Source organism: Cololabis saira, chromosome 3 (genome assembly GCF_033807715.1).
Source record: "Cololabis saira isolate AMF1-May2022 chromosome 3, fColSai1.1, whole genome shotgun sequence".
NCBI classification, from domain to species: Eukaryota; Metazoa; Chordata; class Actinopteri; order Beloniformes; family Belonidae; genus Cololabis; species Cololabis saira.
In genome coordinates this window covers 52,002,137-52,074,225 of record NC_084589.1, presented here as the reverse complement: position 1 = coordinate 52,074,225, position 72,089 = coordinate 52,002,137, and the positions used below count along the sequence as shown (strand labels likewise).

General features: G+C 45.6%; 3 protein-coding genes and 1 pseudogene across 4 annotated transcripts; all 4 read right to left on the bottom strand.

Moving 5' to 3' along the window:
* Nucleotides 1-6,684: 6,684 nt before the first annotated feature.
* LOC133440781 (GTPase IMAP family member 8-like) lies at nt 6,685-12,618 on the bottom strand. Its single transcript, XM_061718100.1, is given in 5 exon segments — nt 6,685-7,618; nt 10,841-11,495; nt 11,677-12,140; nt 12,142-12,376; nt 12,609-12,618. Coding segments are annotated over 5 exon segments (2,298 nt in total).
* A 22,850-nt stretch (nt 12,619-35,468) lies between these two features.
* On the bottom strand, nt 35,469-50,267 carry LOC133440517 (protein asteroid homolog 1-like). The gene is made up of 6 exons (XM_061717790.1): nt 50,141-50,267; nt 42,478-43,283; nt 41,203-41,511; nt 40,830-41,034; nt 36,496-36,640; nt 35,469-36,375 (listed from the first exon to the last, which is right to left on the bottom strand). The coding sequence occupies exons 1-6, from the start codon at nt 50,265-50,267 to the stop codon at nt 35,994-35,996; spliced, it is 1,974 nt and encodes a 657-aa protein (XP_061573774.1). The 3' UTR covers nt 35,469-35,993.
* A 1,183-nt stretch (nt 50,268-51,450) lies between these two features.
* On the bottom strand, nt 51,451-53,649 carry LOC133440506 (hereditary hemochromatosis protein homolog). 2 transcript variants are annotated; one of them, XM_061717777.1, is made up of 3 exons: nt 53,407-53,649; nt 53,197-53,239; nt 51,451-53,092 (listed from the first exon to the last, which is right to left on the bottom strand). In XM_061717777.1, exons 2-3 carry the CDS (start codon nt 53,234-53,236, stop codon nt 52,095-52,097), a joined length of 1,038 nt encoding a protein of 345 aa, XP_061573761.1. In that variant the 5' UTR covers nt 53,237-53,239; nt 53,407-53,649; the 3' UTR covers nt 51,451-52,094. The 2 variants fall into 2 exon arrangements, with proteins under 2 accessions (XP_061573761.1, XP_061573760.1); XM_061717776.1 differs by lacking the exon at nt 53,407-53,649 and having other exon boundaries at nt 53,197-53,297.
* A 4,471-nt stretch (nt 53,650-58,120) lies between these two features.
* On the bottom strand, nt 58,121-68,360 carry LOC133440499 (hereditary hemochromatosis protein homolog; annotated as a pseudogene).
* Between the last annotated feature and the right edge of the window lie 3,729 nt (nt 68,361-72,089).

The window sequence follows — 72,089 nt, the reverse complement described above, 5'->3', positions numbered from 1 at the left end:
ACACACGGGACGTGAGCCGACGTTCCGAGGGAGGAACCGGCCCCCCCGTCGCAACGAGGCCGGTGTTGAGGCCGCGGTCAGGACCAGAGAGCCGGCGTGAGGCGCCGCTGCAGCAACTGTTGCCCTTTTCTTTTTGAAGTAGGAGCAGGACAGAGACTGAGGGACCGCTCGCTATCGGAGCATCCCCGCCAGAAGCGATCGGCGGTGGGGTAAAAGCTGAACCGGACCTCTCCGACACCGGGAACCCCCGGCAGGAACCCGGTCACCACCGACAGAGCCCGCAGCCCAGATCCAGAATCCAGAGGAGACGTGAGGTGGCGTTTGGGCGATCAGTCAGTTAGAACGGTGTAAAGCTGAATTTATGTTTAATGAGATTACTGTATGCGTATTACTGTACGTTATCATTATTGTGTTCTTGATCATCTTTATTATTATTACATTTGATTCTTTTCTTTTCATTCCATGCATTTAACTTTCATTTCATTTATATTGATTGTTGTTTTTCTAGTTAGTTAATTGTTTTATAATACTTAAGTTCTGCCATCAGGTTTATTTGGGGTGTTGTGTTTATCATCTTTTGACACCTGTATGTAAATAAATCCTGATTGATTTTTAATGAGTGGTTGTTGTTATTTCATGCAAGATTTGGTCACAAATTGATTTGTTTAAGCAGAGCCTAGTGTTCGGATATCACGCCTTCAACTGTTATCCTGCAAATGATAGTAGGATTTGCTGTTATGCAGGATAATTCAAATCATATGAGACTGATTTTCTGCTGTTTAGTTATCATAAGTCCTCCGGAGTAAGGCCCGGCGGTGGTGCCCCGACGAGAATTATTATCATTTTGATAATTCAATTTGATAAATAGTCCACTTTATTAATTATTAATAATTCTTTAATAGAATTATGATTAGCCTTCGATAACTGGACAGCCCAGCTACCTGAGTTGCACAACATGTGTGAACTGCAAAGCTACTACTGGTGCTAACCTGCTACTACTGGTGCTAATCTGCTGCTAACCTACTGCTACTGGTGCTAACCTGCTACTACTGGTGCTAACCTGCGGCTACCCTGCGTGCTGCCATCTTGAAACTTTGTTTGGAAAACCAGCCCAGCGCGGAATATAAGCGGAATAAACCAGCCACTTACTTCGGAATTAAGTTTAATTCTGAATGGCCATTTTCATTTGGAATTAGGTGTTTACGTGGTCATTTAATTTTAATTTATTTAATTTTAATTCTGAATTAAAGAGGAATTCTTGGGGGGTAATTTAGTTCATTGTGATGAAGTCGTTGGACGTCTCTGCACGAGTCCGGTCTTGGTTCTGGAACCTGCTGCTTGGTTCCTGCGTAACTTCATAAAGTCCCCGTCCCCCTTTCAGCTGAAGTTTGCTTAAATACTCGATACAGTCCCTCACGTAACATCCAGCGTTGTTGGACCTCTGGATTTGGGTCGGGGTCGGTCTTCATCTCATCTACATGTTGTGATACAGAGTTGGGACAAAGGCTTTTAACTCAGCAGCGCCCCCTACAGGTGTGGAGGTTAATTTACTGTATTGTCCCGAATATAAGACGGTGTTTTTTTAAATTGAAATCAGACTGAAAAAGTGGCGGTCGTCTTCCATTCGGGGTCTAGACGTTATACCCATTCACAACGCTAGATGGCGCGAATGGCGCGAATGCTGAACTTAACTCCCCAGGCCAAAGCCAACCCCTGTCACGAAGAAGAAAAATAAAATATAGCGGTAAGAAAGAAAAGTCTCATCAAAGTCTCTCAGAAAAGGTCATCCCGTTGCTGCTTCCACCTGCCTGCTGTGCTGTTGTCGTCCCTGACTCCCCCAGTCTGGCCCTCGGCAGGAGGGTCCCCCCTTATGATCCAGGTCCTGGTCCAGGTTTCTTCCTCCTAAAGGGGAGTTTTTCTTGCCACTGTTTGGCTTAAGGCTTTTCTCCCACTAGGGGAGCTTTTACCTGCCATTGTTTATGTAATAATTGCTCGGGGGTTTATGTTCATATTCTGGGTCTCTGGAAAGCGTCTGGAGACAACTTTTGTTGTATTAGGCGCTATATAAATAAAACTGAATTGAATTGAATTGAATTGAAAAGAGAAGAAGATAAGAGAAGAGATAACAGAAAATGGAGAAACGTAGTTTAATCTGGAGAAAAGTGGGTGGAAGATCAGCAGGTGAACCGGCAGCTGAGGAGAAGTTATGATGCAAACTTCAAAATGAGGATTTGAATGAGGCAAAATAACAGGCTGTTTCTCTCCAATATATTGTTATAATGAATGAATGAATGAATGAATGAATGAATGAACTTTATTCAATCATGACAACACAAAAACAACACAACAACAAAAAACATTGTGCACAGCATTGACATTTCACACAAAACCAATAATCATGTCTTGAACAATGACTGAAAAGGCTTATCCTATGCCTGTCCTATATTATCTACTTTCTTTTTTTGGCTACCAACCTCCAGAAAAGGAAAGAAACAATAGAAAAGCAGAGAAACAACAGAAAAGCAAAGAAACATTAACAGATAGTCAATCGCACTTATAAGCTTCAAAAATAGCTTTACAAACCCTTTTCTTAAAAACCAAAAGAGAACGACATGTTTTTAAATGTATGTTCATCATTCCAGAATTTAACTCCAGTGATGGAGACACGTCTCCTTTTCATACTTTTTTTTATCTTTTTGTTCAGTAAAATTGCAGACACCTCTCAGATTATACGGAGTCTCCTGGATTGAAAAGAACCTCTGTATTGAATCAGGGAGCATTTTTGATTTTGCTCTGAACATAATTTGTATGATTTTATAATAAAACAAATCGTAAAATTTCACAAGTTGAGAATTTAGAAAAAGTAGCTCTTGTGTGAGCGTATAGTAATCAGCTTTATTGATGATATGTATGGTTTGTTTTTGCAGTTTTATTATTGAATTTAAGGTGGTTTAAAGGGGGATCCCCACAATTCCACACAGTAACATAAATAGGGAACAATCAATGAGTGGTAGATCAAATACAAGGCCTTGGAAATCAGTACATTTCTGGATTTATACAGGATTGCAAGTGATTTTGAAATTTTCCCTTTAATGTATTCAATGTGTTGTTTCTATTAACTTTTGGTCAATCACAACCCCAAGGAATTTAGTCTCAAAAGCCCTTTCAATGTCAACATTACGGATTTTTAACTCAATATTGCCATCATAAAAACATTAACCAGTTTAAAAACAAATATAAAAACATGATTTTCACGAGGTACAAAGAGGAAGGGGTTTAGTGGCTTTTAGGGGGTCTGCAGATAACACTATTTGGTGAATGAGTAGACTTCTGTATATTTATGTACAGAAATGGGCAGCTAATTATATGTGTATGTATGCATGTGTATAGAAAGGCGTATATATATATATATATATATATATATATTGTGTGTATAGTGTGTGTGTGTGTGTGTGTGTGTGACTATGGGCCCGATTTACTAAGATCCTAAATAAAGAGTACTAAATTGCGTGTGCACTGAAAAAGTTTGCGCGTGCTGTTGTTGTGTGTTTTGCGGGTGATCAACTAGGATTGCGTGCGCAATTGATAACAGGTGCAAGCAGCAGTATTTAAATGAGGTGTTGCGCGTCTTACGGTTTGCGGCGCAAACTTTGCGCCATGGAGTCTGGATGGAAAGCAGGATATAGTTGCAAGCGCAAAATGAAATTTGACGAGTTGGAGTTAGAGATATTAGTGGAAGAGGCAAATTGTTGTGCCGTATTCAGCACCCCTGCCGTGAAAAGCACCCCCTCGTATATTCAATGATAAGTAGACCAAGAAAAAAAACAACACACTGACACTTCAATATATTTATATATACACACTCACACAAACACATACTTAGGAGTTTATATTATATATATTTACAAATATTATGGAAGACAACACAGTAAGCAGGCTATTAATTAATGACATCAATAACCATTTACCCGATTTTTGTTATCTGTGACTGTGATTGTGGGAAAGTATGACTATTGTGGAATCCATGAGCGCATTTAAACATGAATCATTAACACAAAACTGGACGCTAAACAGAACATGACACGGAATGAGAATATCATTTTTGTCAGACGAGGGGGTGCTTTTCACGGCAGGGGTGCTGAATACGGCACAACTCCGGGGTATGAAGACTGCAGAACAGGCGCACAATAAGAAACACTTTTTTCTCCATGAAAACACGTGATTTATTTATTATCACAAATAAAAAAAATTAATGTGCCTCCTGTGGCAACCTTTTGCTGAATAATACTCAATTTAACATTCAAATAAAATATTTCTCCTTTTGCATGTGGAGAATCCCCACCCCAGGCCTCAAATCAGGCACCAACAAGCATCCCTGCGTAATGCTGGGCAGATTAGCACCTTCCTTTCGAACGTATTAAATACAGACGCAATCACAATCCCCGCAATTACTTTCAGGCTTGGTAAATCTCATTGCGCGTGGTAAATGGAGATATTTGCATCTTCCCCTCCCAGTATTTAGGATTTCTGGCGGGTACGCCCCATATTGATTATTCATCAGGGCAAAAGTACTAAATGGATTGCGTGTGCTATTTTGCACATTTGAGAGACGCAGTCCTCTTTGCACGCTGTTAGTAGATCAGCTGGCACTTTGGTTTGCGGGTGATGTCAAGTTTGCACACGTTTTTACACACGCAAACCTTTAGTAAATCAGGCCCTATGTGTATAAGTAGATATATAAATAGATATAGAGCAGATATAGTTAAAAGAGACAGTATAGTGTAAATAAGTATATTTATATAGGGTATGTGTGTACAAATATATAGAAATATGTATGTATGTATGTATGTATGTATGTATGTATGTATGTATGTATGTATACATGTATAAGTATGTGTGGTAGTATAAATACAGTATATAATAATAATAATAATAATAATAATAATAATAATAATAATAATAATAATAATAATAATAATAATAATAATAATAATAATAATAATAATAATACTACTGTTATTTAGCAGTGTGAGTACAGTGTGTGAGTATTTATAGATATACGTTAAATGATCAGTAAATGGGGGTAGGACTAAATAAGTTTACACTTCTTCCTACTCCGTTTTTGGCACATGTAAATCAAGATAGCAATTTTTAAAGGATGAAATTCTTTGTTTTGTTGTTTTGTTTTCTTAAACTTCTCATGGAATGTTGTTTTTTTTTACATGTACAAAAATAAAATAAATCAAGTCACTTTCATTTTGATTCCCAAAAACCATACATTTTGTTTTCTTAATATTTAAAGATAATTTATTAACATCAAACCAAGTCTTGAGATTTTCCAGCTCCCCTTCTACACAACACAAAAGTTCCCTAATCATTTGTTTCAGATGTACTGTAATTATTTTCTGTATAAAAATTGAATTTGGTGTTAAAAAAGTCTTTTTTCAAACTTTTTCAAACTAAATTTTCAAAAGTCTTGAAAAAGAAGGTCGTCTTATAATCAGGGTCGTCTTATATTCGGGCCGATACGGTACTTTCTTTTAGGGCTCCGTTCCAGATTCCATCTGGTTTCATGTCTCATTCAGTTGTGGTCTTGTTTTCTCGTCCATCTGTAGTTTCTTCAGTGTCTTTAGTCTTCTCTGCCGTGTTGTTGTGTTAGTGATGTTGGTGTGTGACCTTCTGCCATAAGTTGATTCGCAGTCGTCCTCAGAGATGTCCAGGATGGGAGTCCAAAGCCAGTTTGGGTGTTGTTTACCACTATGGGAGGAGTCCAGACCTGAACCTCTGTAGGTCGACCATGATGCCCTCAGAACCTGCAGATCGCTATCAGGTGTCGGCTGATATTAAAAGCCCGGGATGTGGTATCAGAATAAAGAAAGTAGGGTTGGTTCATCCCAGCAGAGTAAAACAGACTAAGTTTCCATGCAGTCAAAATTGGGGTTAAGGTCAATATTCCGGTTACTGAAACATTGGGATTAATGTGTTTCCATGCATGAAAGGGTTATCCCTGTATAGATGGTGATTGTAATCATTTGGGATATCTGGATCAAACCAGCGACGCACGGACAACATCATGATGCAATTCCCCTCATTTCTGCTTCTTCTTCCTGTATCCAAATCCAAAACAACAACAACAACAGCAGCGCGGAGGATAATCAACAACCCAGTAGAAGTCGCCTTTTTCAGCGTCTTTCAGCGGAGCTTGATCGGGTCTGGCATTCCTACAAATCCTGCTTCGCGCAACTTTTCGCTCACCTTTTTGTAAATCTGGCTATCCCAGTACTTTCTACAAATGACAAAATGTTCATGTCTTTCATTACATTTATGAAGTGATTAATCTCCTCCTGGTTTATAAGAACTTCCTGCACTCATAAGACCAAGATTCGAAAAGAACATGGGCAGAAAACAAATTCCTGTTCCTTTTGATGGAGAAATCCTGTTAGGCGTTTACATGACCAAATATTCGGGTTAGAAAAGGAGTAACCCAGGGGTCATATTCGGGTTTTAAAAAAATGGAATATGAGCAAATTCCGGTTCTTCAAAGGGGTTATTGGTGTTTACATGGCCGTGCAAAAGTGGGTTATTGCTAATATTCCGGTTAGAAAAGAGTTATTGGCTGCATGGAAATGTAGTCACAGATTCCCAAGTGGAACCTTTCCAGGAATTGGGAAGGTCGTGTTGTCTTCACTGCGTAGTGCAGCGTTTGGAGACTTGCACGGTTATCGCCCCAACAACAGCTCCGGCGGCGCCGCCGACCGCGCCCCCGACTACCGAACCAATCGGACCTCCTATGGCACCCACGGCAGATCCGATGGCGGTGCCGTACCTTTTGGCCAAACCGATGGTCAGCGAGAGGCTGAATTTGTTGGGCCTCTCCGCGCGAGTCCGGGCTTGTTCCTCGTACTTCCGGTTCAACTCGGTCTCCTTCCGGCGGTAGACTTCCTCCGAGTATTTCATCCTGAGCTCCTCCAGCTCCCTCTGCATCTCCTCATCCCTCTCCTTCAGGAGTCGGTCCATCTCCTTCTCGTTGTCGGCCTCCACCCTCACGAACATGTTGTTGCTGTAGTAGCTTCCCCCGTTGGCCATCATCATCATGTCGATTTTGTCCAGCAGTTGGCTGGTTTGCGTGAGGTCTTTAACCTTGTTGTTGAAGACGTGGTATCTGTTGGAGCAACTCTGAATGAAGGCCTTCAGGTCGGGACTCTCGGAGAGGAAGACTTCGATGGTTTGCTCCTTCAGCCGGTCTCCGTGTGTGAACAGCACCATCGTGTATCTGGCTGCTTCCTCGCCGAACGTGGTCTGGATCATCTTGACGGTGTCTTTCTCTTCCTGGGTGAATCGGCCCAGCTGCAGGACCACCAGGAAGGCATGAGGACCCGGAGCCGACAGGTAAATGCAGCTCTTGATCCTGCTCTGCACTTCCTTCTGGGTGAAGTTTGTGTCGAACAGCGCCGGAGTATCGATGACGGCCACCGGACGGCAGGCCACCGACCCTTTGGCTTTCTGACAGTCGGATTTCAGGGAGGACGGAGACAGCTCCGACTCGAAGGCTTCCCTCCCCACGATGGTGTTTCCTGCCGCACTCTTCCCAACGCCGGTCTTTCCTACCAGAACAATCCTCCTCTCGTTTGGATCTACAGCTCCCACGAACCCTGTCGGACAGAAATTCACTGTTCATAATACCGTATAGCATGGGTCTTCAACCGGGGCTCCGCGACCTCTAAGGGGGCCGCAGGTACTGCAAGGGGTGCTCCAACTTCAAAAGAAACAAAGGCAATTTTAACCAAAATAATTTGTGAGAGTTGAAAAAAAAAAAGTATATACAGGGGTCCCAGCCTAGGGGGGGCAAAGCATTCTAGATGGGCCCTTGTGGCCTAAACGTCCCTGTTAAAACATAATCGCTAAAAAAATGCCACAGATCAGCCCCTCTGATACAACCACAGCACGCAGGCGACACGGTCAGAACCTTCACATGAGGTTTCAGCACCATGGATTTTGCCAGTCATTATGTCAAACCTAATTATAAGCCTAATGCAGACTTTGATATCAAACTGGAGATAAAAATCAAATGACATCCAGTGACATCTATGGAAGCCCATTTCCGCCAGTAAAAGAAAAAAACAAGATGAAATCTTAGCCTTAAAAATAAAAATATCCCCACGGTAAGTCATAATTTTGACTTTCTATCTCATAATTTCCACTTTGTATCTCATAATTTCGACTTTTATCTCATAATTATGACTTATCGTGGGGATATTTTTATTTTTAAGGCTAAGTTTTCATCTTATTTTTTTAATTCTATTGGGCATATGTTGAAGAGCTTCATGCAGTTCTCCTATTGAGAGCGGTGAGTCTAAATTCGTAACCTGCTCCTGATGTAACTTCGACAGATTAATTTTTCCAAGAAACTCGTTGATGGATTGGTCGGATGGCTCAATTTGTGATGAATATAGTTTATACTAAAAGTCTCTGAAAACTGAGTTTATTAAACAGGGATCATGTGTAACTTCCCCTGATTGGTCCTTAATAGACGATATGGTTGCTTTTTCCCTATTTATTTTGAATTGATTGGCTAAATATTTCCCCGATTTGTTGCCGCGTGCAAAGTATTCCAAGCGAAGCCTTTTTACTAAAAACTGCATTTTTTATGTCAATTATTTTATTTAATTCTATTTTAGTTTTCCTTATTCTATTAAGGATATGTTCGTCTGCAAAGGTTCGGAAGGCCTCCTCTAGAGTTTTAATTTCGCATTCTAATTCTTTTGTTTTTAAGTTATCTTTCCTTTTTTTATTTGAGGAAAAGGAGATTATTTTACCTCGCATTTCCTGCTTCCCATAGGACACTCGCTGATGTTTCCGGCTGACCAATATTTTGCAAAAATATGTCCCATTCTTTCTTAAAAAAATTAATAAAGTTAGGGTCTTTAAGCAAAGATGTGTTAAATCTCCAATTTTTAAAGGATGGTACGCTCCCCCTATTTCTTTCATTTGTATTTTTTAAACAACTTTATCCTTATGAACGCAAGTGTTATACACTTGTTATTTTATTCAGAACACTTTTAGACATATACACACACACACATATGGACATATACCATATAGACATATACACACACACACACACACACACACACACACACACACACACACACACACACACACACACACAAATATATAGACAGATACACCGGCTCGTTCACCTGCATGCTGCTCTGTAGTTTTTGGGGTTAGTTAATCGTCATAGCTTAGCTCAGATTGTGATTGGGTCTCAGGATCTGGGATGGTTGCTCGTGTTTCTGCCGTTTCCGTGCCTGTTTTGTGTCTGTTCTGTTTTTTTTTCACAGATTTCCAGTGCTCAACGTGCGCCTCCGTCTGTGTTCTCACGTCCTGGATTAGCCGTGGATGTCACCCCCTCCTTCCGCAAAAATGTATGGATGTGTATATATGTATGTGTATGCGTATGTATGCGAATATATGTATAGGATAGAAATATTAACAATGCACATATATATGCCATAGGTTCTTACCAGCATGGCATTAACCATTAATATGTGTGCAGACAAAAAAAGGAACAGACCTGCTGAGAGCTGTCCACTCAGAACAGATAATTAAAACCAGCTCTAATCAGAATCAGAATCAGAATCAGCTTTATTGAGTCAGTTTAGAAAACTGTTATTGACTTCGGATACACCGGCGGCGGCACTGATGGAATTATGCGCCTGTTTTCCAAAGGGTAACACTGGGATAGGGGGGGAGGAGAAAAAAAATACATCTTCACATTGAATATCATACAATACACAATATCAAGTTGCAAAAAAACACCTCGCAGACACGAAGCACAGACGTCACAGGACTTGCATGTGGGTGATTGGGGGTGGGCAAGTCGGGGGGGGGGGGGGTGGTCCCGGCACAGTTCATCCAAGTGAGGGCCGGGTAGCTGGCGCTCAAACCCGGACGTCCTTGTCGGGAGGGGCTGATAAGAGAGGGAGCCAGGAAGGCGGTTGGATGGGGAGAGGGAGGTGTGTGTGTGTCAGTGTGTATTTGAGAGTCTGTAACGCGGTAAGACCGACGACCTTTCTCCCCGAGAGTAGCCAAGCGTCCTTGATGTTATCGAACAGCGGTACAGTTCTGGGAGTCAGGATCCTCAGATGTTTTGGAAAGGGGGAGGGTTAGGTTGGGTGCAGAGCGTCATGTTTACATTCCTCCCGGGAGATTATAGCGGAGAGGCTTGCCAGCCGCTCCTTCAAGGCCAAAAACTAATCAACAATTTGCAGGCAGCTCGGTAATTTTCCGTCTGCTTTTTCTTCTGGATCCTCAATCAATCAATAACTCCGCTCAGACGAATTTGTGATCAGTCCCCGCCAAGCCGGGTGCCCAGCTTCTCCAAGGTTTTCTCCATCTTGTTATAGAGCTCAAAGACCCCTGCTAGCCTACGATTCTAATGATAATACCTAAATAGATCTTACTGTAATATATATGGCTATATTGTAAAAACTCTTTGTAATAAGATTAGATCGATACATTGAAAAATTTAACATATTAAGTAACTGCCAATATGGATTTAGATCTAATGGATCAACAGCAATGGCAGTGATGGACCTAACAGAACAAATATCGACAGCAATAGACAACAAGGAATACACGGTTGGAGTGTTCATAGACGTAAAAAAGGCTTTTGATACAATAAATCACAAACTACTGACGAATAAACTTGAAAGATATGGCATAAGAGGTATAGCACATTCCTGGCTCTTCAACTATCTTGAAAATAGACAACAATATGTACAACTCAACAATGTCAACTCTGACTTGCTGAGGGTTACCTGCGGGGTAAATCTGCCTCTCCTCCTCCCTCTCCTTCAGCAGTCGCTCCTCCTCTGCCGCCCTCACGAACATGTCGTTGCTGTAGTAGCTTCCGCCGTTGGCCGTTGTCATCCTGTCGATTTTGTCCAGCAGTTGGCTGGTTTGCGTGAGGTCTTTAACCTTGTTGTTGAAGACGTGGTATCTGTTGGAGCAACTCTGAATTAGGGCGACCAGGTCAGGACTCTCGGAGAGGAAGCCTTCGATGGTTTGCTTCTTCAGCTTGTCCCCGTGTGTGAACAGCACCATCGTGTATCTGGCTGCTTCCTCCCCAAACGTGGTCTGGATCATCTTGACGGTTTCTTTCTCCTCCTGGGTGAGCCGGCCCAGCTGCAGGACCACCAGGAAGGCGTGAGGGCCCGGAGACGACAGGGAAATGCAGCTCGTAATCCTGCTCTGCACTTCTTCCTGGGTCAAGTTTGTGTCGAACAGTCCCGGAGTATCGATGACGGCCACCGGACGGCCGTCCACCGACCCTGTGGCCTTTTGACAGTCGGATGTCAGGGAGGACAGAGACAGCACAGACTCGAAGGCTTCCCTCCCCAGGATGGTGTTTCCTGCTGCGCTCATCCCTACGCCGGTCTTCCCTACCAGAACAATCCTCCTCTCGTTTGGATTTGCGGCTCCCACGAACCCTGTCGGACAGAAATACACTGTTCATAATAACGTATAGCGATCCCTAGGGGGGCCACGGAGAACTGATGATTAACACCAGCTCATAAAAGGTACAGCACATTCCTGGCTCTTCAGCTATCTTGAAAATAGACAATAATATGTACAACTCAACAATGTCAACTCTGACTTGCTGAGGGTTACCTGCGGGGTAACTCTGACTCTCCTCCTCCGTCTCCTTCAGCAGTCGCTCCTTCTCCTTCTCGATAGCGGCCTCCGGCCTAACGAACATGTCGTTGCTGTAGTAGTTTCCACCGTTGGCCGTCGTCATCCTGTCGATTTTGTCCAGCAGTTTGCTGGTTTGCGTGAGGTCTTTAACCTCGTTGTTGAAGACGTGGTATCTGTTAGAGCAACTCTGAATGAAGGCCTTCAGGTCGGGACTCTCGGAGAGAAAGACTTCGATGGTTTGGTTCTTCAGCTTGTCCCTGTGTGTGAACAGCACCATCGTGTATCTGGCTGCAGCCTCCCCGAACGTGGTCTGGATCATCTTGACGGTTTCTTTCTCTTCCTGGGTGAGCCGGCCCAGCTGCAGGACCACCAGGAAGGCATGAGGACCCGGAGACGACAGGGAAATGCAGCTCGTAATCCTGCTCTGCACTTCTTCCTGGGTTTGTGTCGAACAGTCCCGGAGTATCGATGACGGCCACCGGACGGCAGGCCACCGACCCTTTGGCTTTCTGACAGTCGGATTTCAGGGAAGACAGAGACAGCACAGACTCGAAGGCTTCCCTCCCCAGGATGGTGTTTCCTGCTGCGCTCATCCCCACGCCGGTCTTCCCTACCAGAACAATCCTCCTCTCGTTTGGATCTACGGCTCCCACGAACCCTGTCGGACAGAAATACACTGTTCATAATACCGTATAGCAGGGGTCTTCAACCGGGGCTCCGCGACCTCTAGGGGGGCCACAGAGGTACTATATATGTATGTGTGTATATATATATATATATATATATATATATATATATATATATATATATATATATATATATATATATATATATATATATATATATATATATCACCATCACCATCCGAGACACTGTCCCAGCCGCTAAGGCGGCTACATGACCGTTACTCGGAACCATCCCGGGACTGGCCCATCCTAATGGTTCAGTGATATTCACTGCCGGGCCCCTCACTAGCTGACCCTTGCAGACATGGCCAGGGAAACATCTTCTCATCTTCATAGTGATGGGAGGTCAAACCCTTGCCAGGTGGCAAAGTCCGCAGTTTTTTAATATAAAATTAATTAAATCATACGTGAACATGCAATCAGATATACTGGTGAATGATAAGGTTAATATCAGCACACACCAAACCATGTCTATTCTGTTCACACAGCTAGTTACTGTTGGTTTGTTCTAGGGAAGATTCCCTGGTACGCTAATGAGGAGTAATCTTCTTAACTTTTCCTTTTCATCTTTTTTTGTAACAAATTTTTCTTTGTTTGTTCCAGCTCCCTTTCCATTTGAGCAAGATTGGCTTGTAAAGAATTGACTATAGGCCTTTGCAGGCATCCCCATCATGGCCATGTTCTAACAGGCTAAATTTTCAAAATCCTGGATGCGCGTGTTCAAAATCTTTTCTGAATGTTGATTGGTAAAGTTTCTTTATGAGCTTTAAACATAATTTGCAGAATACTATAGCCTACTAGTTCATGAAATTTCAACAAATTTAACTGAAGGTTAAACAGTTTTAGCTACTTGTGCTAAATTAAGCACAAGTAGCACAAAATGTCCAGCCTTTGTACTTTTCTTTTTTAACCAGCAGAACTAGAACAAACACGAACTCATAGAAACTCTGTGTGTGTTTGAGTCTGTGTAAATGTGACAAAACATGCAAAAACAAACATTTTTACCAAAGAATCACCAGTGATGTCATGAGATTGACGCGTACGTGGATAAAAGGGATAAAAGAAAAGTAACAGCTCAACGTAGCCTAATGTAGCGGAGTAAGAGGAACAGTTTCTTCTTCACAAATCTACTCAAGTAAAAGTAAAAAGTATAGTGACTCAAAACTACTCCTAAAAGTACAACATTTCCCAAAACTTACTCAAGTAAATGTAACGGAGTAAATGTAACTCGTTACTACCAACTCTGGTGGAGGCTCACCTGAATCCAGAGGTGTCAAGTAACGAAGTACAAATACTTTGTTACCTTACTTAAGTAGAAATGTTGGTTATCTATACTTCACTGGAGTCATTATTTTTCAGACGACTTTTTACTTTTACTTCTTACATTTTCACACAATTATCTGTACTTTTTACTCCTTACATTTTAAAAACAGCCTCGTTACTCTATTTCATTTGGGCCTTTAAATAAAAACTATCCAGTTAAATTGCTCCATCCGGATAGAGTGAATTTGGTTGTGGTTGTTTCAGATGTTCTTGTCCAGTTTTGTTCTTACATCCGTTCCCTCAGATTCCTGCAACTAAACTTGGATGTACATTCCAATAAAGGTTAGGATAAATGATAACATGAACATGAAGTTTGACTTTTTGCACCATTACAATACTTATAGACAACTAGTCATCATATCTTCTGCTCTCTGAAACACATGTTAATGCTCAATAGTACACATATATGCTTCTTTAATATATTTAAATTATACTAAGATGCATTCATTTTCAATGGCTTTTTTCCCCTTACATTACTTTTACTTTTATACTTTAAGTAGTTTTGAAACCAGTACTTTTATACTTTTACTTGAGTAAAAAACTTGAGTTGATACTTCAACTTCTACAGGAGTATTTTTAAACTCTAGTATCTATACTTCTACCTGAGTTATGAATGTGAATACTGAAGACACCTCTGCCTGAATCTCATGACCTCCTCCCGTGATCACATCTCGTCACCTCATCTCGTCACCTCCTCCCCCCACAGACGCGCTGTTATGGAAAGTTTAGTCTTGGCCCAACTAAATGTGCAGACTGGTATTCTGCCCCCGAAAAAAATCAACACTGGCCTTAAAGATGTTTTTGTTTTCTCGAATCATGAAGAAGAAGTCACATGACCCTGGTTCTGACCCGCCGGTGCGTCGCTCCGAGTCTGAGGGATGATTTCAGCCTCAAACCTGCGTTTGTCTCAGAGCTGCTGCACCGGGGAGAAACAGATGTTAAACCCTGGGGGGGCACGACCTTATTTCTGATGCTGTCAAGTTCCACAGTCTGAGAAACAGTCAATTAAATGTGCCGTCCTGTTGTGAAGGTTGTTAAAGGCCCCCGGCCTCCAAAACACTCGCAACTGGAGACTAAGCTACATTTTACATCCAAAGAAAATCAGGAAGCGGATTTGATGGGTTTGTTCGTGACTTTGCTGCAGGAGAGTTTCATGAATTCAGACTGTCAGAGTGTGCTTTTATACTAGCACCTACTCAGCGCGTCTCCACTCGCCTTGCCCTCGTTGCTGTGATGTATTTGATTGTGTGATTTAAACGAAGTAGACAACAACACTAAAGACGTAAAACTTGGAGGAGATGATAGATGTGCTGCTGGGTCTGTGACTTGTGTTCGATAACAAGTTAAAAAATGAAAGTGAAAGAAGCTTCAAGCGGCAACGCTTTTTTTTTAATTTTGTTTTACTCGGTGCTGCTGAAAAGTCAGCTGGAGCCGTGAGCAGCTATGAAGAGACAGAGCTCCTGGTGGATCTGGTCGTTCCTTATCTCCGTCTAGATCTTTTTAATTCTCTCCTCAGCACCAGGTTTATGAACATCTGCACCTCAGAGTTGGATCATGAAACAGACTTTTGCTGCCGTTGCCTGTAGAATAAAATGAAGAAGCCGCGAGTCGCTATTTCGCTGATTTCCGCCTCCTGACTCAGACGTCTGACGCCCCCCGACCAATCGGTGGCGTGTAGTGTGATGACGTCAGATCCAGGGCCTCACAGCGGTGACATCACCAGCGGTGACATCACCAGCGGTGACATCACCAGCGGTGACATCACCAGCGGTGACATCACCAGCTGTGACATCACCCCATTGGGCGAAAGTGTGTTATACACTATTGTATTTATCTGTTTGTTTTTTAGCACTTTTAATTTAGTTGTTATATGGCAATGACTACTTTTTTTTTCTTATCTTGCACTTTATAGTTATTTTCTTACTGATCTTGCAATTATATACAGAAGAGTATAAGGGCCAGGCAGGAGAAAAATATAAATAATATTTTAGAGGAGGAAGATTTTTTTTTTCATTATGCACTTCGAGAAAAAAGTCAAAATGCCGAGAAAAAAGTCAAAATGTTGAGTAAAAAGTAAAAATTACGTGAATAAAGTTGAAATGTTGAGAAAAGGTGAAATTTCTACTTTATTCTTGAAATTGTATTTCAACATTATTCTCGATATTTAGACTTTTTTCTCAAAATTGTATTTCAACATTAATCTCGACATTTCGACTTTCGACACACACACACACACACAGACATACACACCTGCTCACTCACCTACATACTCACTCCGTAGTTTTGGGGACAGATAATGGCAGTAGCCTAGTCTGGATTCAGTCTCAGGGACCTGGAATGGTTGCTGTTTGTGTCTCTGCCTGTTACTGTTTCTGTTTGTTTGTTTTCAAATTCAAATTCAAATTCAAAACAACTTTATTAATCCCTTGAAGGGCAATTTGATTTGGCAGCTCGCGCCCAAACACACACATAACAAACACATAACACAATCAGTAGAAACAGAGAGAAAGTTGGCAGCTGTGTGCAAAAATCTGTAATTTGTTGCATTAAAAAAGTGCTGATACCAATAAATTAATAAAAAAAAAAAACAGTCTATACAAACACTGTATACACATTCCTAGAAGGTACACAGTACCTAAATACACATTCCAAACAAATTCATAAGGATACATTTAAATGTAATAGCCGGACAGCAGAGGGGATAAAAGACTTGGAAAAGTGATTACCCTTACACACAGGTTGGGCATAACGACGTCCTGAAGGAGCAGTGAGAATTATTTTCCTAATACATGCCCAGAAGTATCAGAATACTCTGAGTCTTCCTCAAAACCTGTTGTTCCCATAGGGAGCCGAGGTCTCTCTGCTTGAGTCCAATAATCTTGGAACAGATTTAGGCCACACTGTTAAGATGTTTCTGTCCCTGAGTGACAGGTTGTTGAACCAACAAATAAAAGAATAAGTTAAAAGGCTTTCAATAAAGGACTGATAAAAACGACAGAGAATCACTGGACTCACAGAAAAATAATTCAGCATACGCAGGAGATGAATCCTCTGCTGTCCACGTTTGACCACGTTTTTTCTCTTACAGATTTCAAAGGCTTGTGTGCCCGTGGGCCGTGGTGTTTGACGGTGGCCTCCAAGCCGGCTTGCTCCATCTGTTTGCCCGTTTTCAGAGCATTGATCCCTTTTATCAGCACTTTACTCAGATTGATCAGATTATTATCCAGGACTTTGACCCGTAATGGTTCCGATTGTGGAGGCGTCCTATCAGACTGGAGTCAGCATTGATTATCTTACCCTGGAAGTGATGTTCCGGGTCCTGCTGTCGTCTCCATCCTCCGTCTGCGCTCCATCTGCAGGACGATCTGACATATGTCATCTTCGCGCCCCGCCGCCGCCGCCTCACACTTTATTACCCGGGCGACAGTGACGAGCGTCGGGTGGCGAGGAGAGGCGACAGCGGTGACAGCCGGCAGCACATCTGCTTCAGTCGGGTCTCAGCCTGACAGTCTCGGGGGAACCTGCAGACCTCCCAGGCTCCGGGTTCGAGTCCTGGCGGAGTCATGTGACCTGCTTCCTCCAAAGATCCATCTGGTAACAACGATTAAAGCATCTTTACTATTGGTGTCACATGAGATCACGACATGTGTTTCGACAACATAATCCCAAACCGGTAAAACGTGGTGACAACAGCAGTACGAATGTGAGGAAAGTCGTGATTGTGTTTAATTCACTACGAAAGAGTATCAGGGCCATGCAGGAGAAAAAATATCTGAGAGGGGAAAAAACATTTTTATTGTGCACTTCGAGAACAAAGTCGAAATGTCGAGAAAAAAGTTGAAATGTCAAGATTAATGTCAAAATACAATTTTGAAAAAAAAAGTTGAAATGTCGAGAATAATGTTGAAATACAATTGCAAGAATAAAGTTGAAATTTCGCCTTTTTTCCCAACATTTCAACTTTATTCACGAAATTTTTACTTTTTTCTCAACATTTCAACTTTTTTATCGACATTTAGATTTTTCTCAACATTTCGACTTTTTTCTCGTAATTATACTTCAACATTAATCTCGACGTTTCGACTTTTTTCTTGAGATTTCAACTTTTTTCTCGAAGTGCATCATGGTTCACTGGTTCTTGGTAACTGTACCAAATATTTATGTCCATGGACCTCTGGTTCTTGGTAACTGTACCAAATATTTATGTCCATGGACCACTGGTTCTTGGTAACTGTACCAAATATTTATGTCCATGGACCACTGGTTCTTGGTAACTGTACCAAATATTAATGTCCATGGACCACTGGTTCTTGGGGTAACTGTACCAAATATTAATGTCATGGACCACTGGTTCTTGGGGTAACTGTACCAAATATTAATGTCAATGGACCACTGGTTCTTGGGGTAACTGTACCAAATATTAATGTCCATGGACCACTGGTTCTTGGTAACTGTACCAAATATTAATGTCCATGGACCACTGGTTCTTGGTAACTATACCAAATATTAATGTCCATGGACCACTGGTTCTTGGTAACTGTACCAAATATTAATGTCCATGGACCACTGGTTCTTGGTAACTGTACCAAATATTAATGTCCATGGACCACTGGTTCTTGGTAATTGTACCAAATATTAATGTCCATGGACCACTGGTTCTTGGTAACTATACCAAATATTAATGTCCATGGACCACTGGTTCTTGGTAACTGTACCAAATATTAATGTCCATGGACCACTGGTTCTTGGAGTAGCTGTACCAAATATTAATGTTCATGGACCACTGGTTCTTGGTAACTGTACCAAATATTAATGTCCATGGACCACTGGTTCTTGGTAATTGTACCAAATATTAATGTCCATGGACCACTGGTTCTTGGTAACTGTACCAAATATTAATGTCCATGGACCACTGGTTCTTGGTAATTGTACCAAATATTAATGTCCATGGACCACTGGTTCTTGGTAACTGTACCAAATATTAATGTCCATGGACCACTGGTTCTTGGAGTAGCTGTACCAAATATTAATGTCCATGGACCACTGGTTCTTGGTAATTGTACCAAATATTAATGTCCATGGACCACTGGTTCTTGGTAACTATACCAAATATTAATGTCCATGGACCACTGGTTCTTGGTAACTGTACCAAATATCAATGTCCATGGACCACTGGTTCTTGGAGTAGCTGTACCAAATATTAATGTCCATGGACCACTGGTTCTTGGAGTAGCTGTACCAAATATTAATGTCCATGGACCACTGGTTCTTGGTAACTGTACCAAATATTAATGTCCATGGACCACTGGTTCTTGGAGTAGCTGTACCAAATATTAATGTTCATGGACCACTGGTTCTTGGTAACTGTACCAAATATTAATGTCCATGGACCACTGGTTCTTGGTAACTGTACCAAATATTAATGTCCATGGACCACTGGTTCTTGGGGTAACTGTACCAAATATTAATGTCATGGACCACTGGTTCTTGGGGTAACTTTACCAAATATTAATGTCCATGGACCACTGGTTCTTGGTAACTGTACCAAATATTAATGTCCATGGACCACTGGTTCTTGGTAACTGTACCAAATATTAATGTCCATGGACCACTGGTTCTTGGGGTAACTGTACCAAATATTAATGTCATGGACCACTGGTTCTTGGGGTAACTTTACCAAATATTAATGTCCATGGACCACTGGTTCTTGGTAACTGTACCAAATATTAATGTCCATGGACCACTGGTTCTTGGGGTAACTGTACCAAATATTAATGTCCATGGACCACTGGTTCTTGGTAACTATACCAAATATTAATGTCCATGGACCACTGGTTCTTGGTAACTGTACCAAATATTAATGTCCATGGACCACTGGTTCTTGGGGTAACTGTACCAAATATTAATGTCCATGGACCACTGGTTCTTGGGGTAACTGTACCAAATATTAATGTCCATGGACCACTGGTTCTTGGTAACTATACCAAATATTAATGTCCATGGACCACTGGTTCTTGGTAACTGTACCAAATATTAATGTCCATGGACCACTGGTTCTTGGTAACTGTACCAAATATTAATGTCCATGGACCACTGGTTCTTGGTAACTGTACTAAATATTAATGTCCATGGACCACTGGTTCTTGGGGTAACTGTACCAAATATTAATGTCCATGGACCACTGGTTCTTGGTAACTGTACCAAATATTAATGTCCATGGACCACTGGTTCTTGGTAACTGTACCAAATATTTATGTCCATGGACCACTGGTTCTTGGTAACTGTACCAAATATTTATGTCCATGGACCACTGGTTCTTGGTAACTGTACCAAATATTAATGTCCATGGACCACTGGTTCTTGGGGTAACTGTACCAAATATTAATGTCATGGACCACTGGTTCTTGGGGTAACTGTACCAAATATTAATGTCAATGGACCACTGGTTCTTGGGGTAACTGTACCAAATATTAATGTCCATGGACCACTGGTTCTTGGTAACTGTACCAAATATTAATGTCCATGGACCACTGGTTCTTGGTAACTATACCAAATATTAATGTCCATGGACCACTGGTTCTTGGTAACTGTACCAAATATTAATGTCCATGGACCACTGGTTCTTGGTAACTGTACCAAATATTAATGTCCATGGACCACTGGTTCTTGGTAATTGTACCAAATATTAATGTCCATGGACCACTGGTTCTTGGTAACTATACCAAATATTAATGTCCATGGACCACTGGTTCTTGGTAACTGTACCAAATATTAATGTCCATGGACCACTGGTTCTTGGAGTAGCTGTACCAAATATTAATGTTCATGGACCACTGGTTCTTGGTAACTGTACCAAATATTAATGTCCATGGACCACTGGTTCTTGGTAATTGTACCAAATATTAATGTCCATGGACCACTGGTTCTTGGTAACTGTACCAAATATTAATGTCCATGGACCACTGGTTCTTGGTAATTGTACCAAATATTAATGTCCATGGACCACTGGTTCTTGGTAACTGTACCAAATATTAATGTCCATGGACCACTGGTTCTTGGAGTAGCTGTACCAAATATTAATGTCCATGGACCACTGGTTCTTGGTAATTGTACCAAATATTAATGTCCATGGACCACTGGTTCTTGGTAACTATACCAAATATTAATGTCCATGGACCACTGGTTCTTGGTAACTGTACCAAATATTAATGTCCATGGACCACTGGTTCTTGGGGTAACTGTACCAAATATTAATGTCCATGGACCACTGGTTCTTGGTAACTATACCAAATATTAATGTCCATGGACCACTGGTTCTTGGTAACTGTACCAAATATTAATGTCCATGGACCACTGGTTCTTGGGGTAACTGTACCAAATATTAATGTCCATGGACCACTGGTTCTTGGGGTAACTGTACCAAATATTAATGTCCATGGACCACTGGTTCTTGGTAACTATACCAAATATTAATGTCCATGGACCACTGGTTCTTGGTAACTGTACCAAATATTAATGTCCATGGACCACTGGTTCTTGGTAACTGTACCAAATATTAATGTCCATGGACCACTGGTTCTTGGTAACTGTACTAAATATTAATGTCCATGGACCACTGGTTCTTGGGGTAACTGTACCAAATATTAATGTCCATGGACCACTGGTTCTTGGTAACTATACCAAATATTAATGTCCATGGACCACTGGTTCTTGGTAACTGTACCAAATATTAATGTCCATGGACCACTGGTTCTTGGTAACTGTACCAAATATTAATGTCCATGGACCACTGGTTCTTGGTAACTATACCAAATATTAATGTCCATGGACCACTGGTTCTTGGTAACTGTACCAAATATTAATGTCCATGGACCACTGGTTCTTGGGGTAACTGTACCAAATATTAATGTCCATGGACCACTGGTTCTTGGGGTAACTGTACCAAATATTAATGTCCATGGACCACTGGTTCTTGGGGTAACTGTACCAAATATTAATGTCCATGGACCACTGGTTCTTGGTAACTATACCAAATATTAATGTCCATGGACCACTGGTTCTTGGTAACTGTACCAAATATTAATGTCCATGGACCACTGGTTCTTGGTAACTGTACTAAATATTAATGTCCATGGACCACTGGTTCTTGGGGTAACTGTATGGGTCACTGTCAAGTTTAACTGACTTTAAATTAAGCCGATAATCAGCTGTTATCCCGTCTTCTCCACTAGTTGCGGCTGTTTTTGCTGATGTTTTGCCACTCAGGGCGAGTAAGGTGGCTGGTCCAGTGGGGAAGTGCCGTCAATGCAAACCCTCTATTATGTAAAATTTAAACCTGATTCTACTTTTATTCGTGGTAAATGTCCTCTCTCTCTCTCATCACGTCTCCCTTCAGCTTGTGAAGCTGCATTTGTGTAAAGCTGTTCCAAGATAAAAATCAGTTTTGACTCGCGTTGGCTGCATAAATCAGAGCGTTCTGATGGGATTCTGCCTCTAATCACGTCGGTATCAGAGGTACGATGTGAGATCAGCGGTTCTCCCGCCGGAGACATTACAGGAGGTTAACGGGGGGGGACTGGCCCGGCCCACCGGGACGGATGCCTGTTTCCCCACGACGTCCCACAGCTCCGCCGAGCAGCAAGCAATAACATTAACATGAGGATCTTCCTCTGGAAACCATGGCAACCGGCTCGGCAATAACCCTGATGTGGTTTATCTCACTAGGAGCCGTGCAAAACCACTGAGGAGGAGCCTCCAGGCTGCAGCACACACACACACACACACACACACACACACACACACACACACACACACACACACACACACACACACATACATACATTTCAGGTCAGGGTTATTTCCTACTTCACGAGGTAGTAGGTTTTAACTTGTGACACAAGAAGAATTAAGGCTGCAAGCAGCGATGAACGGGCCCTTGCACCCTAGTGCACGTTCAGGCTGCAGTGGAAGCTTGTATGACTTAATGTAGATTATTCAGGCCTGGAAATTTAGCGGATGACACCACCCACGACTTTCTATGTCAAACCATTCAAAAGTTATGGCAGAAAGTAGGAACTATCACATATCGACCAATCAGAAGAAGGGGCGGGGCTAATTTGCACCGATTAAGGTGAATGAGTCAAAACCGAGTCCGATGACACCACCCACGACTCTGTATGCCATACCATTCAAAAGTTATGGCAGAAAATAGGATATATCAAAAATTGACCAATCAGCAAAAGGGGCAGGGCTAATTCAGGCCAATGAAGGTCAAATACTCAATACTGAGTCTGATGACACCACCCACATGTCTTTATCACAACCCGTTCAAAAGTTATGGCAGAGAATAGGGACTATCAAATATTGACCAATCAGAAGAAGGGGGGGGGGGCTAATTTGCACCAATTATGTTCAATGACTCAAAACCGAGTCCGATGACACCACCCACATGTCTTTATGTCAAACCATTCAAAAGTTATGCCAGAAATCAAATATCAAATATGGACCAATCAGATAAAGGGTGGTCACGCTTTTTGGCGTTTAGCGTTGCCACAGTAACGCTTTTGACTGAGAAAAGTGATGCGTGTCGTCGCAGGATGGAGACGCACATTTTGATGTATAACACACCTGGGTGCACGTTACGGTTTGGGCCGCATTAACGGCCGAAGAAATGGCATAAATTGTGCCAAAATGAAACGATTAATTCAAAATGGCCGACTTCCTGTTTGGTTTCGGCCATGGCGCCAAGAGACTTTTCTTTAAGTTGTGACATGATACAGGTGTGTAGCGATTTTCGTGCATGTACGTCAAACCGTATTGTGGGGCTTGAGGTACAAAGTTTTCTAGGGGGCGCTGTTGAGCCGTTAGGCCACGCCCTTTAATGTAAACCATTAAATATAACATTTTTCGCCAGGCCTGGCCTGCATGCAAAATTTGTTGAATTTTGGGGCACGTTTAGGGGGTAAAAAGCCCCTCCTTTAGTTGGAAGAAGGAAAAAAAAAAAAAACGAGGAAAAAAATGCCTACAGATACAATAGGGCCTTCGCACTGTAAGTGCTCGGGCCCTAAATATGTGTGAGGAGGTTAAAAGCCTATATAGGCTTATATGAAAACCACACCCAAACAATATACTAAAGTTAAGATATTAGCAAATATAAAACCACAATTACATATTAAATGCACAAACTGAACATTTCCTGTAAAGGGAAAAGTGAAAAAAATTAAATAAAATAGGGGGTCCTATTATTCTAAATGAAATGATTTAGAGAGCATTCTTAAGTTTCTTTTTGTACACGGACAGTGACAAAGAAAAATCGATTAAATGTATATAATTGTTCCACATGATAATAACTGCACACTATTTAATAGAAAACCGACCACAGGATGTTTTACACAATGGAACAATGATGTTTCTTAACCTGTTGGTTTGAATAACTATGAACTTGAGAGTTATTAACAAAACAGTATCTAAAACCACGAGGTAAATCATCTTATGATTCACTTTAAAGACAAACGTACAGATTTGAAGAATGTTGATGTCATTGATAGTCAATAATTGCAATTTAAAGAAGAGAGGTGCACTTGAAACATCAGCTTTGGAAAAAGTTGCTAATCAACATTAACAAAACGTTTCTGCAACAATAATATTTTCTGCACATAAGATGGAAAGGTACTTGGCCACACAATATGACAGTATGTTAAATATGGATGAATCAAAGTATAATATAATGTAAGGAAAGATGAAATGTGTACAAAATCTCTTATTTTTCTCAGGATCCCAAGAGGTTTCGTTTTAGCTGAGGGATAACTGGGATGACAACTTTAACATCACAAACGAGTGTCAGCAGCCGACAGGAAGCAGATATTTCATGCCTTCATGAAATTGCAGCAGCGCCCTGCTGATGGCACCCTGACGGCGCCCTAATGGCACACTGCTGATGGTGCCCTGCTGATGGCGCCCTGGTGGCGCCCTGATGGCACCCTGATGGCACCCTGATGGCACCCTGACGGCGCCCTAATGGCACACTGCTGATGGTGCCCTGCTGATGGCGCCCTGATGGCGCCCTGATGGCACCCTGATGGCACCCTGATGGCACCCTGATGGCACCCTGATGGCACCCTGGTGGCACCCTGACGGCCTCCGCCATCGTGCAGCTCTCTGTAACTGTTATCTGTCGCGGGTCTCCATCTGTCAGGTCGCCATAAACCCCTAGACCTCCTCCTCTTCCTCTTCCTCCTCCTCCTCCTCTTCCTCCTCCTCCTCCTCCTCCTCCTCCTCCTCCTCCTCTTCCTCCTCCCGGGTTAGGAGCTCTGCTGACAGCCTTTAATTCCCCCACAGAGTAGCAGCAGCATCCATGTGTCTGCGGTTGCCATGGCGACGGGCTGACCCTAATCGAAGTGGGTTTTTCTGCGTTTCGCCAACCAGTCGGAGCGTTTCATCTTCTGGGGAAAAAAAGAATCATTTGTTTGTTGTTTTATTCTTGTTTTTCTTTTACCTTTTGGGATGAACTTTTAAACGTCTGGCGGTTCTCAAACAGGCGGTTGCTGTTTTTCTTGTTTGGCTTTTACACTTGGTGAGCCGCAGGTGAAATGAGATTTAAACGAGCGGAAACGGGAGGTCGTCTCCGCCTCGTGTCGTCGTCTCAGCTCCGAGGCGGAAGACAATCATCTACGGAGCGGAGTGGTGTCGGCGGGCCCGGTAATGAGCGGAACCAGCATCCGTACCTGAGCTCACCTCATCACGCAAACGCCTAATGAAGCGGGAGACAAACAGCAACCGTTTATCTCCGAGAGGAGCCGGCTCCCCCCACACTCATCAGAGCCGGAGGAAGTGATGCGGCACTGATGACCACGTTCAGGAACGGAGTGATGGACGCGTCCAGAACGACCCACACAACACGACAGAACCTGTTCCCTGGGAAATATGGACGACGATGTTCTGATAGGTCACAGATCAGAAATCAGTAAAGGTCTGAGAAGCAGAAGTGATGGCCGCTACTCATCCCTGAACCAGTGGCGGAGCTAGACTTTTAACCTTGGGGGGGCCAGACGGGGGCCAAGGCTATTTCAGGGGGTCCAAATTTGTTTCTCGTACAATCAATTCTAATCGGAGTCTCTAAATGTTGAAATGAACATATTAAGCACAGGAGATGAGATTTGTGTGTATATAAATAAATATTGGTTGTTTCCAAAAATAAGAATGGAATTTGTGAAGAAAGCTTTTAGGTTTTCAGCACCAGATGCTTGGAATAAACTACAATAAACCTCGTACCTGTGACTGAATTTAAAGCTCTGATGAAAACAATGGAGTTCAGACTGTCTGTATGCAAGTGTTTTAATTAATTATGTCTAAATTAATTATTCAGGCATGCTTTTGCAGAGGTACAGAATGTGAGATTTCAACATGTCGTTTAAAAGACATCACCAATAAGGAGCGAGCAAGAGAAGGAAAAAAGGCAAAACACGAGGAAACAATTGCATCAGCATTGGTGTTGATGCTGATGAATGGCTTGGCGACGATGCAGGATCCAGTACCTGCGTCAAACTTCCCCCAGGACACGCTCAGGGCCTGGCTGGAGCAGTTTCTCATCATAATGTCGTATGATGAGTTTGGTTATGGGATGTTTAGGATCCAATTTAAACAGATGGATGTTGTCGTGGTCAAGGGTCTCCACTCTCCAAAGTCGACCACCTACTCTGATGAGACCAAGATCAGAGTCATATTCAGTAGACAGGGGGAGTAGTTTCCTACCTTTTGATATTAATTTACCGGTTTTCAGGGCATTGACTTCTTCAGGGAAGCACTCTATTTGGGCCCTTTGCAGAAGATGCTTCTCTGCCTTTATATGATAGTGATTGGCTGCAACCTTCCATCTCTCCAGGACCTGCAGCCTCCAGGACCCTGAAGCGTGCAGGAAAGATTGCGACAGACCCCTCCCACCCTGGACACAAACTGTTTCAGACTCTTACCTCTGGCAGGAGGCTGCGGTCCATCAGCACCTCACGCCACAAAAACAGCTTTTTCCCGACTGCTGCTGTCCTCATCAACAAGGCCCCGGACCGCCCTCTCCCCCATCCATCACGGACTGCCCCCCCACCCAACTCTACGTTACATTAACGTAAAGACTCCAATCCTGATCTTATGCGTTACATTAACGCACATCCTAGGTCATCTTTGCACAGACTCATATCCGGCACTTTAAAACTTCATGTTGTACATTTTCTCTCATGTTGTAGATTTTCCCTTTTCATTATATATTTGATATTTGTTCTTTGTATTGCACCAATCACAACAACAAATTCCTTGTGTGTGTTTAACAAACTTGGCATTAAACGTATTTCTGATTCTGATTCTGATTCTGATTATGATATAACTTTGAGCTATGTTTGAATTGGGATCTGCCACCCCTTGAAGCATATTCTTTGTTTCCTTCATCAGATCATCCCAACTGCTGCACCTGTTCAGATCGTCAGGGTTATTAATGTCATCTGACATCAGTGCACCGCAGAACATGGACTTCCTGAGTTCCTCAACGGACTCTGATTCAGCTACCCCACACGGATTGGCTGGCCAGCAGTCGATATTCAGCAAAAGGAATGGAAGGCCTTTACTCCATCTGTGTTGCTGGGAAAGCTCTAGGAGTGTTTTGCCCTGTTTTGGGAGAAAATCAATTAAGGCTCGAGAGTGGTCGGCTGCACAAAATGAATCACACACACACACTCGCTTTTGCTATAATGATATATGAATACCTTTATTACCACAAGAAAAGCAAGCATTGCATAGAAGACACACACACAATTGCTCGTTTGCTAGGATAAATGTGTCAAGTTATCCCCCACAAATGGTAGAGCAAGATCACTGACAATTACAAAGGGCGGCAGAGTGGCCAAAAAAACCCGGCTGGGCGTCGTGCACAAAACCCGCAGCTGACTCTGCTCGAACTTCCGGCTGTCCCGTCTTTATAACTTTCCTAGCTCGCAAAGGGGGGAAAGGGCCCCTTCACCCCCACGCGAGCTCTCACACTAAGTCGCTTCCCACGGGAACTCAGTCCCGTGTGAACAAGCCACACAGGGGGTCCCTCTCTCACAGTTACATTTGTTAATAAACAGCAGGTGCAGAGCTGATATGAGACTGAGACTGTGTTTTGGGAATTCAGGGCATTTTCCAGGACACACAATATATATATTTCCCTTCATGCCCCGTGTCAGGTAGTCAGCTGGATTATTCTTTGAGTCAACATATATCTCCAGTTCAATGTGTCAGTCAGAGTCTGAATCTCCGCTATTCTTGTGCCGACAAACACCTGATAACGACAGGAGTCAGATGTTAGCCATGACAGGACTGTTGTGGAATCTGTCCGGAGATTCACTGACTGCAGTGGAATGGTGAGTTCAGAACTGAGAAGGTTATCAAGCTGAGCACCGGAAAGGGCTGCATATAGTTGCAGTTAAGGGATAGATAGTTGGCGTTTAGGAGCTATACAAGATCTTGCCATGATGAAACTGACATGTGTGTGGTCATGCTGATCTTTAGTCTGAAGGTAGGCAACAGCACCATACACACGTTCAGAGGCATCGCAGAATACATGCATATGGGATTCTGAAGTGGCTGCATTGGTACAGGGGGGCAGATAGCAGCGGGGAAAGTGAATATCAGGAAGATCCTTCAGTTCTAGTTCCCATGCTTGTCATTTATCCAGTAAACTATTTGTTTTGATGAGGTTATCCCATCGTCTCTCCTGCTCCCATAAGTCCTGTACCAAAATTTTTGCACGGGTTGTGAAAGGGGTCAGATAGCCCAGAGGATCATATTGGCTTGCCAACACTCTTTATATATTTCTCATTGTGGGCTGGTGGTAAGTGATGGATCTGGTCTTGTAACCCAGCATGTCTGTGAAGCAGTTCCATTGGAGGCCTAATGTCAGCTCTTTGGGGTCTCCCTTGTTTGAGAACCATAATTCACTAGTTTTGGACTTTGCATCAGGGGGAGATGGTGTATTACAGCCGGATCATTACTAGCTCATTGCCTGATGTCAAACCCACCATCAGCAAGCAGAGGTCTGATTTTGTCTATGAGAGATTTGGCTTCATGACAGGAGGTGAAACTTTGGAGGCAGTTATCAACATAAAAACAATGTTGGACAGATTGAAGGACCTCCTCATTTCCATCACAGTGGTCTTGGACATGTTTTTGGAGTGCATAGGTAGCACAGCATGGGCTACAGGTTGTTCCAAGCTCCAGGATGTGTGAGATGGCGCCGCCTATGGCTGCTGTGTTGGTTCTGTGTACTGCGCTCTGTTTGTTTTGTGTTTGTGTTGTACCTGTCACCTGCCTTACCTCTTACACTAAATAGGAGCTCTGGCTCATCGGGTGTTAAACCCCATCGGACATTTTTCCCACTTTACTCACCCGCTCCACGGATCTCCTGGATATTCTGGTGAAGGGAACCGCGTTTTTCGCCAGGATTGTGCGGTGGACTAGGCGGCAACGGGGGAAGCGAGGCGGCTGCCTGGTTCGCCTCCGCCGGCGGGGATTGCGGCCTCCGCTTCCTGGAATATTCCTTGGGAACGTGAACTCTCTTCCCAATAAAATGGATGAACTCCGGTGGCTGGTTGCCAGGAGCAGTGACTTCCGATCCACGGCCGTTTTTGCTTTTGTGGAGACCCATCTGACGCCATCGATCCCTGAAGGGGCTGTGGAGCTGGAAGGCTTTTCCGCGCTCCGCGCCGACAGGGATTTCGAAGCGGTGGGCAAGACGCGTGGCGGCGGTCTGATGTTGTTTGTAAACAACCGCTGGTGTTCAGACGTGACAGTGCTTCTCCAACACTGTTCTATGGACATTGAATCCCTCTTCATCCTCTGTCGCCCATTCTACTCCCCCCGTGAGTTCACCTCGTTCATACTCGCGTGTGTTTACATTCCACCGGATGCTGACGTCACCGCAGCGGTAGACACACTGACAGAACAGCTGACGAGTATTGAACGCAGCCACCCGGACAGTTTTGCTGTAGTTTTGGGAGACTTTAACCAGGCTCATCTCAGCCGGGGTCTCCCCAAATACAGGCAGCAAATTACATGCCCAACTCGGGGTGTGAACATTCTTGACCACTGCTATTGCACCATTCGCCAGGCTTACCACTCTGTCCCCCGTGCCGCACTGGGCAACAGTGACCACCATCTCATCCACCTGATCCCTCGCTACAGGCAGAGATTACATCTCTCAAAACCTGTAGTGCGGCATTTCAGAGTGTGGTCCAGTGAGGCATGTGAGAGTCTCCGTGCCTGGCTGGAGAGGGCAGGCTGTGACCAGGAGTTTGTCCAGTGGGCGGGGCCTGAGGCTGGGAACAACTTGGATGAATACACGGACACTGTGACATCATTCATCAGCCTCGGCGAGGAGATGTGCATTCCCCTCCGCTCCAGGAAGACCTTTAATAATGACAAGCCCTGGTTTTCTGCCCACCTCAGGCGGTTGAGGTCGGAGAAGGAGGCGGCCAGGCGTAGTGGGGATGTGGATCGGTTCAGACAGGCCAAGTACGGGTTCGCTAAGGCAGAGAGGGAAGCAAAACATCGCTTCGCCGAGAAACTGCGGCAGCAGCTCTCTGAGGGGAACCCCTCCTCTGTCTGGAAAGGCCTGAAAACCATCACGAACTGTAAACCAAAGCCCCCTCAGACGTCTGACAACCTCCCCCTGGCAAATAAGCTCAACGAGTTTTAGTGCAGGTTTGAGTGTGAGAGGTTCCCCCCGCCCTCTCCCTCCATCCCCTCCCCCCCCGGCCACACCCACCACCCATGTACCTCAGGGGACCCCCTCCCCACTTCCCCCTCCATCTCTCCACCTCCTCCCCCCCTCTCTGTCAATGTGAGGGAGGTGGACCGCCTGTTCAGGAGTCAGAATCCCCGGAAGGCGTCCGGTCCAGACTCTGTCTCCCCTTCTGTCCTGAAGCACTGCGCTGCCCAGCTCGCTCCGGTGTTTACCAACATCTTCAACACCTCGCTGGTGCTCGGCCACGTACCAGCATGCTTCAAGGCCTCAACCATGGGCGTCAGTTTGATTTCAGAAGTGCTGGGGACATTTACCATAAACCTGAGTAAGGTTTGAAAAGTGCTGGGTACGAGCTAGGCCCATTACTTCCGAATTGAGGTTTCATGATAAATAATAGGCATTGCATTAGATGATGCGTATTGACGCGATATTGTCCCCATATTAAAAGCCATCTGCGCGGTCTTATTTAGGTCGTCGGAAACATCATATACATATTGCAAGCCTTTTATTATTTTAATATTGCTGATCATGGCTTACAGCTTAAGAAAACTGAAATATCCTATCTCAAAATATTAGAATATTCTGGGAATCTTAATCTTAAACTGTAAACCATAATCAGCAATATTAAAATAATAAAAGGCTTGCAATATTTCAGTTGATTTGTAATGAATCCAGAATGGATGAAATTTTTAGACTCCAGAAAAATAAAGGACTTTATCACAATATTCTAATTTTCTGAGACAGTCCTGTAAACTTGTTTATGTCGTTGTGCTGAACCACTTGCGAATATCCACGGTTACTTTGTGTTAACGGAGCAGCAGAGAGCAGCGTCTTGCTGCTGCAGGAAACTGCGCGCTGGAAGCAGATGGGTGACGGACACTGGCTGATTTATGGTTCCGCGTTGCACCAACGCAAAGTGTACAGCGTAGGATACGCAGGGATGCGAACGTACGGTACGCGACTCTGCGTAACCTACGCCATACGCTACGCCGTCGATTTAACGCGGAACCATAAATCAGGCGCATTTGTCAGTTTTTTCAGACTTTTCGTCTTTTCAACTGAGCATGAAGACACATAAACTGAGGGTGCAATGCATGCTTATGCACCCTCGTAGAACCGGGCCTGCGGAACGCAACTTTTAATTCCCATTTCCCAAGCCCTACCTGGAGGTGAAGCTCAGTCCTCCCGGCAGCGCTGTCACACACAGATCTGGGCACAGACGCAGCAGGTCCTGTTGTCCCGCCACTAAGATTTTGCTGGCCTTAATGTTTCCTGTGTTTTATTTTGTTCATTATTGATAAATTTAGTGTTGATGTGTGTGTGACAGACGTGTGTATGGGGGGTTAATGAAAATACGGGACAAATCGCGTCTTACTTAATTTTTTTTTTTTTTTTTTTTTTTTAAGTGGTGGGGACAAATCTGCTCGTCAGACAAAGTGGTGGGGACGCGTCCCCACCGTCCCCGGTGGAAATGACGCGCCTGGCCTCAACCATCATTCCTGTTCCGAAGAAGGCCAAGGTTACGGGCCTAAATGACTACAGACCCGTCGCCCTGACCTCTGTTGTGATGAAGGTCCTGGAGCGCCTTGTCCTGGCGCACCTGAAGTCCATCACAGATCCTGTGCTGGACCCGATGCAGTTTGCCTACAGGGCCAACAGATCCACGGAGGATGCTGTGAACATGGCTCTGCACTACGCACTTCAACATCTGGACACTGCGGGCAACTACGTCAGGTTCCTGTTTGTGGACTTCAGCAGCGCCTTCAACACCATCCTCCCATCCATCCTGGAGAACCAGCTCTCCCTGCTGCAGGTCCCAGTCCCCACTAGGAGGTGGATCACGGACTTTCTCACCAACAGGACCCAGCGGGTGAAGCTGGGGAAGTGCATCTCCAGCCCCAGGTCCACCAGTACCGGCTCCCCGCAGGGCTGCGTTCTGTCCCCTCTCCTATTCTCCCTTTACACCAACAGCTGCATTTCCCTCCACCCCTCGGTGAAGCTCCTGAAGTTCGCTGACGACACCACCCTGGTGGGTCTCATCTCCAAGTGTGACGAGTCAGCCTACAGGATGGAGATCGAGCGGTTGCTGAGTTGGTGCGGTCACAACAATTTGGAGCTTAACACCCGCAAGACAGTGGAGATGGTGGTGGATTTCAGCAGGAACGCAGCCCCTCCCCTTCCCATCATGCTGGGAGACACACAGGTGGACTCTGTGGACTCTTTCCGCTTTCTGGGACTTAACATCTCCAGGGATTTAAAGTGGGAACTGAATTCCACGGCCCTGCTGAAAAAGGCCCAAAAAAGACTGTTCTTCCTCCGACAGCTGAGGAAATTCAGGCTGCCAAGGTCCATGATGGCCCAGTTTTACACTGCCATCATCGGATCCATTCTCACCCACTCCATCATCACCTGGTTCCCCGCTACAGCAGCAAGGGACCTCCACAAGCTGCAGCGAGTGATACGCTCTGCAGAGAGAGTGATTGGCTGCCCCTTGCCCTCCCTGAAGTCTCTGTATGACTCCAGGGCCTTGAAGAGGGCTAGGAAGATCATGGCCGACCCCTCTCACCCTGGCTATGGCCTCTTCACCGTCCTCCCCTCTGGTAGGAGGCTGAGGCTACCCAAGGCTGTGAAAGCCCGCCACAGACTCAGCTTCTTCCCCTCAGCCGCCAGGCTCATCAATGACTCGGGCCCCCCCCGCCCCCCCCCCCCCTCCCCCCTCCCGTTCCTCAATGATGACAAGAAGAAGAAGAAGAAGAAATAATAATAATAATAGTAAATCATAACTGGACTATAATTTATGTATATGCCTGAACTTTATTTTTGTTTATTCCTCACTACGGTGTTTGTGTCTGTGTTTTATTTATTTACATGTGAAAAGAATACTGAGTAGGCACACTGTTACCAACGTGACAAATTCCTATGTGTGTTACACAAATGGCAAATAAAGTAATCTGAATCTGAATCTGAATCTGAAACGGTGAGACTTGCCATTCATAAACACTGGGCTCCTTGTCTAGCTGCATCCATTTCCATATGAAACGCAGTAGGGGTTTGTCCTCATCCAAAAGGCATACCTGATGGAACATACCTTTGATAACTCCACAGATGGCAATGGCATGTTGGCGAAATCTGAGTAGGACTCCAAGGAGAGAGGGACCTAATGTTGGACCAGGCAGTAGACATTTGTTCAGGTTCTGTCCCATATATTCTATGGAGCAGTCAAATACAATTCTCTGTTTGTTATTGTGTTCAACGATGTGATGTGGGAAATACCAGGACTCCTGTGGTTGATCTACCTGCTTATTGGGAATCCTTAGAACATATCCAGCCTGCACGAGTGTATGTAATTCCTTTTGGTACTTATCAGAAAGTTTGGGATCTTTGGACAGGTGCCTTTCTGTAGCACAGAGACGGGGCAGGACAGCTTCCTTTGGAGCTCGAAGGATAGGGATGTTGGGAGCTCTTAACAGTGGAGTGGTATAACGCATTACACCATCTATCTCTACTCTACATGTCTTAGACTGGAGAAGAGTGAGAGCTAGCTTGTCTTGTTTTGACCTTGGTACAAAGAGTCCTCTTGTGAGAACTACGTGATCCATGGGATCGTGGAAATGCCTTCTGTTGTGGTCTATGAGCTCCATAATAGTCGGGAGGCCGCCTATCCCTCTTAGGTCTAGCCCCTAGGTCATGGCTGATTGGCTGTGTATAGGGTTTAGTTGATATTTCATCAGATGGCAAAGGGATTGGTGATTGGTGAGGGTAGCCTCATTAGTGGTAAGCTGGCGTGAGTCTATTACATCCAGTCCATCAGTTTATTGCCATCAGCCATTTTGGGTCACTGTGTGGTGTGTGGCTCAGCCTCCGGCTCAAAGGACCATTTGTAGTGAAAATTAAGTTCTTTTTTTTTTTTTTTCAAATTGTTTTATCCCGATTTTTTCCCCATTATATCACCCAGTGCTCCTACCTAAGTGACAGTGCTAGTCATTGCCATCCTCTACCAACCCAGGGAGGGCCCCGCACTGAGCTCAGGTCTCCTTCAGGGATTCTGGGTTCCAGAGCCCAAGCTATGTGTGGAGTTGAGCCTGACTATCTCTAGCCGGTATCTTTCAACCTCCCACACAAGCTCCGGCTCCTTCCCCCCCAGCGAGGTGGCATTCCATGTCCCTACTGAGAGGGTTTTGGTCCAGGGATTGGGTCATCAAGGCACCCCGCCACGACCGCTTCTCAGTCCACATTGCACCAGCCTCTCATGGACCTTCCTGCGGGTGTTGAGCCTACGGGAAGGCGGGCCCACGTTGCCGTTTCAGGCTGAGCCCGGCCAGGTCCCATGAGCAAAGACCCGGCCACCAGGCGCTCGCCTTCGAGCCCCAACCCCAGGCCTGGCTCCAGGGAGGGGCCCCGGTGATGCCAATCCAGGCGATGTGACGGTCCTTGATGTCTTCCTCTTCATGATAAGCTTGTGAACTTTATACATCTATCCAGTTATTCATCTCATACAAGCCAGCAGCACCTGAAGCCACGCTATTTGACACACAATCCAAAGCGTTTGATTGTATTTATCAGCACCACAGATAGCGGAAACCCACTTCATATAATGATACTGTATAACATGACAAAGTCCAACAAACCACAAGAACTACAAAAACATGGCCTAATAAAACAAATACATTTTAGACACAAATTCAACGCATTTGTAGGAGTTCAGCACCAGTGATAGCGACCAGATAACTCTGAAATCACCGTCTGACATCCACTTCAACTAATGACAGTAGTGTAGTAAAACTGGCATGCCGGCCCATAAATTCACATACAAGTTCAAATTAAATTTGAAGTATTGTGGCCTACTCACCACTACTTGAAGGTACTCGGCGAGCCTTGCGCTCGCCCGGGGGGCCCGGGGATGAATCACTGCTAACAACGTGAGGTTCATCTCCCACAGGATTAGGAGGAGGATTAGGGCGAACAAAATATGCGTCCAGCTTCGGCAATTTGGCTTTTTCTTTCTCCCTTTTTTCTTCTTCTTTGCGTTTTATCACTCCACTTTTGCGTTTATAACTCCCGCTCATGTTTAGGCTGTGGGATTACTCCGCTCTGTTGACAAGTGATGATGATGACGTATGACATTGATAGACGGCTGTTGATGACGGACGATTTTACCCAAAATAAATTTGGAGATTCACTTGTAATTTTTGTTTTAATGTTAACTGTCAATGTGGAAATCTCAGCACAACATATTATACAATGCTTTATACCTAATATGAAGCAAGTGGTGCCCATGCCCGTGCCTCTGACGTCACCAGAGGTTCGTCCAGGGGGCCCTCTAGCGGTTCCTGTGGGTCTTTGTTGTCCCCAGATAAAATATGTAATACAAAAGAATCTGACCCGTAACCAGTAAAAAACTGATTTTTAAATAATTAAAACAGAACCAGAACCTTAATTGTCCTCATAAACCAGTAAAAACTGACCACAGTGTAGATAATAGATTCTTGATCAACCATCATGATCAGAACCTGTCTCCATCAGAGGAGGTCCATTCCCCGACGTTCCTCCTTCCGAGCCAGTTCTAGTTTGTTGCACCGGTTCCGTCTCTCCTTGGTTCTGTATCGCGTTCTGACCGACAGCCGGTCCACCAGTCGTAGCTCATCTTCCACTTTGATCACACTCTGCACTTCGGTTTCAGCCTCTTCATCGCCGTCCTGCAGGAACAGCTTCTCCAGCTCTGGTGGCAGCACCGACTCCTGCCAGCAGCACGCTGGAGCTCTGTGAGCGTAAAACTGGACCGCAGACAGCATCCTGTGGTACTGATCTACGCTGGTCCTGTCGCTCTTCAGGAAGCCCCTCAGCCTCCCTCTGGTACTCATCTTGTCCACCAGCTGGTGGAGCGTCGTCCCCTGATACAACCTGGACAACAACAACGTCTCATCTTTAGGCCGCTGGTCCATCTGACATGATGACGCAGCACCATCACGTCAGACGGACCACGGCGACCTGAGCTTCAACTGCAACTGGTGAAAGTCTCACCGTGCGATTTCCGGATCCGGCAGAGGAAAGCCCAGCAGCTGGTTGAGGTGGACGCTGTCCTTCAGGCACGCCTGCCATTGGTTGAAGGCGTAGACCACGCCCACGTCCGGCTTCTTTGCACCACGGTGATTTCCCGTCTGAGATGCTGCAGCAAAGAGACACCCATCATCAACAAACCTGAGCTCACATGGCACTGAATAACCTCACCCAGAAAGCCAGAAACATGGAGGTCCGCCGGGGCACGTTAACGGGCCTGTGGCTGCTGGTCACTGCAGGGATTATCCAAACAGAATGATAGGAAGTTGTATGCTACTAAGGATTCTCACTCGGCATGCCTTCACAAAGAGCCTTATTCACAAAGCTGGTATATTAAAAGCCTCACACGGGGCTCCATTTATGTTGTGCGATAGCATCACGCTAACACCGAACTCTTCCCAGACCCGAGTTTTTGCCTCCAAGACTGCCCGAGCTACGGGTTGCTTGGCCTGCCAGTACCCATCTACTGGGTCAGGAGTCTCACTGGTCAACATGGTGGGACTCCTTCAGGCTGACAGCATCCCTTACTTCCAGTGTCCACCAGTCAATGTCCCCAGCCTCCCTCGGCATTTCATTTAATTTCATTTCTCATTTATTTGTTATAGAGGGACAATGTACATTAATTAACATTTTAAAAATGTAAATGCACCCAATTGTAGCCAAAAGGCTAATTTCCATTGGCAGTCCCCCTGCAAGAAGGAACACAAGGCGTAAAAGCAACAAATTACAGTAAAAACAAATACATTTCGTATATACAATATTTAGAAATCCTTTCAATAAAGTAGACGGTTGCTGTTTCTGTTGAGTGGTGGGCCCTAAAGCCATGTGGCATGGGATGTAGGACCTGACTAGAATTGAGATGAGAAATTAGTTGATTTGCCACTAATTTTTCAATAACCTTGGACATGACAGGAAGTATGCTTATTGGTCTATAATTTGATACTAAGTGAGGGTCAGCACTCTTAAAAATGGGGACAACAGCTGCAGGCTTCCAGTATTCAGGGAAACTCCCCTGCGTAAATGAAATATTCACAATGTGAGTAATAGGTTTAAACAATAAACGGGCCAGATCCTTGATCACAGCAGAGTCCATCTCATACATGTTCTTTGACGATTTGGGTTTGAGTGAGTCAATTACCTTTGCTACTTGAGTTTCAGACACCCTTTCTAGATTGAAGATGGACACAGCAGGATTTGGTGCCCTGACACTATACTGCTGGTGTAAGGGAAAACTGTTGCCGATGGTGGCTACAGATTCCACAAAATAACGATTTAAGGCTTCAGCTACATCCGTCGCATCATTTGTTAGTATCATTAATCCTAAATTCAATCTGTTTTTCTAGCATGATTTTTTCCAGTTAATTTCTTTATTTGCTGTCATATGCTTTTGGAGTTTCCCTTATTATCTACAATTATTTCAAGAAAGTAGTTTGCCTTGGCTTTCTTAAGTTCTCTTGTCACTTTTTTTCTTAATTATGTAAATGTGTGCCTATCAGTTGTCAATAATGACTTCAATGATATTTTTAGGGTCTGATCTCGATCTTTCATCATTTGAAAAATAGTATCATTTATCCATGGAAGAGAGGCCATTTTATTTTTATTTCTAAACTTTTTGGAAAAATCTTTAATGACTTTATATAACATATCAGTAAAGTACTGGCTAGTGTAGTCCAAATTATCTGATTTCATCAGGTCATCCCACTTAATACTCTGCACAGCATTTTTAAAATCCTCCTTTTTATTCTTTGGTATCTTCATCTTGGAGTCCTTACTCTAAACAGAGATAGAACATTTCTTTCCATTTACTTTTCTAGCCATTGGGCTATTATTATGATCAGACAGCCCGGTTTTAAGATTTGATAATTCTGTCCGGCATGTTGCTAAAAATTAAATCAATCTGCGTGCTAGAGGAATTTGTAATTGTGGTTGCTTTCTTGAAGACTTGTCTTCTCAATTCACATTCACATCTCCAATTACTATCACCTCTCTATTAAAATCACACTATTGCAATAGTTCTCATAAAAGCTAACATTTGATGAGGGCAGACGATAGATCACAATTAGAGTAAAATACATTTCTGGCGAGAGTACAATACTTTGACCCAGATGTTCCAATTCACAGTTTATGAATTTGATTACATTGCATCTAATTGTGTCCTTTACATAACACATAACACCCCCACCTTTTCCATGTTTTTGATCATTCCTAAAAATGTTAAAACCGGGCACATTTATGGCTGCGTGCGGCGAGTTTTCATTCAGCCATGATTCAGATATTGCTAAAAAAATCCAAATTTGATTCTCATAAGAGATGCTGTACTTTTTCACATTTAGAGAGAATACTTCTAATATTTATGTGACCACCTAACAGTCCTTTGGGTTTGATACGGGAGTCCAGATTATCCCCGAGTGGTTTACAGTTTTAAAAACTTTCAATTTCCGATGTTTGATTATCGCTTGATTGATGCACCGATTAGTTCATGTTGCCCGTATTACTCCAGTTACTACATTCCCATGATTACCGTTATCCTCCGAGTATCGAGTCGTTCCAGTCACCATCTATCCAAGATCGCTCCCCGGGCCACCAGCCTCCCCGCCGAGACCGCTCCCCAAGCCCAAGCTGACAGCCGCAGCAGCCGCCACCTCCATGGAACCCCTCCCCTTGCACTCGGCCTCCACACCCGGTAAGCAGTTTCCAGCAGCACGGCCACTCCCATCTCCTTGCCCAGTACCGGCCACAGTCACTGTCGTCGCGTCTCCCACAGTCTGAAGAATCACAGCGGTGCACCTGTTGATGTTTTCGGATACATATCCGCGTTTCAGGTCACCAAACTCTTCACCCGTTCCACATGTGGAAAACGGGCCGGGACACTGGTGTATATCCCCAGACATCAGAGGACAGATGACAATTATGACATTTAGATGCGGTCTTGACATTTCTCTTGCCGTGACGTTTCGAGGCTACATGCAAGCTTGGATACAGGAAAGTGGACAGCAGCGCAAAACTGCCATATCCAAAATGTTTGAGGCTGATTTCACTCCGTTCATGAGAGAAACCCTTATTAAAATAAGGCCCTGAATCGACAGGTTTAGGCCCTGTATCTAAAAACTTTAAAATAAGGCAGTAAGTTAAAAGTGTCAGGAGTACACCTGAGCCTTCCGCTGCAGCCATCTTGCCTCAGCAAGAATCAGCTGGTCAGTATATCAGAATAAGCTGGTCAACATATCCAGGTCAATATAGGTATCTGTGACAAGTTCTCTTGGAGGTGAGAGTTGAAGACTTCCCTGACAGAGGGCTCAGCCAGACGTTCCCAACAGACCCTCACAATACATTTGGGTCCAACTTTTGGGTATCCTGGTTTCACGTGTCCTGATGGACACCCTTATGCTTGAATATGGACGTTATGGACAAACTGTGACTAGCACAGAAGTCCAATAAAAGAGCACAGCTCAAGTTCGGATCGGGGAGGCCGTTCCTCCCAATCACCCCCCTCCAGGTACCAATGTTATTGCCCACGTTGAAGTCCCCCAGTTGGAGCACTATCCCGTACTCCTCCCAAGGGCTCCAAGAAGGCCAGGTACTCTGTACTGCCGTTTGGCCCGTAGGCACAAACAAAAGTGAGAGACCTTTTCCCTTTACCAACCCGAAGGCGCAGGGAACCGACCCTCTCGTTCACCGGGGTGAACTCCAACACATTGCGGCTGAGCTGGGGGGCTATAAACAAGCCCACACCAGCTCGTCGCCTCTCACACTGGGCAACTCCAGAGTAGTGGAGGGTCCAGCCCCTTCCCAAAGAGCTGAGTTCCAGAGCTCAAGCTATGTGTGGAGGTGAGCCCGACTATCTCTACTCGGTATCTCTCAACCTCCCGCACAAGCTCTGGCTCCTTCCCCCCCAGCGAGGTGACATTCCATGTCCCTACTGAGAGGGTTTTGGTATAGGGATTGGGTCGTCGGGGCACCCCGCCACGACTGCTACCCAGTCCACATGGCACCAGCCTGTCATGGTGAACCTATGGGAAGGCAGGCCCATGTTGTCATTCCGGGCTGAGACCAGCCAGGTCCCATGGGCAAAGACCACCAGGCGCTTGCCTTCAATCCCGAAACCCACGCCTGGCTCCAGGGAGGGGTTGCATTTATGCCCCGACAACATAGCTCCTAGGATCATTCGGGCAACACAAACCCCTCCACCACAGTAAGGTGGCGGTTCAAGGAGGGGCTGCTTGGATATGGGTTGAATGTTTATCCTGACATTTCATTAAGTTCTACTGCAGTTTTGCTGCCTGATCCGGTCCGTTTACCTGCTTTGGGTCTGGTTACAACTCCCATGCTCATTCCCAGCAGAAGCGCCTTCAGCAGGGTCAGGTCTGGAGGGGGCTGAGCCATCTGCAGCCAGAAGCAGGTGACGGCCACCGGGAGCTTCAGCTGAGCGGGAAGGAGGCTCAGAGACTCCTCGGTGACACCCAGAGCTTCCATTAGGACCAGCAGACGCTCAAAGGGCTCCGCCTGGCGCCGCCAAGATGCAGGAGAGATGACGAGATGGTAAAACTTCAGGGAATCAATCGTTTATCATAAAATGTGAAAATAATAACCTCCAAGGAGTTAAAATGAATATCTGACACTTGTTTATTCATCTGCAACGTTGTTATTGTGTTGCGAAGAAAGAAGCGTCACCTCATGCAGCGAGCTGAGTCTGAGTCGCTTGCTGGTTGCACTAAAAGCTGGTCGGACCGGTACGTATATCAGGTGTGAATCGACCCGGTCTCGCTCCGTCACCTGCAGTGACGTCCCTCCGCCCAACAGCAGCCCATACATCATCTGCCGGATTGGCCTGGAGATCACATACACGCTGGGCCGGTCCCGGGGCTCCACGGCGATGCCCAGTGACATCCTCTGCAGCCGCAGCACGTCCAAGATGTTCGGGGTGAGCCGGGTCTGCGTCAGAGCCAGACGCGCCCAGTCCGGGACAAGACCGGATTCCTGCTGGAGACAACAGTTAAAACACCCACATGTAGTCGGTAGTCGGTCTTGGCATCTCACGGACCACCAGCCTTCCTACAAGGGGAAGCACATTCACGGTTGTGCAGTTGGTAGTGAATCCGTCTCACAGCTAGAAGGTCCTGGGTTCAATTCTCACCGGTGGCGCTATGGGTGCTGAGTGTGTGTTAAGTTAGTGGCGGCAGTAGCTCAGGTGTCAGAGTGGGTCGTCCAATGATCGGAAGGTCGGCGGTTCAAATCTCGCTCTGTCCCAGTTTGCTGTCGTAGTGTCCTTGGGCAAGGCACCTTACCCACCTTGCCCCGTGTGAATGTGTTTGAATGCGTATGGATGTTTGATGGTGGTCGGAGGGGCCGTTTGGCGCGATATGGCAGCCACGCTTCCGTCAGTCTGCCCCAGGGCAGCTGTGGCTACAAAATGTAGCTTACCACCACCAGTGAGGATGTGTATGAATGAATAATTATGTCTGTAAAGCGCTCTGGGTGCCTTGAAGGCAGAAGGGCGTTATATAAAACCAAGTCATTATTATTAAGTTGGAGTTTGTATGTCTCCCTGTGTTCCCTTGGGTAGCTAATGTGAGCTAACCTCACAAAAACATGCATATAGCCTGTGCTATACACAGGCTATATACTTGAGCTCAGTGCAGGTACCGGGGTTGGTAGAGGGAGCAATGCCCAGGACTGACTTAGGTAGGAGCACTGGGTACTAAAATGGGAAAAAATCAGGGACAAATATATATAAAAAGAGGGGCGGTCCCTCTTCCTTGGTGCTGTATTGTCGGTGGCTCAGTTCTCAGAAGTGGAAGCGCCCTAATGTGGCTTTAATCTGTGAGCCTGAATAGACGACTTTCATGAAATTATATTTGAGAAATACTAATAATTAAAATGCATTAATAAAAATATGATTCCACAAAATGACGTGTTCTTATATCCCTAGCAGTTTTGGATCATTACCTGGAACGGGGGTGGAACCTCCTGCTCGAAGAACTGTTTTAGGCAACTCTGATGAAGTTTGTACGCCTTCTTCCCCTCAAACAGTCCACTCTGGACCTCTTTCCTCTTCTTTGTGTCCAGCTCTCCCATCAGCCCCAGCGCCGCTTCCTCGGCGTCCTCAGACTTCTGGAAGTCTCTCAGCCAGCAGAGCAGCCCCTTCAGGCGACCCAGGGTCTCGCTGCCCGCCGGGGCAAACTGAGTCCAGTTGACTGTCTTCAGCTTCACGTAGTCGTTACCGGCCAAGGCGGTGAAGGTGGGCAGGAGCTGGGGCTCGATCTGGAAGACGTTGCAGAAGCTGGAGGTTGTGTAGCTCTTACAGGGGATGTAGCTCTGCGGGCCGCCGTTCACCTCCTTCCAGCGGAAGTGAGTGATGGGCAGAAACCCTGCAGGGAGGTCAAAGATGAAGAAGTCCCCGTCGTTGGAAAGCACAGGGCAGTTCCATTCAACAGCGAGGGCAGCTACCTCCTGGTCGGCCTCCCCGAAGCACTGGGCCACCGGAACCTGCAGTCGGGCCAGAGTCTGTTTGAAGACCATCCTGGCCATCTGTGGGAGGATTCCCTTGCTCTTACCGGTGTCCGCTGCCTCGTGGGCTCTCTGGATTAACTGCTCAGCTCTCATCGTCACCGTTTCCAGCTTCCTGTCTGTGGGGTCTGAACCTCCGTCCAGAACCACGTATGCTCTGACCTTGCAGATGGTGAGCGCTGAAATGAACCTCTCGATGAGGTCTTCAAACGATGCGTACTCCCCACCGCAATTCTGGTCCAAACCTGGCAACAACACAAGCAGTCATCCAGCAGCTGTGGACTCTGTGGACATGTGGACTCTCTCTAAGACCATAACTAAGTCTTTAGACGAGCATGGCAGCCGGATCCTGCACAAACCCGTCAGTGTTGTAACCCAGAGGTTTGTGAAGAATCCATTTGAAGTACAAAAGTACTGAGCCAATACTGGCTTTACCGGTTAGTCGGAGCAAACCGGTCCAGTAACTGACATGCCTGTCAGCCGGTTTACCTGCGATCTTAACCTCCACCTATCCTGATCAGATCTGTGCATCCAACCACGGCCCTTCTGAAGGCAGTGCAGGTTGAATTCCCAGCCTGTTACACCCGCAAACGTAATAACAGCCCACAAACGTAATAAACAACAAATGTAATACAAATCTGCAGCATTGAATGTAATAATCCCGCAAATGTAATACATTTCCCACAAATGTAATAAAATGTGCCTACTGCAAACGTAATACTGAATTTCCTGCAAATGTAATAACTATTACATTTGCAGGAAATTATTACATATGTGGGAAGGTGAAAATCTGTAAATATAATAACTTCCCACAAACGTAATATGAGACAAAATAATGATATTTGTGGTTGTTATTGTTTGTTCTTTCTTCTATTAATGAGGGAGAAGGTGTAGATGTCATTTTGAGGATTCTAACAAGATAATTATTTTTTTTGTGTAAAAATTATTATTCAAAGAGAAATATTTGAATACGTTAAAGGAATCTTTAATGATTAAATTATAATTTATTTTAATAAAAAAAGATAACATAATTGTGATAATCACAATTGTTTTAATAAAATTATTATTACTATTATTATTATATTTTATTATTTCTTTTGATTATTTTTTCCCCATATACACACATACAAAATCACACATACAATAATATAACTAAAACTTACATTGTACGCCCACAAACAGAGCGAGCTTTAACAGTACAATGCAACTCTTTTCTTGATTTAATTCATGAAATTCATTCATTTTTGTTGAATTAATTTTTGATGCTTTGGCAATATTGTTGTGATATTTACCATTGAAGCAAATTTGAATCTAATTGAATGAAAAAAAAACACTTTAATACTAAAAATCTTCTGCTTATACAAGTTGCTCACTAAATGTCTTCAACAGGCTGACATTTTCTTGCCACATATTCTTGTTCTTTAGATTCGTGCCTATTTTCATGTGTTGTGTATACAAATGAGCAATACATTCCAGCTTTTTAGGAAAATCTTTTGTTAATAAAGTGCAAAAACACAGATTGAGCAAAAACAGGCTAAAGCTCCACTTGCTGCTGAACCAGTGAAAATAAATAAAGAAAAGTGTCCACGGGTGCAAAAGGAGGTAAGGAGGGCAAAAAGCAAAACAAAACACTCAGTGAAGCCCCTGACATCCACTGAGACCCAACCTTTGGTGGCATCAAATCCTCTCTTAGCTAGTTCTGGGATATCAGATTTATTCACGACTAACCTCGTGTTGCAGAAAATGGACTATCCATCATCACTCAAGGAATACTTGTCCCTATTTCTCCATACTCTGACTGAAGCTGACCGTTGAGTTTACGTCCTGTCTGCAACCGGGACATCAAATTCCCCCTTGAGTACCTAAAGTATAGTACTGTAGGTCTCATCATCCATTGGGCATACGCCTTGTCCAGCACATATCATACAGAGTGTGGACAGTAGAATCAACGTTATGCGGAGATTCATCTCCAACCTGCGAGAACACAAATATGATTTGGTATAAATCTTTTATTCTTAGGCAGTAGTGCAATGCAACAAGGACTTTATATTTCTGTACAGCTGAGTTCTCTCAGTATAATAAAATGACCATTGTTGTCAGGGTTTGAGACTTCCCCCCAGTTTGAGTTTTAGTTTTGTCCCTCCTGTTTCCCCTTTGCCCTGATTGTGTCTGCACCTGTGTCTCGTCGTGTCTCGTTATCCCCTGTGTATATCTGGTCTTGTCATTCCTTTGTTGCCTGTCGGTCCGTACTGTTTGTTCCCTCCATGTACTCCTGGTTTTCGATCCCTGTATACGTGAGTTGTTTTTGATCCTGCTCTGCAGCATTTTAGTTTGGCTTTTTTGTGGAATAAATCCTTCTGTTTTTTGAGAACTCCTGCCTCCAGCCTCCCTCTCTCTCCTTGCGTTTGGGTCCTCAACACCACGCCTTGTGACAGAACGGACCGACCAGCATGGACCCAGCAGGAGAGAGTGCATCGGCCCCTGCTCCGGTGATGGTCCCGGACCCCCCACAGCCTGCGCCTCGGACCCGGGTACCCCCGCAGCCTGCGCCTCGGACCCGGGTACCCCCGCAGCCTGCGCCTCGGACCCGGGTACCCCTGCAGCCTGCGCCTCTGACCCGGGTACCCCCGCAGCCAGCGCCACGGACCCGGGTCCCCACTCGGGCAGCTCCGGGGATCCTCTGCCCCCCGACGCCGGCTCCCCGCATCCTGCCTGCCCCTGTTCCGGCGCCCCGCATCCTGTCTGCCCCTGTTCCGGCGCCCCGCAGCCTGTCTGCCCCTGTTCCGGCGCCCCGCAGCCTGTCTGCCCCTGTTCCGGCGCCCCGCAGCCTGTCTGCCCCTGTTCCGGCGCCCCGCTGCATGTCTGCCCCTGTTCCGGCGCCCCGCAGCCTGTCTGCCCCTGTTCCGGCGCCCCGCAGCCTGTCTGCCCCTGTTCCGGCGCCCCGCAGCCTGTCTGCCCCTGTTCCGGCCCCCCGCATCCTATCTGCTCCTGTTCCGGCCCCCCGCATCCTGTCTGCTCCTGTTCCGGCCCCCCGCATCCTGTCTGCTCCTGTTCCGGCCCCCCGCATCCGGTCTGCCCCGACTCCGGTTCCTGAGGTGGTCCCGCAGCCCTCGGTTCCTGAGGCGGCCCCGCCGCCAGTCTCTGTTCTGGAGGTGGTCCCGCCGGTCTCTGTTCCCCTTCCTGAGGCGATCCTGGATGGATCTGCCGCAGTCCCAGACCGACCCCCTGACCAGCCTGCCGCAGTCCCAGACCGACCCCCTGACCAGCCTGCCAAGCCCCCAGACCGACCCCCGGATCCGCCTGTTACGCCCCAAGGGCGACCCCCCGAACTGCCTCGCCGGTCTGCCCGGCACCGAGGACGGCCCCCGGAACTTTGGCCGTGTGTGGTTTGGGCCCTCCTCCGGGCCCCCTCCGCCTGCCTTGGGTGTGGACTGTTGGGACATCTGGGATCTGTCCCTTGAGGGGGGGGTACTGTCAGGGTTTGACACTTCCCCCCAGTTTGAGTTTCAGTTCTGTCCCTCCTGTTTCCCCTTTGCCCTGATTGTGTCTGCACCTGTGTCTCGTCGTGTCTCGTTATCCCCTGTGTATATCTGGTCTTGTCATTCCTTTGTTGCCTGTCGGTCCGTACTGTTTGTTCCCTCCATGTACTCCTGGTTTTCGATCCCTGTATACGTGAGTTGTTTTTGATCCTGCTCTGCAGCATTTTAGTTTGGCTTTTTTGTGGAATAAATCCTTCTGTTTTTTGAGAACTCCTGCCTCCAGCCTCCCTCTCTCTCCTTGCGTTTGGGTCCTCAACACCACGCCTTGTGACAATTGTTGGTATTTAATTATTGTAATATGTATTGAGAATTGTGCAATTAAAATAGCACTTTATATCTAGTGTGCAATTGGGCAAGTTGCAATATAATACGCACTCAACACGTAACTTTGTGTGTTTTATTAATAATGTGAGTTCTATGTTCAAAACCAACCTGCCAATGGGACTAGAGATGGAAATTGGCCATACGGCTATAATCGCACATGTTCACATGAATATGTGCATCAGCATGTCCCATTTTTTCAAAAATAAATCAATTTACAAATCTACAAATGTCTTACATATTGTACCTTTAAGACTGACAACAGTCAGTCTGTGACCATCGCTGTCTATGGTCCTGAAGTCTCAGACAGGTCACAGCCTAGAAGCTCCTACAATAAAACACATACGATTTCTGAGCATTTACACCTCTGACCACAACGCTAATATAGACCACAACTGTAATATAAAGTTTTACAATATCAAACTGCATTTTGTGAAAACAAACTAAATGCTGATGTTGTAAATAGTACAGGCTATAAACATTATGCATAACATCTTAAAATAACATAAACATCTAAAATGATCCTTACTAATAACAATTAATGAATTATAATGTTTTCAAACATTATAATTGAGGGGATCCTAGCATGCTGCATAAGAGAAAAAAATGTAACATCGACATGTTTGACAATCTAGCGGACTGAATGTTTAAGGTAGATTTCACCGAATCCATTGATACCAAATACATCATGCTGGCTGACCGGGAAAGGAGTGAAAAGTTGTTGCAAAGTTGAACTGCTTTACTGCGAAGTGACTATCGACTTCATTGTAAGCTGGAATGTGGTGCAGCTAATTATGGTGGAGTATCATGCTACATAAGAGGAAAAAAATACAAGGGTGACACTTTTGACAATATAGCAGACTGAGCTTTAAAGCTACTGTGAAACCATCATATATCTTGAGATTTCAATGAATTAATCGATACATCATGCTGACTTACTGGGAAAGGGGTGAAAACTTGTAGCCTGTTTTACCGCAAAGTGACCATTGCCTGTGCGTCTTCTTTGTTCTGATTGGCAGAGTGTTGGTGCATACCCATACATTCATTTATTTGCAGCAACAAATCCTTAAAAATGACATCACACTTAATTGAAAGGCCGTTTATTTAAAATAATGTAACATAATGTAACATTGGGAAATTTCCTGATACTTACCGTAGCTTACCTGGCAATTCTCACTTTCCTGCATTCACATAAGGTAGATTAATTTAAGTTCACCAGTCATTATTTATTTGCAAGCCTTTAATTGTCAGTGTTCAGACAGTCTTGGCCCATGTAACTATCAAAAAGAACACGCACCAGTCTTAAATCTTGACAAATGTTTTTATTAGGCCTACTTCAAAGAATGGACTACCTATTCAAGTTTTTGGCTTTAGATATGCAGACATTAAATGGTTCAAACATTGGCTCACAAGCCACCAGCATAGGCTCGTAGCCATAGCCCTTAAAATAATATGAGCATGTATGACCTGTGTGTGTGTGTGTGTGTGTGTGTGTGTGTGTGTGTGTGTGTGTGTGTGTGTGTGTGTGTGTGTGTGTGTGTGTGTGTGTGTGTGTGTACGTGTGTGTATATGTCTATGTAGCTATGTGTATGTAGGTGTGTGTGTGTGTGTGTGTGTGTGTGTGTGTGTGTGTGTGCGTGTGTGTGTGTGTGTGTGTGTGTGTGTGTGTGTGTGTGTGTGTGTGTTATAAACCAAACAAAGCTCCACCTGAAGTGTATCTATAGTGGGGGAGGGGGGGAAGCAACCCCGCCACCCGCGAGACCAGAGGCCGACAAGGAAGAACCCGGAATCCAGGCCACCGGCAACCCCACAGAGGGGAGAATTAGGAGGGAGGCAACCCACCGCCTCCGAGGGCGTGTGTGTGTGTGTGTGTGTGTGTGTGTGTGTGTGTGTGTGTGTGTGTGTGTGTGTGTGTGTGTGTGTGTGTGTGTGTGTGTGTGTGTGTGTGTGTGTGTGTGTGTGTGTGTGTGTGTGTGTGTGTGTGAGAGAGTTATTAATAACTTAGAACTGCTCTGTCACTTTCTGACCTGCCCCACCTGACATGTGGGTTGCTTGTCAACATTCCAGTCACTATTGTATTGTATAAAAGGCCTGTAATGACTTTGCTGACTTTTTCACAAACAAAATATTACAGATAAGACAAGCAATGTGCTCCACCTCAGGAATGATAACACTCTGGCCTTCCCATCCTCTAGTAAAGCTGGGACAGTTTAGCGTTTTAAATTACAAAACCCTAACGGAAACAGTATCAAAATTAAAGCCCACAACATGCTGTCTTGATATTCTGCCTTCAAACTTTTTTAAAACAGTTTTTAACTGCATAGCTCTGGATGTATTGCAGATAATAAATACTTCTCTTCAAACAGGCCAGTTTCCCCAGGCCTTGAAAACTGCAGTAATAAAACCTCTTCTAAAAAAATCAAATCTGGATGCTACAACACTTAGTAACTATAGGCCAATATCAAATCCGCCATTTTTGGGGAAAATCATTGAAAAGGTCGTTTTCCAGCAAATCCATGCTTTTATGATGCAAAACAACCTCTTTAATGTATTTCAGTCTGGATTTCGGCCACACCACAGCACTGAGACTGTACTCATCAAAGTCTTAAATGATATTCATCTGAATAATAATGCAGGCGAATCCTCTGTTCTGGTTTTACTGGATCTCAGTGCTGTATTTGACACAGTTGATCATAACATGCTACTCAGCAGACTGGAAAAGTGGGTGGGACTTACCGGCACTGTGCTTCAATGGTTAAAATCTTACTTGCATGATAGGGCCTTTTTTGTGTCAATTGGAAACCATGAGTCTAAGAGAACCAAGATCACATGTGGGGTTCCTCAAGGGTCCATTCTCGGACCGCTTCTATTCAACATCTATATGCAACACCTAGCTCAGATTATGGAACATCACAACATTTCCTACCATACTTTTTGCAAGAAATTCAGTATTACGTTTGCAGTAGGCAAATTTTATTATGTTTGTGGGAAATGTATTACATTTGCGGGATTATTACATTCAAAGCTGCAGATTTGTATTACGTTTGTGGTTTATTACGTTTGTGGGCTGTTATTAAGTTTGCGCTCTTTCCCTCGCCATCCCTCGTTTCAAAGAGCGCCTCCATCACCTGCCTTCTGTCCTTTCTAACGACCAGGTTGTTTTGTTTTTATAATCTACTCCTGATAACTTATGCGACCCTTGTTTGTCAGTGACGGAGGAGTTTTAGTGACGCGCGTCTCACCTGAGTTATAGTACAGCTGGACAATCAGGTTGCTTCCATCGATCACCAGCCGGGTCCCCCGGAGCTGGACATCCCGGAAAACCTCCCTGCGGGTCTCCAGGAGACGTCTGAGTCCTCGAACGCCCATCTCTCGTCTGTGTTGTGCACATCTCCGCGACACCGGGCACGCTCTTTATCTGTTTCTTGAAGTTTCAGTTTCCTGACGTCACTTTACACGACATCGGTCAGGAGGAGGGCTGAACCAGAATGCTGCTGGTTTTGGTCTCAAGTAAAGTGTAAAGAATATGTGACGGTCGGGGGAGGGAGTGGCACAGATGGCAAAGAAACCACAAGTATGATAGATAATCCCTCATATATGACGTTACTCTGAAGTTAGGAGGTGTGTCACACTTTTGATTGACACTGCAGAGGCAAGTCTTGACAACATTCCTGCACTTTGTTGGGACTTTAAGGTGTTTAGTTATCAACAACTTCCTGAAGGTCGTTTTAAAACCTGGATTCTTTCATTCTTCATGGTTCTGATGTGGATCTGCTGCCGTGTTTTTGGGACATTTCATGTCATATGACCCAATATCAGTGAAGCTCCATCCATCACATGTGACTGACAGGTGTCCAGGCCCAGACCAGCATCCCTCCACCACCGTGCTTGACAGTGAGTCTGAGGCTACCCTGGGGAGGAACCTCATTTCAGGTGGTTGTACCGTCCACCCGCTGCAGTTGGTGACCATAGATGAGGGTAGGAATGTAAATGATCCTAACCACACCCTCTTCACTGGAGACCAACTGACAGCTAAACAACTGAGATGAAAGTGAAACCTTAAAAGCCCTCAGTGGAATTTTGGTGACACATTGACAGCTGATTTGTGCAGTAAACAATACCAAACATAGTTTATGTGAGAGCTGAACAACACACACCTGTCAATCAGACGGACAGAGTGCTTTCAGTTCACAAGTTAACTGCATTTTGTTGTGCCACAAAGGGGGTGCTGGTTCAGTTATTAAAGAGTTATTAATAATTGTCTTTCAATAATTAATAAAGTAGATTACTTATCAAAATGAATTATCAAAATGAATTCATCAAAACGGGAAACCACCTGACTTATCAGGAAAATAATAACTATCAGCAAAATCAGTCTCAAAGTAGCTGTTATTCCATATGTTCCAGTCTGTTGCCAGGGATGGCGTTACAGAAAAACAGTGAAGGAAGGAGTCCGAGCTCAGACCATTGCAACCAGCAGCTGTGACAAACATGTATAAAATAAACACATACAACTTCTCTCATTAAAATAATTATAATTTATTTACACAAGTGTTGATAACAAGATGATAAAAAAACAGTATGACATGAATCTGGCGGCATTTCACCACCTCACCGCCTGCGTCGCCAGTTCCCCATGTCTTAAGTAAGTTCCTACGGGAAGGTCAGGGTTGGTGTAGGGATACGCACATTTTTCGGTTAGTTTTTTCTTTTTAGATCCCAGCCTTTGCGTAGAAGGTGGCTTGCGCATCTTTCAGGCCCTTTTTGAGCGCAAGCAAGCTTTATAGATGAGGCCCCTGGGCATTGCCGTCTCTACCAACCCCGGGAGGGCCCTGCACTGAGCTCAGGTCTCCTCCTTAACCTGAGGAGTGAGCAGGCCGCATCTTTTCACCAGACAGGGTGGGGATTCTCCGGCCGGATGTAGCGCGTGGAAGGATCACGCTATTCCAGCCGGATCCTCCCCACCCCATCTGGCGCCCCGGTTGGCCAGAGGGGGCATGTGTAGCCCAGGACTGTGTGCATGTTTTTGTGAGGGTAGCTCACATTTCACATTTCTTTCTGTAAAACTACAGATTCTGAACAATAACAGCTCAACAGATCAATATCCTATCAGAACTTCAGAGGGACAACTTTTCATCAGGATGTCTTTCAGTCCAGATCTGATGCTCACAACCTCTGGAACCGTGTCATCAAGATTCAGGTGTCTGCTCCGGGACTCTCCTGTGTTTCCATGGAGATGCCCTCTGTCCCTGACCTCTTCCTCATCTTCATCATTAGCACCAGCAGCAGGATGGCAGCAACCATCAGGACGACGGGAGCAGAGATGACGTGGACTCTGAAAGAGCGGAAAGACTCCGCCCTCCAGCTCACGTCCAGCCGGTTGTCCAGACTCAGGTGAGACGCTGCACAGGTGTACTTGTGCTTCCTCTGCAGCTCCTCTTCATCCACCACCAGCGTCTTCCTCAGCTGGTAGAGACCGTTGCCGTTGGGCAACACCGAGCCAACGGTCATTTGGTCCTCGTCCACGGGTTCACCGTCCCGCAGCAGCGTCAGGTTGATGTGGCGAGGGTAGAAGTCTGTGGCCAGACAGGTGATCTGGGCCCCGCCCCCCCCCGGCTGTGATAGGAGGCGTAGTCGAGGTCGAACACGACGCAACACCAGGTGCTTCTCGCTCTCCAACAGGCGTCGTAGAGTCAAGGTGCATAAGGGCAGGTAAATGTTTGTGTATAGAGTCTGCAAGTACATCTGCCTCATGGTGTCCAACTGGAAATCCCAACCATCACCACCAGCGTACAGGAAGTGAGTCGTATTACAATGGATGATGTCGGCATCATGACCATTTGCACCATCCCTGGACATGATGAAATCAGGCTGACCGTCTTCCTGGACCTCACAAACCACCATCCTCTGTTGAGCGTAGACGCCTGGAGAGGTCAGATTCAGCTGTTTCCTGACTATGTCCAACCTCATCCTCATACTCATCATCATCTTCTGTATCACATTCAAGGCAAAATGTCCCAGGTCAAGCTCTGCCCCTTTTTCACCTCCACCACCAATCTTCATCACTCTGTTGGTCTCTGAGTCATAGTACCCCACCTGGATGTCATCCAGCATCAGAACCATGGAGAACTCTGGGAACTGGGTTGGTACTGAAGTGTAGGTGGCCAAAATCCACAGGGAGTGATTTCCAAAGCCTAAAAAATGCAGAGAAGTCAAGTGTGTTCTCAATAGTCCTTCTTCTGGTTGTCTGAAAAACGTAAAGTGAAATGAAACAGCTGTTTCCAGTAGTATTTGTTACCTGAACTCATCACCAGGTGGACGAGCAGAGACCCCGACATCAGCTGGAGAACAAACATATTTATTAGACGCTGATCAGTCCCGATCGTCTGTTTCTGTCTCTGTGTCTTTACTGTTTTTTAGAAGGAAGCAGGGCAGATTAAAGGGCTTTAACCAATCAGAATGAAGGAGAACATGGAGGTGTTTGCAGTCAGACAGGTTATACTCCTACCTGAACTCACAGCTTGAGGAAACAAAGTCCATCCCGTCAGTCAGGTTTGTTCCTGCAGGTCCAGCGTTCAGAGGAATTCCTGAGGCTCATTCAGGCAGCTGGTTGAACTATCATCAACTATATATATTAACCTTCTTTTTACGTGTTTGTGTTATTCTCCCAGATACGGCTGACCTGTATAAGCACATGTTTGGGGCACCGTGGCCCCCAGGTGCAGGGGCAGGGGCAAGAGGAAGGGGCAGGGGGAGGGGCAGGGCAGGGAAGGGGAAGGGCAGGAGCAGGGGCCGGGGCAGGGGCAGGGGGAGGGGCAGGGCAGGGGCAGGGGCAGGGGGCGGGGCAGGGGCTAGGGGAAGGGCAGGAGCAGGGGCCGGGGCAGGAGCAGGGGCAGGGGCAGGGCAGGGCAGGGAAGGGGCAGGGGCAGGAGCAGGGGCAGGGGGAGGGGCAGGGGCAGGGGCAGGGCAGGGAAGGGGCATGGCAGGGCCAGGGGCAGGAGCAGGGGGAGGGGCAGGTGCAGGGGCAGGGGCAAGGGGAAGGGCAGGAGCAGGGAAGGGGCAGGGGCAGGTGCAGGGGCAGGGGCAAGGGGAAGGGCAGGAGCAGGGGTCGGGGCAGGGGCAGGAGCAGGAGCAGGGGCAGGGGGAGGGGCAGGGCAGGGAAGGGGCAGGGCAGGGGCAGGAGCAGGGGCCGAGACAGGGGCAAGGGCAGGTGTGTTTGATTAATACAGAAGATTACTTATCAAATTGAATCAATCAACACAAACAACTTCTCTCATTCAAATGAATCAGAATTTATTTACACAAGTGTTAAAAGATAGTTAAATCTACAATAACATTTTTACAGTGCAATTAATTAAAGGAAGGGCAGGCGAAGGTGCAGGGCAGGGGCAGGGGCAGGAGCAGGGGCAGGGGGAGGGGGAGGGGCAGGGGGAGGGGGAGGGAAGGGGAAGGGCAGGAGCAGGAGCAGGGGCCGGGGCAGGGGGAGGGGGAGGGGCAGGGGCAGGGCAGGAGCAGGGGCAGGGGCAGGGGGCGGGGCAGGGGCAGGGGTTGTAGGGGAAGGGCAGGAGCAGGAGCAGGGGCCGGGGCAGGAGCAGGGGCAGGTGCAGGGGCAGGGGCAGGGGCAGGGCAGGGCAGGGAAGGGGCAGGGGCAGGAGCAGGAGCAGGGGCAGGGGGAGGGGCAGGGGCAGGGCAGGGAAGGGGCATGGCAGGGGCAGGGGGAGGGGCAAGGGGAAGGGCAGGAGCAGGGAAGGGGCAGGGGCAGGGGTGGGGGCAGGGGCAGGGGCAAGGGGAAGGGCAGGAGCAGGGGTCGGGGCCGGGGCAGGAGCAGGGGCAGGGGGAGGGGCAGGGCAGGGAAGGGGCAGAGCAGGGGCAGGAGCAGGGGCAAGGGCAGGTGTGTTTGATTAATACAGAAGATTACTTATCAAATTGAATCAATCAACACAAACAACTTCTCTCATTCAAATGAATCAGAATTTATTTACACAAGTGTTAAATCTACAATAACATTTTTACAGTGCAATTAATGCGCTAGCTCTACAATGAAGTCAAGCAATACACAAAACACATCTGATGTATGCTTATGTTTCAGAGAAGTGGAGTATCAATTAACATAATTTTTTTTAAATCAAAATCAATATTAGATTATTTTACACAGATTTGACACAAAGCTGGTATATTAAAAGCCTCATACGGGGAATAATTTATGTCGTGCAGCAAAGGGGGTGCTGGTTCAGTTATTACAGAGATATTAATAATTGTCTTATGATAAGTATTAATAATTAATAATGAAGATGACTTATCAAAATGACTGATGCAAACAGGTATGCGTGCCAGCCTGGTGCCAGGGGGGGTGCTATAGAGTAACCTTGAAGGAAGCATTCCTAGCACAGGCCTTTGGAACCAGGAAATTTAACAAATATGTGCAAAATAAACAGAAACAACTTTTTCTCATTCATATGAATCAGAATATATTTACACAAGCGTTAAAAGACAGTGAACTAACACTTGGGATAAATTCTGATGCCTAAACTACACATAAACTACAACTAACTAAACATGGACACAAACTTCAGATGATATATGTGTGTGACTCTCTCTGTGTGTGTGAGTGTGTGTGTGTGGGGGGCGGGGGCTTCTTACCTGGATCTTTGGAAGTGAAGGAAAACGTGGTTTGGTCTGGCCGGCCAGCGCTCCTTGGTGAACAGCTGGATGGTTACGCTCCGCAAGTGATCCTGATAAAGAGTGGCTCTCTCTCTCTCCTGCCCTTCTCATCTCCGTGTGGATGAGTGGTGCATTATGGGTACAGCAGCTGGGCCTCCTACAGCTCCAGGTCGGTCCGAAGGCGTTCACGTCGGGGCATGCGAGGGTCCCTCGTTCGGCTCATCTGGGGCTCAGAACATTCGTGGGTCACTCGTTGCAGCGCTCCAGACTATGGTTGCCATTTCAAGACAACCAGACGCCTCTTTGGTCACGATAATGGAGAAGGCCGGCCCATAGCTAGTAGCTCTTCATGCTAAAATAGGAGCTGTAGCCTTTTTCATAGCTCACAGAGAACTCCATGGTACAGTTGGCAGGGCTGAAGGAGAAGAGATCTTGGGAGCAAGAAAGGAGGAGTTTGGGAGAAAGAGAGTGAGAAAGGGGAAACCTGCTCTTAATAGTCGGGCCCGGGCTGCCATAAATCGATTTCGGCCTCTCCTGCGATTTGGGGTCCATGCCCAATGAGGGTGCTATAACTTATATCCAAAGAGCCATAAATGCAAACCCTGCCACGGCTTTGATTCATTATGGAGGTTCCTTTGTTTCAAACCATGCAGTCGGCTTTAAGAAATCAAGGCTGGCCTCAGAGTTTACCTCAGAACTAGGCCTCAGAATTGAAATCAAGTCTTTCCATGTTCAATACAGGACTGTGGCCCAACACTTAGCAACAGTCGAATAGTGTTACTTGTGGTGTGCAAAAGAAATAGTAAATATAACTTACATATTAAATATGTGGCACAGCATATTTCAGGCATGAAGGGTTAACTAATCTAAAAACCTTCTTGCCTTTTAAACATTTGATTCAAGTATCTCCAAATTTACAACCACGCAGTTTATTTAGCTGCAGCAGCAGCATCAAGACATTGAGGTAACCCAGCCACAACCGGGTCCAGCTAACTGGCAACAGGTCTCATCACCCCACCATGTCCCTGCAGGGGAACTGAGGTCATGCATCTCATCCTTTCATCCACCATTTGGGTGAAAGGATGGCCACAGTAAGACGCCCATAAAGCAGGAGAGGGTTGTAGAGCTAGTTTCAGCTGGTGGAACGCCTCGACCGCTTCAGGAGTCCATACCACCATGATCTCCCAAGCCCTCCCCATGAATAAGAGGCTCAGAGGAGCCTCCAATGCAGCATAACATGGTAGGAAGATTCCCCAGTAAGAACAGCTTCCCAGAAATTACATCTTCTGTTTCTTTGTAACAGGCAGTAATCGTCTGCCTTCAGCAGAGATAACGCACCCCAGAAATGTGACTTGTTTACTGCAGGAGTGCAGTACCAGGAGTTAACACTAGAGCATCAAAGCAGCATTATAGATGGTAGGTGACTCACAGTAACCTTGGCACAAACGAGTGAAAGTCCAATGTTCACCTTTCAAGTTAAATGCAAACCTAAACCGACTATCAGGATCCACAGGAACACTGAAATATATTCTGCTGAACTAGGAATCTGTGTCACAATGGTGGTCAAATTAGGCACAGAAGGAGCACTAAAACAGCTTCATGAACCACTAGCAGATCTTGGATGAATCTACGTTCTGTCGGATACAACAAAAACACAGTCACTGTTCATTTAGAAGAAATCATCCTCCCAAACGTACAACATAGACAAAAACTATTCAAAACTTGTCGGATTTTTAAAACAACATCCCACAATTCTTCCATGTCACCCTTCAGGTTGATGGGATCAGCTTATCAGTTCCACAGCACAACGGTCAGAACAACTGAACGATCAATCCCAGAGGTGAAATTTATCAAAATTAGTCATATGTCTTGGATGCTTTCCTTGTTTTTTTTTTCTTCCACAGGAAGCCCAGGCTTTTAGCTTAAAAGCCACCAGGAAACAACAGGCTCTTGTCAGATTCAGCTCATGTAAAGCCAAGATCAATAAAGAACCAATAAAGATGACTCTGATAACGCTGGTGCCAACACATTGCAATGTATGCACAAGTTTTACACTCAGACTACCGTTTGGAGGGAAATTATATTCTTTTATCCACGCAGCACACAATCCTTTTTTTTATCACGCATATATTGTAGACACAAAGAAAAAGAACCAACGGTGTTTTGGTAATTATAACATCTGTTTGCCCTATCTCTTCCTCTGACAGTCCTAAACACTCCTACAGCACACTGATTCTTCCTGGACCAGGTCTAGCAGCTTCTTCTAAAACCGTTCTTCCACCAGCCACTGGTGGTCTTTTTTGTGCATGTTTGCAGGCCGGAGCCTCGGGAGCTGCGTTCTGGCCTGTGTTCCCGGCACCCGCTCCCCCCCCCCCCCCCCCCCCCCCCCATCCCCGGTCATCCCGTTGCTGCTTCCACCTGCCTACGTGGATGTCTGCTGTTCCTGCACCACCCCCCCCCCCCCCCCCCCTCTGGTCATCCCGCTGTTGCTTCCACCTGCCTGCTGTGTGCTGCTGACTTCCAAAATGCACGAAAAAGACCCACGAGAGATGATCCAGATTTCAGTCGATTTTATTTAAGCTATTGCAGGCGTCTCGATGCAGAATAACAATGAAAAACTGGAAGCATAATGATTTTAACGCATAAATGATTATTCATTCTTATGATTCAGAAAAACAGAACTAATCTTTTATGGACAAAGTATGAATCTGCAGACTAGGCTACATTTGCTCCTCACAGTAGTTTTGGTTTAATAAAGTGGCAAATGCTAAATTTCCATCACAATCTCATCCGTCTTTGACGTCTTCGTCATGAGATTAATGTCACAATTATGCACTGGGGGCGGGGTTTATTTGGAGGAAAACTGCTTCAGTGAAGCTGTCACGTCCCGGTCCTCCACCCCTGGCTCCGATCCCTCATGAAGTGCTTGCTCTGACCCTGACCTCTTCCTCATCTTCATCATCAGCACCAGCAGCAGGATGACGACAACCAGCAGGAGGACGACGGGAGCGGAGATGACGTGGAGTCTGAATGAGTGGAAAGACTCCGTCCTCCAGCTCACATCCAGCCGGTTGTCCAGACTCAGGTGAGACGCTGCACAGGTGTACTTGTGCTTCCTCTGCAGCTCCTCTTCATCCACCATCAGCGTCTTCCTCAGCTGGTAGAGACCGTTGCCGTTGGGCAGCACTGAGCCAACGGTCATTTGGTCCTCGTCCACGGGTTCACCGTCCCGCAGCAGCGTCAGGTTGATGTGGCGAGGGTAGAAGTCTGTGGCCAGACAGGTGATCTGGGCCCCGCCCCCCCCGGCTGTGATAGGAGGCGTAGTCGAGGTCGAACACGACGCATCACCAGGTGCTTGTTGCTCTCCAGCAGGCGTCGCAGAGTCAAGGTGCATAACTCCAGGAAGGTTGAGAAGCGAATCTGCTCGGACAACTGCCTCATGGTGTCAAACTGGAAATCCCAACCATCACCACCGCTGTACAGGAAGTGAGTCGTGTTAAAATGGATGCTGTCGGCATCATGACCATTTGCTCCATCCCTGAACATGACGAAATCATGCTGACCATCTTCCTTGACCTCACAAGCCCCCATCCTCTGTTGAACGTAGACGCCTGAAGAGGTCAGGTTCAGCTGTTTTCTGACTATGTCCAACCTCATCCTCATCTCCATTATAATCTCCTGCAGCACATCCAACGTCAGCTGTCCCAGGTCAAGCTCCGTCCCTTTCTCACCTCCACCACCAACCTTTATGATTTGGTCTATGTCTAAGTCATAGTACCCCACCTGGATGTCATCCAGCATCAGAACCCCAGAGAACTCTGGGAACTGGGTTGGTCCTGAGATGTAGGTGAGCCACATCGACAACGAGTGCCTGAAGCCTAAAAAATACAGAGAATTATGGGTAAGACACAACATAAAGCTTGACGTGATCGTCAGATCATAAGCTACAGGGAAGTCAGGTGTGTTCTGATTAGTCCTCCTTCTGTTGTTCTGGAAATAAATAAAGAAATAAAGAAACACAGCTGTTCTAGCAGTATTTGTTACCTGAACTCATCACAAGGGGGAGGAGGAGAGACCCCAACATCAGCTGCAGAAAAAACATGGCGATTAGTCCTCTGATCAGTCCTGATCAACTGTTTCTTCCTATTCTGCTCTACTTTGGGTTTGTTGAGCAGCTCGACCAACCAGCAATCTGCATCCTGGTGTCTCCGGACTCTGACCAATCAGAAACATGGAAAAACAGGAGGCGGTTCCAGACGGGACCGTCAGGTGTGAGGGATCAACGTCCAACCAGTCAGGTGATCCTGCAGGACTCCACCCTTCACCTGGAAATCACCTGAGGCTGAAGGTCCAAACTCCAACTTCTCTTTATTTTCCTCCTGGAAGAATAAGTGTGTGTTCTTCAGGTGTGTGCTAACACAATAACCAATTGTGTAAATATGGGGTACCCCAAGGCTCTATTTTAGCCCCTATTTTATTTTCTTTCTACCTGCGTCTACTGGAAATAGCCAAAGTTTTCTGTTCAGCGCTGTAGCCAGGCTGACAAAGAGTCACAACTCTGTTGAGCCGTGCATTCCTGCAGCTCTCAGTAGTGAAGACTTTATGAGCTTCTTTAACAGTAAAATCATCAGAATTAGAGAAGATATCAACGTAAAACTAAACTGAAAACAGCCTCTTACCTGGTTCTTTGTAGTTGAAGAAAAGGGTGGTTTGGTCTGGCTGGCCATTGTTCCTTGGTGAACAGCTGGATGGTTACGCTCCTTGGTGAACAGCTGGATGGTTACACTCCTTGGTGAACAGCTGGATGGTTACACTCCTTGGTGAACAGCTGGATGGTTACACTCATTGGTGAACAGCTGGATGGTTACGCTCATTGGTGATCCTGATAAAGAGCGTCTCTCTCTCCTGCTTTCCTTGTCTCAATGTGGATGAGTGGTGCATTATGGGTACAGCAGCTGGGCCTCCTTCAGCTCCAAGTTGGTCCAAAGGCGTTCACGTCGAGGCACACAAACGTCCCTTGTTCGGCTCATCTGGGGCCCGGAGCATTCGTGGGTCACTCGTTGCAGCGCTCCAGACTAATAATGGATAATGGAGAAGGACGGCCCATAGCTAGTAGCTCTTCATGCTAAAATAGGAGCTGCTCCTCCTGCGATTTGGGGTCCATGCCCAATGAGGGTGCTGTTCCTTATTACCGAAGGGCCGTAAATGCAAACCCTGCCATGGCTTTGATTCATTATGGAGGTTCCTTTGTTTCAAACCATGCGGTCGGCTTTAAGAAATCAAGGCTGGCCTCAGAGTTTACCTCAGAATTAGGCCTCAGAATTGAAATCAAGTCTTTCCATGTTCAACACAGGACTGTGGCCCAAGACTTAGCAGTCGAATAGTGTTACTTGTGGTGTACAAAAGAAATAATAAATATAACTTACATATTAAATATGTGGCACGGCATATTTCAGGCATGAAGGGTTAACTAATCTAAAAACCTTCCTGCCTTTTAAACATTTGATTTAAGTACCTCCAAAATTACAACCACGCAGCTTATTCAGCTGCAGCAGCAGCATCAAGACATTGAGGTAACCCAGCCACAACCGGGTCCAGCTTACTGGCAACAGGTCTCATCACCCCCCCATGTCCCTGCAGGGGAACTGAGGTCATGCATCTCATCCTTTCATCCACCATTTGGGTGAAAGGACGGCCACAGTCAGGCGCCCATAAAGCAGGAGAGGGTTGTAGAGCTAGTTTCAGCTGGTGGAATGCCTCGACCACTTCAGGAGTACAGACCTCCATGATCTCGCAAACCCTCCCCATGAATAAGAGGCTCAGAGGAGCCTCCAATGCAGCATAACATGGTAGGAAGATTCCCCAGTAAGAACAGCTTCCCAGAAATAACATCATCTGTTTCTTTGTAACAGGCAGCAATCGTCTGCCTTCAGCAGAAATAACGCACCCCAGAAATGTGAGTTGTTTACTGCAGGAGTGCAGTACCAGGAGTTAACACTTCGCGTCAAAGCAGCATTATAGATGGTAGGTGACTCACAGTAACCTTGGCACAAACGAGTGAAAGTCCAAGGTTCACCTTTCAAGTTAAATGCAAACCTAAACCGACTATCAGGATCCACAGGAACACTGAAAAATATTCTGCTGAACTAGGAATCTGTGTCACAATGGTGGTCAAATTAGGCACAGAACAGAAGGATAACTAGAACAGCTTCATGAACCACTAGCAGATCTTGGATGAATTGCCGCTCTGTCGGATACAACAAAACACGGTCACTGTTCATTTACAAGAAATCATCCTCCCAAACGTACAACAGAGACAGTTGAGCTCATAGGACTAGATAGTACAATCCCTTAGATCGATCAGCACTTGGTAGTGAGTGGGTTGGGGGGGGGGGGTAAGGGTAAAGGGGTAAAGGGGTAAACGCTTCATTGAGGTCTTCAGGTGAGCACCCCCCTTCACCGGTGTTTCGTTGATAAGCCCACGACACCTCAGGAGGGCTCAACGGCAACACCTGGCGTCCCAGGTGTGCCCCCCTCTGCCTTACCCCTAGGGACATTTTGCAGCCCAGGTGGGGTCCTTTCTCTTGATCCATATCCATCTGCTGCTTCGTTCGGCAGCCTCTGACAGCATTTTGACGGCTCGTCGGAAGGCCTGTCCTCGCACTCCCATTCCCTTCAGAAGCTTGGTTGTGGACGTGGCAACGAAGCCTCTACACCCGACCTCAACCGGAAGCACCCGGGCACGCCAGCCGTGTTGCTCTGCCGCTATGTCCGCATACTTCAGTCGTTTGCGCTCATATGCTTCACCAACTGCTGCTTCCCATGGTACGGTTAGCTCAACAATGAACACAGCCTTCTGGGAGGTTGACCACAAGACCAGGTCCGGCCTGAGGCTAGTTGTAATGATCTCAGGGGGGAAGATGAGTTTCTGGTCTAGGTCAACCTGCATCCTCCAGTCCCGGGCCGAGTCCAACAGGGTTTTTTCCAATCTTGCAGGTGGTTTTGCTGGGAGTTGTCCTGCTCTTATAAACGGGGTGGTGTTGGAGACAAAAACTATTCAAAACTCTTTGGATTTTTAAAACAACATCCCACAATTCTTCCATGTCACCCTTCAGGTTGATGGGATCAGCTTATCAGTTCCACAGCACAACGGTCAGAACAACTCAACGATCAATCCCAGAGGTGAAATTTATCAAAATTACTGATATGTCTTGGATTCTTTCCTTGTTTTTTTTTCTTCCACAGGAAGCCCAGGCTGTCAGCTTAAGAGCCACCAGGAAACAACAGGCTCCTGTCAGATTCAGCCCATGTAAAGCCGAGGATCAATAAAGAACCAATAAAGATGACTCTGATAACGCTGGTGCCAACGCATTGCAATGTATGCACAAGTTTTACACTCAGACTACCGTTCGGAGGGAAATTATATTCTTTTATTCACACAGCACACAATCCTTTTTTTATCACGCATACAGAGTCAAAGAAAAAGAACCACCCAACGGTGTTTTGGTAATAATAACATCTGTTTGCCCTATCTCTTCCTCTGACAGTCCTAAACACTCACCATTCCTCGTAAAGTATCCGTCGCTACTTGTCCTGATTAGTTAAAAGGCAGAACTGTTGGTTTAAAGCCCTCCACCAGCCACTGGTGGGCAACTGAAACCTGTTCAGTCCTACAAGTGTGGATTTCCAAGGAATAACCTGCTCTAATCAAACAACTTCTGAAATACCCCAGGCACCTGCCGGGTCGCAGAAGGAAGGAGGCTCAAACAAGTGTTAAAATAAAGAACAAAAAATTCAACACACTTCCAAAATGCACGAAAAAGACCCACGATATTCAAAACCAAACTACACAGAAATGCTTATTTCTTTAGACAGCTAACATGACAGCAACACATTAAGCACTAAATTCTCAGGTCAAAGTCTCAAAAATCCAGTTTAAAGAGCTCCACAGTCTCCTTATTGTACTCTTTAAATAGTCAAACAGTCAAGATAACACTCATTAAATCTACTCAACCTTCCATCCATCATCTCAGTCACCAAACTCTTTAGAATTAAATAAATGAAACTCTCTCACCCAGAAATCCCCAGTTTCTTCAGGACACCGGCCCTGCACCCCCACGCCCAGAGCGGTACATCAGGTCCATATCCACGCGAGGTAATGTTGGCAGTAGTCTGCTGGTCCTGTTTGCACAGATGATGTCCGACAAAATATTGTGGAAAAACCTATAAACGCTCTTTAATATGGTCTTTCCAACAAGGTGAATAACTGGAAACTAATTTACCAAGAATAAGACTTGAGAGATGATCCAGATTTCCGTAGATTTTATTTAAGCTATTGCAGGCGTTTCGATGCAGAATGATGGTGAAAAACAGGCAGCATAATGATTTTAAAGCATAAATGATGATTCATTCTTATGATTCAGAAAATCAGAACTAATCTTTTATGGACAAATTATGAATCTGCAGACTCTGTCATGCACGAAAATCGCTAAACACCTGTATCATGGCACAACTTAAAGAAAAGTATCTTGGAGCCATGGCCGAAACCAAACAGGAAGTCGGCCATTTTGAATTAATTGTGTAATTTTGGCGCAATTTATGCCATTCCTTCGGCAATTAATACGGCCCGAACCGTAATGTGCACCCAGGTGTGTTATACATCAAAATGACACCACCCACAACTCTCTATGTCAAACCATTCAAAAGTTATGGCAGAGAATAGTATTCTAGGGGGCGCTGTTGAGCCGTTAGGCCACGCCCATTAATGCAATGAAATGTCAAATGTATCGCCAGGCCTGGCTTACATGCAAAATTTGGTGACTATCAAATATGGACCAATCAGATGAAGGGGGGGGCGCGCCTTTTGGCGTCTAGCGTCGCCACGGTAACACTTTTGAAAGAGAAAAGTAATGCGCGTAGTCGCAGGATGGAGACGCACATTTTGATGCATAACACACCTGGGTGCACGTTACGGTTCGGGCCAAATTAACTGCCGAAGGAATGGCATAAATTTCGTCAAAATGACACAATTAATTCAAAATGGCCGACATCCTGTTCGGTTTCGTCCATGGAACCAAGAGACTTTTCTTTAAGTTGGGCAATGATACAGGTGTGTAGCGATTTTCGTGCATGTACGTCAAACTGTATCGTGGGGCTTGAGGCACAAAGTTTTCAAGTGGGCGCTGTTGAGCCATTTTGCCACGCCCATTAATATAAACCATTAAATATAACATTTTTCGCCAGGCATGGCTTGCGTGCAAATTTTGGTGACTCTGCAAGCAGCGATGAACGGGCCCTCGCACTCACGGCCACCGTCCCCATAAGCATATCAGAAATGACAACACCCACGACTTCCTATGTCAAACCATTCAAAAGATATAGTAGAAAAAAGGGACAACCAATCAGAAGAATGGGCGGGGCTAGTTCAGGCCAATGAAGGTCAAGGACTCCATACAGAATCTTATGATACCACCCACGACTCTCTATGTAGAACCATTCAAAAGTTATGGCAGAGAAAATTATTCTAGGGGGCGCTGTTGAGCCGTTAGGCCACGCCCATTAATGCAAACCATGAAATATCAAATTCATCGCCAGGCCTGGCTTGCATGTAAAATTTGGTGACTTTTGGAGAACTATCAAATATGGACCAATCAGATGATGGGAAGGCGCGCTTTTTGGCGTATAGCGTCGTCACAGTAACACTTTTGAAAGAGAAAAGTAATGCGGGTAGTCGCAAGATGAAGACGCACATTTTGATGTATAACACACCTGGGTGCACGTTACGGTTCGGGCCGTATTAACTGCCGAAGGAATGGCATAAATTGCGGCAAAATTACACAATCAATTCAAAATGGCCGACTTCCTGTTCGGTTTCGGCCATGGCGCCAAGAGACTTTTCTTTAAGTTGCGACATGATACAGGTGTGTACCAATTTTCGTGCATGTACGTCAAACCGTATTGTGGGGCTTGAGGCAAAAAGTTTTCCGGGGGGCGCTGTTGAGCCATTTTGCCACGCCCATTAATATAAACCATTAAATATCAAATTTTTCGCCAGGCCTGCCTTGCGTGCAAAATATGGTGACTTTCGGGGAACTATCAAATATGGACCGATCATATGAAGGGGGGCGCGCTTTTTGGCATCTAGCGCCGCCACAGTAACACTTTTGAAAGAGAAAAGTAATGCGCGTGGTTGCAGGATGGAGACGCACATTTTGATGTATAACACACCTGGGTGCACGTTACGGTTCGGGCCGTATTAATTCTCGAAGGAATGGCATATATTGCTCCAAAATTACGCGATTAATTCAGAATGTTCAAAATGGCCGACTTCCTGTTTGGTTTCGGCCATGGAGCCAAGAGACTTTTCTTTAAGTTGCGACATGATACAGGTGTGTACCGATTTTCGTTCATGTAGATAGATAGATAGATAGATAGATAGATAGATAGATAGATAAAGCTTTATTTATGTGTCACCCCCCAGCGTACAATATCATTATACATTAATAAAATTGGCAATAATAAAAAGTTGAGGGCCACTCACTAAGAGTTGTGAGACACAATACATATTCATATCGATAAAAAGTAACATACATAAAAGTATTAATTCATGTACGTCAAACCGTATTATGGGGCTTGAGGCGCAAAGTTTTTTCTGTCTGAAACAACCAGATGAAGGGGGGCGCGCTTTTTGGCGTCTAGCGTCGCCACGGTAACGCTTTTGAAAGAGAAAAGTAATGCGTGTTGTCGCAGGATGGAGACGCACATTTTGATGTACAACACACTTGGGTGCATGTTACGGTTCGGGCCGTATTAACTGCCGAAGGAATGGCATAAATTTCGCCAAAATGACACGATTAATTCAAAATGGCCGACATCCTGTTCGGTTTCGGCCATGGAACCAAGAGACTTTTCTTTAAGTTGCGACATGATACAGGTGTGTACCAATTTTCGTGCATGTACGTCAAACCGTATTGTGGGGCTTGAGGCAAAAAGTTTTCCGGGGGGCGCTGTTGAGCCATTTTGCCACGCCCATTAATACAAATGATGAAATATCAAATTTTTCGCCAGGCCTGACTTGCATGCAAAATTTGGTGACTTTTTGGGCACGTTTAGGGGGGCAAAAAGGCCCTCCTTTCATCAGAAGAAAAAGAAAAAGAAAAAGAAAAATTCCTACAGATACAATAGGGCCTTCGCACTGAAGGTGCTCGGGCCCTAATTAAAGCTGCAAGCAGCGATGAACGGGCCCTCGCACTCACGGCCACCGCCCCCTATAAGCATATCAGAAATGACACCACCCACGACTTCCTATGTTAAACCATTCAAAAGTTATAGCAGAAAATCGGGACAACCAATCAGAAGAAGGGGCGGGGCTAATTCAGGCCAAAGAAGGTCAAGGACTCAATACAGCGCCCAATGACACCACCCACGACTCTCTATGTCAAACCATTCAAAAGTTATAGTAGAAAATCGGGACAACCAATCAGAAGAAGGGGCGGGGCTAATTCAGGCCAATGAAGGTCAAGGACTCCATACAGAATCTGATGACACCACCCACGACTCTCTATGTCAAACCATTCAAAAGTAATAGTACAAAATCGGGACAACCAATCAGAAGAAGGGGCGGGGCTAATTCAGGCCAATGAAGCTCAAGGACTCAATACCGATTCAGGTGACATCACCCACGACTCTCTATGTCAAAACATTCAAAAATGTATAGCAGGAAATATGGACAACCAATCAGAAGAAGGGGCGGAGCTAATTTTCACCAGTTATGGTAAAGGACTCAATATTGAGTCCCATGACACCACCCACAACTCTCTATGTCAAACCATTCAAAAGTTATGGCAGAGAATAGTATTCTAGGGGGCGCTGTTGAGCCGTTAGGCCACGCCCATTAATGCAATGAAATGTCAAATGTATCGCCAGGCCTGGCTTACATGCAAAATTTGGTGACTATCAAATATGGACCAATCAGATGAAGGGGGGGGCGCGCCTTTTGGCGTCTAGCGTCGCCACGGTAACACTTTTGAAAGAGAAAAGTAATGCGCGTAGTCGCAGGATGGAGACGCACATTTTGATGTATAACACACCTGGGTGCACATTACGGTTCGGGCCGTATTAATTGCCGAAGGAATGGCATAAATTGCGCCAAAATTACACAATTAATTCAAAATGGCCGACTTCCTGTTTGGTTTCGGCCATGGCTCCAAGATACTTTTCTTTAAGTTGTGCCATGATACAGGTGTTTAGCGATTTTCGTGCATGTACGTCAAACCGTATTGTGGGGCTTGAGGCACAAAGTTTTCCGGGGGCGCTGTTGAGCCATTTTGCCACGCCCATTAATGTAAACCATTAAATATCAAATTTTTCGCCAGGCCTGACTTGCATGCAAAATTTGGTGACTTTTTGGGCACGTTTAGGGGGGCAAAAAGGCCCTCATTTCGTCAGAAGAAAAAAGAAAGAAAGAAAGAAAAAAAAAAAAATTCCTACAGATACAATAGGGCCTTCGCACTGAAGGTGCTCGGGCCCTAATAATTCCTACAGATACAATAGGGCCTTCGCACTGAAGGTGCTCGGGCCCTAATAATTCCTACAGATACAATAGGGCCTTCGCACTCCAAGTTCTCGGGCCCTAATTCCTACAGATATAAAAGGGCTTTCGCACTGAAGGTGCTCGTGCCCTAATAAAAATTCCTGCAAATACAATAGGGCCTTCGCACTGCAAGTGCTCGGGCCCTAATAAAGAAACACAGCTGTTTCCAGCAGTATTTGTTACCTGAACTCATCACAAGGGGGAGGAGCAGAGACCCCGACATCAGCTGGAGAACAAACATGTTGGTTAGACGCTGATCAGTCCCGATCGTCTGTTTCTGTCTCTGTGTCTTCACTCTCTGTTTCTTAGAAGGAAATAGGGCAGATTAAAGGGCTTTAACCAATCAGGATGAAGAAGAACACGGAGCCGTTTCAGTCAGACAGGTTATACTCCTACCTGAACTCATGGCATGAGGAAACAAAGTCCATCCCATCAGTCAGGTTCATTCCTGCAGGTCCAGCGTTCAGGGGAACTCCTGAGGCTCATTCAGGCAGATTGAACTATTATCAACTATATAACTATTAGCCTTCTTTGTATGTGCTTGTGTTGTGATCCAAGATCTGGCCCTTATAGGCACATGCTTAGGACGCCGTGGCCTACAGCGGATCCCACTAAATCGGAAAAAAATCTTCTTCAATATAGTTATAATAAAACTAGTCATTAGAAACATGGAGGTGAAGTTAAAGTATCAGACTGATGTGATATGATGTGGATGCAGTAATAAATATCACCACTAGAGGTTTGTAAAACGTATTTTTCTACAAACAAGGGGGTTCTTTTAATCTCAATTGCTACAACTGCAGTGTTTGTTAAACAAAGCAAGTAGCATTTAATGTTTACATTACTTTTCTCTTTATTCTTCTGCTGCATTCTTTCGGCTGTATCACCGCCACCTGGTGGTCGACTGTGCTATTTTCAGTCAAAGGTGCTATGGTGTCATGCAGACACGCCGGATGAAGGCGCCCAGTATACGGCCAGCCCTGTTAAAGGTTCCTGTTTGGCAGGTTTACCCAGAACTCCTGCTGGTGGAAACGCGGCTAAAGTTAAGTTTATTTCAAACCTGAACTATGTGATGAAAACAAGGTCCTCTAATGAAGCTGTGGCCTCTTAAGGCGCTTTTACAGTAGTACCTTCTCAGCCCTACTCAACTCGCCTCCACTCGGTTTGGTGCCTAGGGGTTTAACGTGCCGAGTAGAAACGCTTAGAACCTCGGCAGAGTAGTTACAGAAAAGTATCTACTCGGTGTGATGATGTCGAATTCAGCCCGACTACAGGCCAGCGATTGGTTGGGTGGTTGGCCAATCAGATGCCTGAGTCAGGATGTGACTCATTTCAAGAGAGACTCGCGGCTTCTTGTTCATTTTTTTCGAACAACAGTGGCAGCACAGAAATCTGTTCCGTGGTTAAATTCCGAGGTGGAGACCTTCTTAAACCTGGTGGGTGAGGAAAATATCCAGAGAGAGCTAGATGGGGCCACAAGGAATGAAAAAAGTATACCAGGAGCTTTTTCAGTCCATGTCTGTTTTAGAAACTAGAAACTATTCATCCTAAAAGTTCTTAGGAATTCTGAAAAGGGTGGAATACTCTTTGGACTGGGGACTGGACTGTAGTGAAAGAATAAAACTGGGATGAATTTCTTTTAAACATTTGACGCTGCATATTCATCAAAAAGAAATGTTTTCGAAAAACCTAATAAACACTCTTTAATATGTTCTTTCCGACAAGGTGAATAACTGGAAACTAAGTTACCAAGAATAAGACTTGAGAGATGATCCATATTTCAGTAGAGTGTGTCTGGATAGGTCACGAAACTCAAGTGCTGTAATCAAAATTTGGATAATTAGCGTGATGGTACGACCGCTGCAAGTCTGAAATGAGAGAAACACTAGAAAACACACAATGGGCACACAAGCCTTTGGAGTCTGTAAGAGAGGAAACAAACAAACAGTAACAGGCAGAGACACAAACAGCAACCATTCCAGGTCTCTAAAACTAAATCAAGACTAGGCTGCTGAAATTATCTGTTCCCCAAAACTATGGGGTGAGTATGTAGGTGAGTGAGCAGGTGTGTATGTCTGTGTAACTGTGTGTGTGCAAAGTGAAAACAAGGTTTTACCTGAACTGCAACTACAGTGGAGGAGGGAGGACACAACCACGCCACCCGAGAGACCAGAAGTTGACAAGGAAGAAACCCGAACCCAGGCCACCAGCAGCCCCACGGAGGACTAGAAGAGGGCGGGAGGAAACCTCCCGACCAGCAACCCCTGCCCCCTCCCAGCAGGTGACAGAGGGAAGCCCTGGCGGAGCCCCCATGACCACGGAAGGTGGCAGCCAGGAAACCCACGGTGATGGACCAGGACCCAGCCAAGAACCAGCCACCCAGCATAGCCGATCACGGGGCCAAGATGTCCACACCCTCCAGGCCCACAACTTCCACCCGGCAAGAGGCCAGCCAGCCTGGAGGGACACCCCGACCAGAAGACGCCGGCGGGCCGGCACTCGCCCCAGCTAAGGCGGGAATCCCACAGCTAAAGGCGTGCCCAGCTGCAAGGGCAGTGATGGGAAGCGGAGACGGGCCCGGAGAGAGGAAACCCGACAAACAAGGAGCCACCCAGACAAGCCCAACAGCAAATACAATTCAATTCAATTCAATTCAATTTTATTTATATAGCGTCTAATACAACAAAAGTTGTCTCCAGACGCTTTCCAGAGACCCAGAACATGACCCCTGTTGTGCCACATAGGGGCGCTGTTCCAGTTATCAAGAGTTATTAATAATTTTAATCAACAATTATTAATAATTAATAAAGTAGACTATTTATCAAATTGAATTATCAAAATGATTTCATTATTCTCGGGGCACCACCTGGATTTCCAGGAAATATGAGCAGAAATCAGTCTCAGAAATTAGGGTTATTCCACCAGAATAACAGTAAGGGCTATTATTTCTGGTGAATAATGTTGAAGGCAATTACCAGTTCGGCTCTAGCTCTGTCAAACAGCCATTGTGACGAAATACGTGGAAAAAACACAAACAACTTCTGTCATTAAAATCAATGAGAATTTATTTACATCCAGGTACCAAGCAGATGGTAAAAGCGATACCCAAATAAATTCTGATGGCACACTACGTTGAAACATAAAACATTAACCGTCAAGAAAAACAACAACAATAAAACGTTAACTGCATAAGGAGAATAAATCAAAAATAATAAACACGTGGTACAAAACGATCATCTATGTTTCAAAACACAACGTAGCAACAGGTGTCCGGCAAAGACATTTAAAGATGGCTGCGCCCTGTGGTATTTAAAGATGGCTGCACCCTCGCCACGCCACGTGCAATCAGACGGGATGACAAAACACAGCGTTTAAAATGTGAATAACTGGCGGAAAATGGCGCCACAAAATAAACAAACAACAATAATACAGGTAGTTGCCGGCGTTACACGGTAATATGTGTAGAGTAACTTCATTAAACACAAAATTAGCTCTGAACCGCTCTAGATTAAACTGATTACCCAGAACCATAAACCTCACGTCTCCCTTGGCTCCGGGTCTGGAGGGGCTGCAAGCTTTTTCAGGTGCTGATCCACGTTTTCTGCCGGGCTTTTTCAGTGGTGGGAGAACCTTTGTTTCGGTTCGGCTCTACCATGCGGCTCGGTTCCTTTGTCCGGCGGGGGTCCAACCGGCAGTTCGTTCCTGCAGGGGTCCTCCGGGAGCGGGCAGCCGCTCGGCTCTCTCCTGTTCCTACTTTGAAAAGAAAAGACAGTTTTGCAGCGTGCAACAGCCGGGTTGATCTCTCCGAACACGGAGCCTCTTGATGCGGCCTCCAGGTGCGGGACAGTCCACTGTAATCAGGGCCGCTCCCGTTTCACCACCGAGGCGCGGGCTTGACAGACGCAGGAGAATCTGCTTCTCGGGCTGGTCCGGATGCG

Coding starts and splice junctions, on each gene's coding strand:
- LOC133440517 (XM_061717790.1), bottom strand. CDS start 50,267: ATGGGCGTTCGAGGACTCAGACGTCTCCTGGAGACCCGCAGGGAGGTT. Junction 43,284..50,140: donor CCAGCTGTACTATAACTCAG/GTGAGACGCGCG, acceptor TGTTGTTGCCAG/GTTTGGACCAGAATTGCGGT. Junction 41,512..42,477: donor AGGTTCCACCCCCGTTCCAG/GTAATGATCCAA, acceptor TGTTGTCTCCAG/CAGGAATCCGGTCTTGTCCC.
- LOC133440506 (XM_061717776.1), bottom strand. CDS start 53,254: ATGTTTGTTCTCCAGCTGATGTCGGGGTCTCTGCTCGTCCACCTGGTG. Junction 53,093..53,196: donor CCACCTGGTGATGAGTTCAG/GTAACAAATACT, acceptor TGCATTTTTTAG/GCTTTGGAAATCACTCCCTG.